This window comes from Panthera uncia, chromosome B1 (genome assembly GCF_023721935.1).
Source record: "Panthera uncia isolate 11264 chromosome B1, Puncia_PCG_1.0, whole genome shotgun sequence".
In the NCBI taxonomy this organism is placed as follows: Eukaryota; Metazoa; Chordata; class Mammalia; order Carnivora; family Felidae; genus Panthera; species Panthera uncia.
Window position 1 is genome coordinate 81,277,854 of NC_064811.1, and position 72,089 is coordinate 81,349,942.

Below are 72,089 nucleotides of genomic sequence, written 5' to 3' on the forward strand. Positions count from 1 at the left end.
GAACCACAAATGATCCTGAATAGCCAAAGCAATCTTGAAAAAGAGAACAAAGGCAGAAGTATCACACTACCTGATACTACAGTACAAAGCTACAATATTCAAAACAGTATGGTATTGACATGGAAACAGATGTATAGATCAATGGAATTTAATATACAGCCTAGAGATAAACCCACACATACATGGTCAATTAATTTATAACAAAGGGGGCAAAAATATTCACTGGGGAAGAGATAGTCTCTTCCATCAATGGTGTTGGGAAAACTGGACCACTATCTTACACTGTATACAAGATAAATTAATAATAGATTAAAAGCTTGAATATAAGCCCTGAAACCATAGAACTCCTAAAAGAAAACATAGGCAAGAAGCTTGTAAACATAAATCTTACCAATACTTTTTTGGGACCATCTCCTGGTCCAAGGACAACAAAAGCTTTAAAAAAAAAAGGGGGGATTACATTGAACTAAAAACTTTGTAACAGTGAAGGAAACCATCAACACAATGAAATGGCAACCTACTGAGTGGGAGAAGATATTTGCAAGTCAAACATCCAATAAGAGGTTAATACCCAAAATATATAAAGAACACACACAAATTAATATAAAAAAAAAAAACAGCCTGTTTAAAAATGAGCAGAAGACTTGAGTAGACATTTTTTTTTCCATGAAAACATACAGATGGCCAACAGACACATGAGAAGACCTTTTTCATCACTAATCATCAGGGAAAGGTAAATCCAAACTGGAATGAGATATTGCCTTACAGCTCATGCACAACAAATGCTGTTTGATAGCATTTTACCCACAATAGCACTTCTTTCAAAATTGGAGTCAATCCTCTCAAACCCTGCTGCTTTGTTAACTAAGTTTATGTAATATTCTAAATTTTTTATTGTCATTTCAACAATCTTTACCAGGAGTAGATTCCATTTCAGGAAACCACTTTCTTTGCTCACCCATAAAATGCAACTTTTCACCTGTTATGGTTTTATCATGACATTGCAACAATCCAGTCACAAATCCAGTTACATCTTCAGGCTCCACTTCTAGTTCTCTTGCTGTTTCTACCATATCTGTATTTACTTCCTTCACTGAAGTCTTAAACACTTCAAAGTACTCCCTGAGGATTGGAGTCAACTTCTTCCAAACTCCTTTTGATGTTGATATTTTGACCTCTTCCCATGAATCACAGATGTTCTTAATGCCATCTAGATTGGTGAATACTTTCCAAAAGGTTTTTAATTGGCTTTGTTCAGATCCATCAGAGCTATGGCAGCTATAGCCTTATGAAATGTATTTCTTTTTTTTTTTAATGTTTATTTTTGAGAGAGAGAGAGTGGGGGAGGGGGAGAAAGAGAGGGAGACATAGAACTTGAAGCAGGCTCCAGGCTCTGAGCTGTCAACACAGAGCCTGACGTGGGGTTTGAACCCATGAATCATGAGCTGAGCCAAAGCTGGACGCTCAACTGACTGAGCCACCCAAGTGTCCCTTATGAAATGCATTTCTTAAATAATAAGACTTGAAAGTTGAAATTACTCCTTGATCCATAGGCTGTGGAATAGATATTGTGTTAGTGGTCATTAAAACAACATGAATCTCATTGTACAGCTCCATCAGAGCTCTTGGGTGACCAGGTGCATTGTCAGTGAGCCATAATATTTTGAAAGGAAGTCTTCTGAGCAGTAAGTCACAATAGTGGGCTTAAATTATTTAGTATACCATGTTTTAAACAGATGTGCTATTATCCAGACTTTGTTGTTTCATTGATAGAGCACAGGCAGAGGAGATTTAGCATGATTCTTTATTTTTTATTTTTATTTTATTTTTTTAGCATGATTCTTAAGGGCCCCAGGATCTTTTGAATGGTAAATGAGCACTGGCTTCAACCTAAAGTCACAAGCTGCATTAGCCCTTAAGAAGACAGTCAGCCTGTCCTTTGAACATTTGAGATGATGATTAATATGGCATATTCTGTTTTTTCTACATTGAGAATCTATTATTTAGTGTAGCCACCTTCATGAATTATCTTAGCTACATCTTCTGGAGAACTTTCTGTAGCTCTACATGAGCACTTGCTGCTTCACCTTGCACTAATGTTATGGAGGTGACTCCTTTCTTTAAACCTCATGAACCAACCTCTGCTAGCTTCAAACTTTTCTTCATATTTTTCTGTTTTAGCTTCAAATTCTGCAGCTTCCTCACCTTTCTCACCCTTCAGAGAATTAAAAAGAGGGCCTTGCCCTGGATTAAGCTTTAGCATGAGGGAATGTTGTGGCTGATTTGATCTTCTATCTAGAACACTCAACCTTTCTTCATATCTGCAAGAAGGCTGTTTCACTTTCTTACCATTCGTGTGTTCAGTGAAATAATTTTAATATTAATTTCCTTCAAGAACTTTGCCTTTGCATTCACAAGTTGGCTAATTGTTTGGCACCAGAGTCCTCGCTTTTGGCCTATCTTGACTTTCAACATGCGTTTCTCACTACGCTTAATCATTTTCAGCTTTTTATTTAACATGAGAGACTTGTGATCCTTCCTTTCACTTGAACATTTAGAGGCTATTGTAGGGCTATCGTCTGACCTAATTTCAATATTGTGACTCAAGGAATAAGGAGGCCAAAGGAGATGGAAAAGATGGAGGAATGGCCAGTGGAGCATTCAGAACACACACACATATTTATTAAATTCTCCATCTTATATGGATGTGGTTTGTGGTGCCCTAAAACAATTACAAGAGTAACATCAAAGATCACTGGCCACAGATCTCCATAACAAATATAATAATGAAAAAGTTTGAAATATTGCAAGAATTACCAAAATGTGACACAAAGTCACAGAGTGAGCAAATGCTATTGGAAAAATGGCACCAGTTTGATCTTCAAAGCACAGTAAGGTGAAGTGCAATAGAACGAGGTATGCCTGTATGTATCTTAATAATAATGTATCAATATTGTTTTTTTAATTAACAAATCTACCACAATAACGTAAGATAATAATAGGGTTGCCTTGGTACAGGCTATATGGGAAATCTCTGGACTGTCTTGGTAATTAAAATCAGTCATCATGATCCAAATTTAAATTTTGTTGTCTTTTGGGGTGCCTGGCTGGCTCAGTCGGTTAAGCGTCCGACTTTGGCTCAGGTCATGATCTCACAGTTTGTAAGTTTGAGCCCCATGTCGGGTTTTGGGCTGACAGCTCAGAGCCTGGAGCCTGCTTCGGGTTCTGTGTCTCCTTCTCTCTCTTCCTTCCTCACTTGTGCTCTGTCTCTCTCTGTCTTTCAAAAATAAATAAAAACGTTAAAAATAATAATAAATTTTGTTGTCTTTATAGTAGTCTACTGAAAGAGAGTCATCAATTCTCTCCTTTAAATGCTAGAAATTCAGGGGTTTTGTGGCTAAAGATAATGTAAAGTTAGATTCCCCTCAGGGTGACTGTTATTGACACTTAAAGATTTTGTTTTTGTTGTCAAATATGTGTGTGTCTGGAGGTGGGAGTGAAGGTAAAGTTTGTTTAATAACTTCATTTTGGAAAAATTGCTATCCTTTTTGGAGATTTCAAATGTTTCAAACCTAAGTCTCAAGTTTATTCTTGTTAAAGAAAGGCATTTAGTATTAGGCACTTAGGTTTTTATTTTTTCAAAGAATTCTTAATGTATACCTTTTAAAATAGTTTATATACTCTCCTATAATTTCGCATTGGTATAAAAGAGATCATCACATCAAAAGAGTATTCTCAATCTAACAAAATCATTTTATGCAGGATCTTGAAAATTCTAACTCCCTCACTGAATTGAAAATGCTGTTAGACTTTATTGTGACCACTTTGGGGTATTTGAAGTGTCCTTTTACGTTTTTTTCCCATTAATGCCATGGTTTTTTCCTAAGAACAGAGTAAAGTGTTATAATGTTATAAAGACTTTCCCCCCCTCTAACAGCTTTCATATAGCCTGCCTTACTGTATCTATATCTGGTAGGGTAATACATTTCCTTCCAACCTCTAGCGTGTGAAGTTCATTTATCTTCCAATCTATGAAAATGAGTTAACTCCTAACAACCTCTGATACTCAACAGAAACACAACTGCACTTTGGAATTAGTAATTCATCTTTATGCCATAGTTTCTTATTTATCACTGCAAAATAGGTATATAGCAGATATTCCAGTGTCAAGCACTACCAATAGAATTTCATTGCAAGAGAATTGTTTTAAAATCTATTGTTTGATTTTTGACCTTGTTAGCACAGATCAGTTTTTTCCCCTGTATGTTCAGCCTGGAACATTTAAACACAACAATCAAGTGCCCTGTTAGCCTCTGTACAAAATTGTGGTGGATTTACCAAAGTTAGTGACAGTCCCAATTAATAATTCTCTGTCATTCTTAAGAAATCAAGTTTTCTACATCCTATCTTTAATATTTTTAAAGTAAAGGAGAATAATGATTAGGTTTTAGGGTTTGTTTTTCCATATTTCTTAAGTCATTTTTACCAAATTAATCCAAGCCTCATTTTTCTAATATGTAAATTGATAGTTAGGATGTACAATAAAAAATCTAAAGTGCTCAGCAGAGTTTATTATACATAGTAATTGTTTCATAGATGATAGCTCTTGTTATTTTTATACTGTGCTATGCTCTGGTCCTGCTTCACATGCATGTAAAATAAGAGATGAGTTTGGGGAGATATCTTCCACATATATTATACTATGTTTGCTTTACTTGATCAACCGAGCCATAGAGGAGTGTGCCTCTTCTTCGGTATACAGAATTCACCAAATATGGAAAGAGTTTGGCATTCTTACTTTATTTTTGGTGAAACAACCTTAAGTCTTTCAAATGTCTTTGTACAAAGTAAAAGTTCTAAGCAAAATATAGAACGATGATATTATTTATTACCGACAGAAACAGGCTTCTTTGAACATTCTATGCTGAAATGACTATTTAATAGTGTGATTCATAGAAGCGTTCTAGTCCAAAGCAAAGGCTTGAATGAAACAGCATTTATTTTATTAGGCAATAGTGATGTGTCTTTTATTGGTTGGACTCTGGTAAACATTTGACAACAAATGGTACTTTACCCAAAGAGACACGTATCATGCATCACATAGTCTAACCACGAACATTAAAGGTCTATGTAACTGTGAGCCTCAAATGGAAATACAAAAGACAGTTATCATAGAATCACATATGATTTAAACCAGTCTTTTATTTAAATAAATAAGCATAGCAAGTTTAGGTGAGTCTAAAGGCTGCATATCACTATGTATGTAATGCAGAAATTGTGGAGCACATAGAAATCTATTTAAATGTAAAGCAACAAAGCATTTCCACATTACCTTGTGTTTAGAATTCCTGTCATTCATAAAAACTTTTATTTTTTCAACAAACATTTTTCTAAGAATGGCCTTTTCTGTTTACCCCAGGAAAACTTAATATTTATAATTTTAAGGTGATAGTCACAGCCAAATATTTTATTTTTGAAATGTTTATTTTAAACATTTAGCCATTATTTATATATGAAACTTATGGTAGCAAATAAAATTCTAATCACAATATATGATAAAGACAAACAATTTTCATCTTTCAGTTCTTTATACAAAAATAGATTTCAAGAGGTAATATGCTTAACTTCAGAGATGTTTAAAGTTTATATTTCATTTTGTGACTCTATTAAGTTGGCTGTCTCTTATCTGAGTTGTCTAAAAGATGTAAGCTTAAGGTTAGAATTCTAGAAAAGGGTTTTGAGAAAGAGGATAGAAACTTTAAGAACCTGTTTTATACTTAAACATGGCTGTATTTTCATATACTTAACAATATTTACTTATTTATAATATTTTCATTCAAATAGCCCTTCACAAGTATTTGATTCCCTGCCAAAACATCCCCACAATGCCTCCCCAAACCACCTCATTTTAGTAGATTTTATTCATAGCAGGTTTCTCACAGGAGTTTTCAAGGACAAGAGATAGTTCAGTTAGTATGGTCATAGCCATACTAGAATATTCACTTTAATTCTAGAGAACTTTCCTAATTAATTTTCTGTAGCAAAAGTGCTAAGGGCTGGAATTCCCCCTCTGAATTTCTTCCTAGAAATGAGATTCAGAAAGCATAGGGGACTCCAGCCAGCCAGTCTGAGGACTTAGACAAGTGTTTCTTGTCACAGAAATAGCTAGATGTCTACTGTAATATCCTCATTTGATAGGCTCGCATGTTAATGATAGACAATGCTGATTTGCTACAACCCCATTAGTTTCACATATAAAAAGAACCATCTAGTTTTCAAAACTGAAAGTTCTATGTACTGTAACATGATTTTTGAAGTGATTGGTGGTGGTACAACCTAAAAATGTTTAAATAAATTATAAAATTCAAAGTGATTTTTAAATAACAGCATACAAATAGTATAAAAAAATTCCAAGATGACCATGAAAGACATAATAAAATTCAATTAAGTTTAGCTTGGTTTGAGAATCCTTGTCCCCCTCCCACACAATGTGGCTAAATGTACAGATAAGCACTTAATATAGGCATGATGATTATTGTGTATTGAGCCAAAAAGCATCACTACCAGTTGTTCTCAAATGTCCTTAAGCACTTCTGAATTTATAGGAAGGCAGACTGGTTTAGCTCTCAAAAGTGAACATTTTCTTGATTTTCCTTCTTGAGTAAAAAAAAGTAAAAAGAGTGAGAGACTGAAAACTGCAGCCCACCTAAGTTTAATCATTAATAGTGAGTTCTTTGGTGAACTTAGGTCCTCATTTTGGAGTTTGGAATCTGACCTTTCCCCAAAGATAAACACGCTTGTTGCAGGTTCTGAGGAGGGTCACTCCCTCATCGCCACCAGAAGAGTCCACTTCTCAGTGACTCCTGGCTGGGAACTGGATGCATTAGAGGGTAGCTAGTCAATATGATTCTTCTTGCTGTGCTTTTTCTCTGCTTCATTTCCTCATATTCAGCCTCTGTTAAAGGTAAGTTTGTGTCACCTTTTGCTTAACTTTAATTTTAATCACTGAGAGGAAAAAGTGTGTGTGTGTGTGTGTGTGTGAACAGTGAAAGAGTTTCTAACTAAATCGTCTTCAAAACTACAAAACTTTGGAATACTTGTGAAGGCATGACTGGATTGGAATGAAAATCAAATTCAAATTCCTACATACATTAAGGAAACAGAGGTCCCTTTTAGTTTCAGTCCCTTAGACTAATGTGCTCCTTGCTTCAATGTCTCATTCATGGTCTATTTTTAAAAGGGAGAAAAGAAATGCCAGCTATTGTTACCTGCTGCTGTTGGTCACTCACTGAATGCAGCTCCTTCATTTGAATTGTAAAAGAGGATTTTAAAAAATAAGTTTTTAAATTTTCTTCTAGTTGCTTAGCAATGTGACATCAAGAAGCATTAGGCTCAATGAAACAGGCACTTGATTTGCCAAAGAATTATGAATGAAATAGTAAAGTATGTATTTAATTGCATTGCCATTCAAAAGTGAGGATTATCATAAGTGGTGAATTAAAGAAAATAAAACTACATGGTATTGATGTAAGAAATAAGACTTATTGTCTTTGGATTAATAGTGTTGCTAGTTGTAGTTTCTACTTTAAGATAAAGTTGATTTTTAAAAATACATATGAATCGTATACCTTTCAGAACAAACATATTTTATAATGGTTTATCGGATGGTTTATGATGGTTTATGGGATGATTTCTAAAAACTGAATGAAATGTATTATTATGGAATCTTCTTTTAAATCAACCAGAATGTAAACAAACTCCTTGGATTTCTAAATGTTGCACCTGTAAAATAAACACTTTTAGAGTCTCTTACTAGGCTACACTGTCAAAACCAGTTGATCTAACACATCACTTAGCATGCATGCTAGGGTCCAGTTTTAATAACTATGTATCCTAAGTGATACAAAACAATTCACATTAAACTTCTAAAACCCTTTTGGGATAATTAGATTTTCATAAGTGAAATTTGTCTCAAGATTTCTCGTGTGGAAAATTTCCACATGAGGAGAGAAGACAATCTTTGTTATTGAAGCAGAAAAATGCAGGGCTAAATTTAAATTATTTTACCTAAGCAAATAACACTTTAGTTTCTTGAACTAAAGATTTCTTTAGTTTCTTAAAACACCACTTTCTAAAGTGTTTAGTATTTAAAAATACAGTCCTTACTTGCTATTATCTGCCAAATGAATTGTAGAGTGTTTGAAATATGAGGGATTTATACACCATAATATCAAGCCTAATACCCTTATTATTTTGAGAAAAATAATTGAACTATGGTAGTTATTATATACTTCTATTTTTTTCTACTCTATAAAGGAAGAAAATTGGATAACTTGGTGTTTTCAAATGCATGCAGTTATAATGACTGAAACACACACACACACACACACACACATACACAACAATGACATACAGGAAATATGGTTTAAAATATGACAGATAGCTACCATGTGTTGTGTACAAACTCAGTGGTGAATCCAGAGTTTTAGAACCTGAAGCTTGTGCAATTTAGGGGGCATCTTGAGAAAAAATTGCAAAAATACCTTACTTTTGCAAATGTTACTGAAAGAAAAGATATGGCATGTGTGCACATTGCTAGGGTCCCCTTCCAAGATCTTGGAAGGAGCTTGGGCAAGTAGGGCCCCAAAGCTTAAGCATCATTAGCTTCACGGTACAAGCTACCTATACCAAATATCATAAATAAAAAGTATAGAACTTGACAGCTCTCTCTCTACCTGAATGTGATAACTTTTTGTATTACAGTACCATGATTTTATTATAGATTCCTTGCCTTCTGTAATGATTGACATTTAAGAAACAAACTCCTTGTGAAAGTCTATTTTAAAATCAGGCCATGATAAATTTGGGGATCTCATGTATCACCTCAACACCCATGTTATATTTAATTATAAATGCAACTGTTTGGCAAATCCCCAGATCTGGGCAGATATTGAGCAGAGGTTGGACTGAGAGAAGGTGGGTGAGATTCGTACAGATGAGGGTCTATTTAGAAGAGATAGGCTGAGTATGAGTGTCCTAAAGACTCAAGTTTCCCCTACTTTTTCTCAATCATCTTTTGTAATGGTTTATCTATTTTCAGTGCATTCTTCGGGTGTGCTTTTACTTTTGCTAACCTAGGCATGAGCGTTCTGTTTATTAATCTTGTTATCTCCGAACACGACCGATTCCTTTACTTCCAGTCTTGCTCTCAAGTCCCTGGCCTGACCCACGCTTTTCAGTCCATTCATATCAATCACATCTTCCAATCTTTTTCCCTTGTCCTTCATCCTACTCTTTTACATTTTGTCTTAGAGTTTTCTGTTGGAATCCTCAATTCCATTGCCTACCCTTACCACTGTTGCATGCGCCTTTAAGTCTCACCTTGAATTTACCTGTTTCAAAATACATATTTTAAGATATTTCTTTACAGGTTCAAAACCAAGAGTTTTGGTGCTTTTAAGTCACTTAAAATTTTTAAATGCATTTGAAGGGACATGTTGAAGAGGTTTTGTCTAAATTCGGTTTCAAAAAATGCCATCCCGTTTTTCTATAGAGTAACATCCTAAGAAAGAAGTAAGTCAGCAGTATAAACAGAACATGCTCCCATCGCCAGTGTTGCCAGATCTCTGAATAACATGAACAGAGGAACACTAATCAAAGAGGAAAGGATAACAGGGACAATATTACAGCATGATCCACTTATTTGAATCATTTGAGGTTTTATCTCTTGTTTCAAGAGGTAGGAAAAAGATCTAGAACAAGGCCTATTCTTTCCTATGCTTTATCATTTCCACATCATAGTCAAGTTCTGATCTATTATATATTGTCTACTTTCACATTCTTTTGACTGGTAAAGTAAGAGCAAGGAAAAAATGATCAACATAATACTTTGGAAATCTTTAAAATTTAAGAGAGGCTACCTTCCTACAAACTTTTCATAGTTATTTTAACCAGAAGATATCTTTATGTAGCCCACAAAACTTGGATCTTAGTAAATTTAAACATCAAGTTCTGCATTCTATCTGCTATGTTGGGTTGAGAGCAGAGTCAGCTTTTCTCAGCTGTCTATAATGCTTACCTTTCAGAATTGCTGTGAGGATTAGATAAGACATGTTATTTCCTTTATGCCCTCTGTGGAATTCGATAGGCATGATAAAAAGAAGGCTCTCTGGCCAAAATGTCTTTCCTGATCAGAAAATCAATGTTTGAACCTGTAGCAGTGTCCCCAGTTAAAATGTGGAAGAGGTTGAGGTAGGGGAGGCAAGAGGTAGTCATAGACTTTATCTCCTCCAGGGTTTTTCCTGACATTTTTTTTTCTTATTATCATGAGAGAGAGACAGAGAGAGAGAGAGAGAGAGAGAGAGAGAGAGAGAGAGAGAGAATGTGTGAACAGGGGAGAGGGACAAAGGGAGAGAGAGGGAGAATTTCTCTCCACAACATGGGCCTTGATCCCACAACCCCAGGATCATGACCTGAGCTGAAATCAAGAGCCAGACACTCAGCCAACTGAGCCACCCAGGTGCTCCTTTCCTGACTTTTTTTTGTCTTCTGTATCTTATACCTGAGGTTCTGCCTGATTTGCTGCTTGGACACAGTGTATGTTTGTATGTATACTCTTGGATACTCCCCTCCCACACTTCCTTCTAGCTTTTCTAGATCCCTGTTCCTTGTCTCTGTATCCCCTTTCTTTGAAGGTTTGTCAAAATATATAACTTCACCACCCAAAACTTTCCTTTTTGACCTCATCTTCTGTAATGTCTTTCATTAGACATAGAGGTCATCTGGCCTCTTTGGCCTCCCTGCTGTTCCTCCATTACACCTGCACTGCGCTCTCCTTAGGGCCTTTAAACTTGCTATTCTGTCTATGTGTGTGGAGGACTGGGGCAGGTGTAAGCATGGAGATAGAAGGGATGCCCTTCCCACAGATATCCATGTGGCCTAAAGCCTTTGTCCAGACTATTACCTTCTCACAAAGCTCTTTTCCTCAGCATTCCCATTCCCTTTCCTGTTTCATTTTTCTTCATTAGCACTTCTAACATTTCTAATATGCTTATATACTTTTTTATTGCTCATCTCCTCATTTAAATGTAAGCTCCACAAAGGCAGACATTTTGTCTGCTTGTTAATTAGTACAGCCCCAGAGCCTAGAAAAGTGCCTACCACCCAGGTGCTCAGTTCATCCTTGTTGGATGTATGAGTGAATTCCTAGCTCCCTCCCTAGGAATGGAGAAGAGTTCAACCTAAAGGTTTAGTTGTGTGTAGCACAGGCAAGAGCATGGTCTCTAGAGCCAGACAGCCTGGGTTCAAATCCCGACTCTACCACTAACTGTCTGGGTCATCTTGGGGAAAATGTATAATCTCTATGCCCTTCAGTTTCCTTATCTATAAAAGGAGACTAATAATGGTACCTACCCCACTGGGTTTTGTGAGAATTAAAGAAGTTAATGTACATAAAGCACATTGAACAGTTTATTAGAGACAATGTGTTTTTTTAATTAAATTTTTTTGAAATGTTCATTTATCTGAAAGAGAGAGAGGGAGGGAGTGGGGGAGGGGCAGAGAGAGAGGGAGACACAGAATCCAAAGCAGGCTCCAGGCTCTGAGCTGTCAGCACAGAGCCTGACACGGGGCTTGAACTCACTGACTGAGAGATCATGACCTGAGCCCGAAGTCGGACGTTTATCTGACTGAGCCACCCAGATGCCCTGAGACGATGTGTTTTGACCATTTTTTTTCCTCTCAACAGGAGGCACTATAGTAGATGATGGAGACAGTAGACTTCAGAAGTTTTCTTAATTTTTGGCTTTGCAAAGTAACTTTGTTTTCTTTCTCAGCTGCCTCTCTTCTGGCCTACTCATTTGAACTTCCTTTCCTCGCCCTCCCTCCATACGCATATTTCCTGAGGGAAGAAAAACTTATGGTTGCTTATTATAGTTCACTAGGCAATGCAACCCCATTAGCGCTGAGGAAAAATGTATACTGAAATCTTTTTTGACTATGTCCTGTGAGCCATAGATAGAAAATACACAGAGGGTTTGCATGACCATAAACTTCAAATCATCTCTGGTAAAGATTTGATCCTCCTGTGTCACATTTCTTTGGGTTAAGGTAAGCTGATTATTGATAAAGGATACAAATTAATGTCTGTTCTGAAATGGAAGTTTATTTGTTTGTTAGTTGTTCTTTCTGTTGTTGTTCAAGTCAGTGATTTCAGCAAATGGAGAATAGAACCATCTTTCATTTAGCAAATATTACTAAGGTCCCACTAGGCAGCACTATGCTGGACAAGGAATGCATTGATGGCAAGATAGCACACTCCATGGCATGACAAGTACCTTACAACTGAGACTTGACTTGTGTCACAATCTTTATGCAGGTCACACAACCGGTCTCTCATTAAATAATGACCGTCTGTACAAACTCACATATTCCACTGAAGTTCTTCTTGATCGGGGCAAAGGAAAACTCCAAGACAGTGTAGGCTACCGAATTTCATCTAATGTGGACGTCGTCTTACTGTGGAGGAATCCTGATGGCGATGATGACCAACTGATCCAAATCACAGTAGGTATTTTCTACCAGGGATGCAAAGATTAGATGTCAGCAAAGTCTTTGAGAAATGTTATCATTTGAGAGCAATTGTTTTGTGCTCTTGGTTATATATCCCTTTACTTTGTTATCTATCACTAAAATAAATAGATCTACAGTTTTGGAGTTTTTGCCAATAAAAAGTAATCTGGTCTTTCTAAGTTGTTGAAGCAAGCAAAAGAAGGCATATGCTAGTGAGTAACTATGGTATGATGTCCAGGTCTATATTTCTCACTAATAGGCACATTAAACTATAACCCAGTTGAAAAGTTCTAGGAGTGAGGGGTCTAGAATCCATGTCATGTGAAAAACAATTAAGACTACTTTCACTGAAGGAGGAGATAATATTGGAACCTCTCAATTTTCCTGAGTGCCTCCATATAACAGAAGTACCAATGAGGAAGTGAACCCATTCTGTGTTCTTCCTGAGGAAAGAGCCAGGTGCTCTCCTGCATGGCCATATTTGGTCAATTATGACAGTTTAGATTTATGTGTTGAGAAAGGAGGTCAAATCATATGGTCTCTGGGACCTCTTTCAGTTTTAATATATGGTTATTCCATATTTGCTTTCAAAGGCCTAAAGGCAATAGATTTCTCTAGTAAAGTCTGTTATTCTTCTATGTGTTGGTGTGAAGCAGGTACACGGGACCAAGATTTGTTCCATTATAACTGATAAGTAGTTGTTGATAAACTTTATAATGAGGTGTCATTGCAATACATGTATCAAGTGATCTTTGCTTCTTTGGATGTCTCTAATAGCTGTTGTGACTTCCAGGTTGGCTCAAAACTTCATCATCCACCTCTCTAAACCATTTCTCAATAGAACAGTAAACTATTCTGCAGAAAACATTATGTACCTCCTTGTTCAGTAATCAGACTGTTCATCTTTAATTTTGTATATACAAGTGAAATACAATGGGATAGGATTCCTTTCCAAAAAATGGTAAAGAAAGTGAGGAGACCAGGCAGACAGCAATAGTCAAAATGAATAAGGAGAGTGACAGTGACAAAAAAGAGCTACCTTTCAGTCATGATTATTACAAACCTGAATTCACAGATTTATTAAAGTATCAGTATTTTTACCTAATTCAAAAACCTAATTTTCATGTGACTTCTCCATTATTTTAAAGTTAATGGCTAAGTCCTATGAATCATGAATTGAAAAGCAACAGAATAAGTTATGGCCAACCCTGTTTATTGCTTTAGCATTTTATTTTCTAAAAGATTATGATGGAAATAGAGATAGCAAGTTTTTCTAACATGTTTCTTTCCATGCTTCCAGATGAAAGACGTAAATGTTGAAAATGTGAATCAGCAGAGAGGAGAAAAGAGCATTTTCAAAGGAAAAAATCCACCCAAAATCATAAGAAAGGAAAACTTGGAAGCTTTACAAAGACCTGTGCTCCTTCATCTAATCCATGGAAAGGTAAAAATGATTTTGGGGGTCCCACATCTTTTTTCTCCTACTTCAAATTTGTCCTTCCTTCTGTAGTTATTACATTGAAATGATCATGATATCACTACTTTTATAGTAAATGGAATTTTTTCAAGAACTAATAAGTAGAGGTTGCAAACTAAATGCTTCAGAAGTCAATCAAGGCGTTGAATTCACTTATATTTTCTAGCCATTTGTTTCTTATTTTTATGAAAATCTTTACAATAGAATCAAGTATTTGTTTATTGAGAGGCACTATTAAAAGGTATATTCCTTATTAGGAAGGATTAGAAAGATATTGTAACACATTAGGTCATCACAGATGATTGTGTACATCATTCAGGAAAGCAGACAAATTGTGAGAATGGAATGATCTAGCTTCATTCGATAAATGATATTAACTCATGAGACTATCAGTATCTGGCTAATGCACAAAATTGAAGCTTTTGAAAGGGCATGTCATTCCTAAGGTAGATTTGGTGTTTTAAAAAAGTACTTAGAGGTTATTTAAAAACGATGACTTTGAAAAGTATTTTTTTATATATTAAAGAATGAATACTATAACATCCATTTGTAAATTTGCTCAGAAAATTCTGTAAGTGTGCATTACTTATGGTTTGATTGTGATTTATTACAATGGTCTTAATATGTTTGTAACTGAGAAGAAACTGTGATCAGTGAAATACTAGGCATGACATATGTGGGTTTATGAAAAGTAGAGATATTATATTGACGTACATAAAAATGTATCTGTAAAGATGTACACTCAGTTTTAGTTACCAAAGTAGAAAAACAGAGGGACCATTATAGTTAAAACTCTACACATCTGCAAAATATCTCTAGATTCAAAAATTTTAAAGGTGAAAACAAATACTTTAAAATAATATAAATTTCAGACATGTGATATATTGCTAATCATGATCTGCATTTTTATATAAAGCAGTTAAAGGAATTCTTATGTTGTCACCTCTCCTACAACCAAATGTGAATCCCCATCTCAAGGATGCTTCTCTTCTCCACTTGTCAAAATACTTGCCATGGCCCAGGCATTGCTCACAGCCCTTTCTTTTATAAAGTTCATATCTTTCCAGTCAACTGGAAGTAATCACCTCTCTTTAGAACCCTCTTAGCACTTTGTAACTCACTCATGGCCCTTATCACTGTCCTTTTGGTCATTTGTGTCCATTATTAGATTTTGGGTTTTGGTAGAGAAAATTCCCATTCCTCTTTGTATTCTAGCCCCTCATGCTCCCCTTCATGCCCTTCCACTCCCTTCCTCTGCAAAACACCCAGAACCATGCCTTGTACTGACTGACCTGGTATTCTAAGAGACTTTCCCAACATTCTCCCAAACCCCATACTCCTTTAGGCTTATTTCTATTCAAGTGTTTATCATAGATGTTTAAGTCCTCTCTTTGTCTGCAGTCAGCATTCAGAGTAAGCTCATAGGCAGCAATTGTGTCTTTCACTCTGCATTTTCAGTGTCCTGCTCATAGTGGGGTCTCAATGAATGTAAATTAAAGGAATGAACACATAAAATTATATGGGGCTAAAATGAGTTGAACTTTGAGAAAGTCTTGGGCTATTGTTTGCTGAATATTAGCTAAATCATATTGAGCACTTAATGTGCACCAGAGGCCGAAGGCATTACATTAGTGATCTCTTTTATCCTCTTGACAGCTCTGGGAAGCAGGTGCTGCTTTATCGTCCTCTTGTAATAGATGAGGAAACCAAAGTTAAGAGCAGTAAAGAAATTTGCCTAGGGTCACACAACTGGCAAGTGGTGGAGCTGGGATTCAAACAGGTCTAATCTCAGAGGCTAGGCTGGAAACCTCCACATTATACTGTTTTCTAATTGTAAAGTATTTGGGGAAGTACCACCTCTTTGGTTGACTTGCAATATTCCTACTTTATCCTTCAGTATATCTATTAACTCATTTGATTTTCATATGGCACAACAACATGAAATACTATTTTCTTCCTCTCTGACCTTCTAATGTGGAAAGACACTTGAGCCCATAAAATATAAGTTGCATTTATAATCTTAATGACAACCTGCCATTTTATAGCCCCTTGGGTAGCAGTTGAGTACAAAGTCTTTTGTTACACACACAAAAGAACTCAGTGCCCTCACTGTTCAAAGGCTGGGATGGAGCTGCCACATCATTATTTCAATGACTCCAACCTGCCAATTCTACAGGAGCTGTGATTGTGATGGTTTACGATAGCCTCAGGTTAAAGTGCACTGTGGTATCTATCAATGATATGATAAAGTACCTGTTGGGGGGAAAAAAATGACCCTGGAGACTAAGAAGCCATGTGGAGTTTTCAGCCACATCACTGTCAGAGAGATCATTATTTAAATGATCACCTCAGCCTACCATGAGAGGAATTAGGGAAGCAAGGGCTGAGCTCCTGATTGGCAGTTTTACTGAAAAATATTTTCCACTCCAGGCTCAAATTAAGTTTTACTCCCTGAAATTTCTGTGATTTCAAGGATGCTCAACAGCATGTATTTTTTGTCCTTCCAGAGCCCCCTGTTTTAAGCTCCCATATTTACATGGTAAAGGAGAGCCCATTAAAACACTCAGATGCATATTTATTGCACATCATCCTTTTTCCATGCCCACTCATCTTCCCTATATAAGTGTTTGGGCATGACTCTGGTTTTGTCTACAGATCATAAGTGAAGTTGGACATATGACAGTTTTCTGGTTACGTTGATTAACACTGACAAGCAAAAGATGCCTGAAGTTACAGCATGGATCCTTTTTTGGCCTGAAATGCTAATCCAATTAACTGGATAATTACCAGATTTCCATTTCTGGTTTTTTCTGTCAGTATTGATTAAATGAACCTCATGGCTGCCGAGTTGGCCCTTTATTTTGTGTTGTTTCTGGGCATTGATTTGTTCTCTGAATCTGGCAGTATGGCTCCTTCACACACACTGAACCTCCGAAAGAAATATGACACCTTGAAAACCTTCAATTCCTCAAGTATATCTTCACTTGTCTGTTTTCCATTGTGTCATTCCCTAGCTATACTCTCTGTTAGATATATATCAAAGATATATTTAAAGACATAAATCAGCTAAATAGACTAAACAAAATGATAGTCTGTTTGCTAGGATTCTTTTTGTTTATTTTTGCTGTTTGGCCAGTTAATGGAATTTTGCTTTCTCTTATTATTCAAGAATACATACATTAAGGGGATGGATGGAAGCTTTTTTTTTTCCCTAAGGAAAAAATACAGTGAATCTCGACAGATTCCACGGTGAAATTAGCCCTCAAAATTTAGCAGGAGACTTTCTATTCTATTCTAGAATAGAATCCTTTTCTCCTTTTCTGCAACTCACCTATCTTCTCCTATGTTTGGTTTCCTTGAGTTAAAGACTTAGTTTGTAACTAGGTGGTGTCACTGTTGCTCTCCGGAAGCTATGGGGACTGTGAGTTTAGATAAGAGTCCTGTGCTTGCAGATGTTCAGAGCTCATTTCAGAACTGGATGAAGTAAATCAGCTTTATGGCATGAATATAATAAAACTTACTTGGTTCCTGTTGTGAAATAATGAATTTAAGATTATTGCTGTGACAGCCACACGGATTGAACTGCAAAGTTCTGACTTACTGTTTTGTCAATTATTGAGAGCCTGCTCAATTCTAATAGTTGACATTTAGCTAATATGGATACCAGAGCTGTTTTCACTTTGGCTCACAATGGTCTGCACTTAACAGAATTTAGGCCTCAAAGATAGCTGTCATACAAGTGAGGAAAAACAGATGTGTCCACTTTTCTAATTTTAGGGAAATGATAGAAATTAATGGAAAACTGAAAAATAATCTCTTTTTGTTTTCTGGCTTATTTTGTTCAGCCTATTAGGGAAAAAAAGTTGTGAACACCATTTTCTTAGAGACCTGGTGGTCGAGATCAAAACTTGATCTGTACACATGGGCCATTGATAGATGAGTACTTAATCTTTTGTGTAGTTCAAAGATTAAATTGGAGAACTAGGTTTCCTGAAATTTTAGGTGAAACTTTATAAATAGTTCAGGTACATTTTATAGCATGGAAGGAAAGTGAGGATACTAATGATAATCATACAAGTATTTTTACCACTTAATGACTCCTTTTTGCTTTCTAAAGTACTAAAGCCTTGCCAAAAAGTCACAGACCATAGACATATGTGTATTGCCACTAAATGAGTCCTTCTGACTGTATCTGGGTTCAAGAGACCCACTTATGAACTTTTAAAAGTCATGATATCTAGAGATATACTCCCAAATATTTGAAAAGGAGGTTATGCTGTAATTCCTAAAAGGAAAGAAGACCCAGTTTACAAAATAGAACATCAGAAACTCAGCCTTGGATCTGAGAAATTGCCAGTGATTTGTTTGAGAATATGATACCATGGATTTTCAGACGCTGAGGTCACTATTCCAGTTCCTTTTTAACCTGGACAAATACAATTCCAACATTTATAGGTTCGTTTAGTGTAATGACTAAAATTGATTGCTGGATAAAATACCTAGTAAATTTGTCACTAGGCAGAGTATATGCAGAAAATAAAAATAGAGATTTGAGACACTTGTTTGGCTAATCCAGACAAAATAGTCCCTGCTGAGGTATAAGCGTTTCCATATAGATCGAACTGTGTTCAGATTGGCATTAATTGAATTCATTGCCAAATTACTGAGAATTCTGTTTTACTTGAGAAATCATGGTTGGTTTTAAAGAGAATAGTAAGACATTCAGGATATTTCCAGTAGGAATGCTCGGCTATAATTAGCATAGACCTTGGGAATTTTGACAGGGAAGCTATATCCATCCTCTAGTTCTATCTTTTTAAAAAATTTTTAAAATTTTTTTTTTTCAACGTTTTTTATTTTTATTTTTGGGACAGAGAGAGACAGAGCATGAACGGGGGAGGGGCAGAGAGAGAGGGAGACACAGAATCGGAAACAGGCTCCAGGTTCCGAGCCAGCAGCCCAGAGCCTGACGCGGGGCTCGAACTCACGGACCGCGAGATCGTGACCTGGCTGAAGTCGGACGCTTAACCGACTGCGCCACCCAGGCGCCCCTCTTTTTAAAAAATTTTTAGAGAGAGTATGCACACATGTGTGCATGCATGCAAGAGCGTCAGCAGGAGAAGGGCAGAGAGAGAGGGAGAGAGAGAATCTTAAGCAGCCTCCACAGTTAGCACAGAACCGGACGTGGGGCTCGAGCTCAACTGTGAGATCATGACCTGAGCTGAAATTAAGAGTTGGACGCTTAACCGACTGAGCCACCCAGGTGCCCCCAGCCTCTATTTCTCAATTGTGTGATGTGTTTGGAGTTAATACTTGGTGAAAAGTGACACAGGCCTTCCAGGAAATTCCCTTTGCATTTATATTCTTGTTTCTTAAACATGACCTAAATTATCAAAATGGTATGAGACATTGTTATCACCCTTGTGCCTATAAATATCAAGGATAAAACAAAGCTAAGATAAGATGTTTGCTATTTCAGCCAAATCACAGTCATCCCCTCATTTCAACCTCTCTTCCTGCCTTCTAAAGGGACTCAAAGCAGCGCCTGCATCAGGCCATGCCATGCTAGCAATCTCAACCTCAAATCCTCCAACCTTCTTTATCTCCTTATACCCAATGCCAACATGGATGCTCTGGAGAGCCAGAGAAAGTCACCCCTGTGGAATTTTGTCCATGGGCATTATGGTCATGTCTAGGCCCTTGTCCAGCCCTTAGAGGCTGTGCTAACTCATGACTGTCAAATGTAATTGCCATTCTCTTTTAAGCACCAGTCTCTTTGTCATTTTAAACATTGGTTAATTTTTGTTTCAGGCAGAGTTATAGGTAGAGAACATGTTGATGTGTTCAAAGAGAATATTCCTGATTTCTCTTCCTTGGGCAATCCTTCTTGTTTTCATAGAAATCCCAGTCTAAATCCATGCACTCTTTCCTTCCCTATACTATTCCCATCATGTTCAGAGCCTTAATTATCAGTCTCCCCAAATTTCATGTTCTCATGGTCTAGCTTCTTAGACATTTAAATAGCCTCTTTTCACACACAAAAAAGAAATCCCAGCTTTGGAGAAAACAGATCTCTATTTCCCAGATTGATAAGGGTGAAAATCTGAACTTTCATGCCACTTGTTTAACCAAATCTAATAAATGATGCATTTTTGCTTCATTTATGTTTGTCTTTCTTTCTCCCTAGGTCAAAGAGTTCTACTCATATGCAAATGAGCCGGTGGCCATAGAAAATCTCAAAAGAGGCCTGGCTAGCCTATTTCAGATGCAGTTAAGCTCTGGAACCACCAATGAGGTACTTACTAATGTTATTAAGGATCCAGAATATTATTTATCAATAGTTAACAAAATTGCTTATATGGATTTCTATTTGTAGAAATTCAGTAAAAAAGTTGCTACTATGGTAATGCTCAGAAAAGGTGAGTAGGGTGGTTAAGTCTCATTTACATGTGAAACAGATTGCTGTTTACCCCAATTTGTACCCAAATACAGGGTAAAGGAAATTAGAATCCATTATACTAAGGGGACATATAGAATGATTGAATGACAGAGATGCAGAAAACCTTGGGGAGCATGTCAGTGGCATCACTGTGCATCACTATCTCATGGGGAGCTTATTTAAGATACAGATTCCCTGGATTCACTGTGAAGATTCTGATTCAATAGATTAGAGAGGACCTGAGCATCTGTATTATAACAGTTTTCTCAGATAATTTGGATACATTATCCGTTTGGAGAACCAGTGGTCTATACCAACAACCCCCTTCATTTTACAAATGAAGAAACTGAGGTTAAAACTAGAGAAGTTAAGTGGTCCTCCCAGTATCATACTTTGAGTCAAAAGCAGAACTGAGTCTAAGTTTCCTGTTCTGAATTCAGCCAACCCACGAATGGGCAAGAAAATCTAATCACAGGGCGGGGCTGAGGGAATATCCGTCAGTTTGCTAGAATAAAAGCTGGGTGTGGTGCTGGCAGAGACTTGGAGGGAAGGCTCAGAGAAGCTAAACAGTCTATACTGGCATACATTTGCCCACACTCAAATTGTTAATGTGACTTATGAGCTGAATTAATCCCACAGGTTTTTAAGGATTTCTAGTTATATTCATCTAATCAAAGAACACATGTACACACACATTCACATCTAGATACGGCATTAAAAGTCAAATCCCCTTCCCACACAATTACCCCTTTTCCAGAGGTTTTGATTATGACCAGGTCATTTGTCCAATTCTCATTAAACTTTAGAGAAATATAGGAAATCCTTTATTATTCCTGGGGCAATAAGAAGGTGCTAGTAAGACTCAGCAAAAGAGGATGGAAAAGAATCCACATGTTATGGGAAGCATTGAGTTCTTCCTGTCTTACCATCTTGTCAGCTTGGACAAAAGGTAGTCCCCCATGGCATCTCAGGAACCCCAGTTTTCAGGCTACTTCCCACTGGAATTCAAATGGTTCGTGGGAAAATCCCAAACATTGTATTTTTACTTTTCTTTTTAGGTGGATATTTCTGGGGATTGTAAGGTGACATACCAGGCTCATCAAGACAAAGTGATCAAAATTAAGGCCTTGGATTCATGCAAAATAGAGAGGTCTGGATTTACAACCTCAAATCAGGTATGATTGATATCACTCTCTTTAAGGCATTCAAATAATTACATTTTTAGAGATTAATTTAAAATAGTAGAAGAATAAGGTAACAATATAATTTTGGAATATTTATGATTTTTAGTTTAGGGTATTGTTTCATACAATGTCAAATGAAAAGGTTTGTTTTCATATGTTGTAAGTTTGGGCAGTGAAGGGAAGATATTAAGGGGAAGCTCTTTTGAACATCAAAAGACAGTTTGCTACTTGACTTGATTCAAAGATAAAAAGCTTATTTTTACAACTACAAATATGTATGTATGTATGTATCTATCTATCATCTATCTATCTTATTTAGGTCTTGGGTGTCACTTCAAAAGCCACGTCTGTCACTACCTATAAGATAGAAGACAGCTTTGTTATAGCTGTGCTTGCAGAAGAGACACATGCTTTTCGGATGAATTCTCTACAAACCATTGCAGGCAAAATAATATCAAAGTAAGATAATGCTGGAATATAAATTTTCTTTCCTATTCTTTTATATATTATCATATTTGGTTTTTACATATATATGTTAGACATGTTAAATATATATATGTTTTATGTATATTTAGTGCTTCCTCATTTTGACTGTTAGCTTCTTGAAAACTGTGATTACATCTTGTTCATCTTTATTTTTTCACATCATCTATAATAATGGGATATATTAAATACTGTTTATTTAATAGAATTTCATTTAAAAATTGTATCAATTGTTTATTGAATAGAATTTACATTTAAAAAAGGCAAACTACTTGATAAGTTCTGGTTTATTTTCTAATTTCTCTGTCAGAAGTTTACAATGATAAGGTTAAAAAGTGGTGACGTTTGCATGTTCTCTCCTTGAGATTTTTTTTGTTACTGTTGTTAAAAAACACATAAAAAATTCCATAGTAAAGTGATATGACAGAATTTTTGTAGTCTTGATTTATAGTACTTACAAATTCAAGCCTGTTATTTCAATTTAAGAAGATTTCTCTGATCAGAAGTTCTCACAGGCTTAAGAACTAAAATTTTCAGATCTAAGAGTATGTGTTCCTTTAAGATTTTAATTTAGAAAAAGATTTTTCTAGCATTAAATGTATTATATCTTATACCATTGCTTGTCAAATGTTTTCTCTGAAATAGCTCCAATATCAGAGATCAGTGGATACAAAATCTTGGGAGAAGTGCCTCAAACCATAAACGCTTGAAGTATTTTTGAAGTCTCATCTGGATAGAATTTTGCATTTTACTTTGTACCATATTACTTTCATCTATTCTCGTACAAAATAAATATTTTAAATTACGTACCAGGTCTATCAGATTTCCATTGCTTTATAGCAAACCACTCCAAAGTCAGTGGTGTAAGAAGCAACAATCATTTTATCATTCTCTCATAATTCTGAGTCTTGCATTGGTTCAACTAAGCATGCCTTGTTTGGCATCTATTCTGCGGTTGCAGACAGGCACTGACCAGAGCTGGTTCAAAGGTTGCTCCCTTGCCTATTTGGTACCTGGGCTGGGAAGACAAACTACTGAGGCTCCCCAAGCATTTCTCTTTTATCAATATGTGGCCTCTCAAAATGGTAGCTTTGGGTAGCCAGACTTTGTACATGGCGGCTCAAGTCTCTGAAGGTACAGGCGCTGCTAGCATTCCAGATGAAGGCTGAATTTCCTTTTAAGATTTATCCTTAGAAGTCACACAGTGTCACTTCTACTGTCCCTCTCTTAGTTGGGGAAGTCACAGAGTCCTGCCCAGGCTCAAGGATAGGGATGCAGACTCTACCACTTGACGGGAGAGAGACACGGTTCTGAAAGAGCATGTATCAGGCAAAAATATCTGTGAAACCATTTTTAGTAAAAAAGATTTCTTAACTGTCTTAGTTAATAAGTGGTGTGTGGTTGTACTGATGGTATTATTTGCAGAAAGTAGGGCTAAATTCAAAAGAGGTGACATCACGTATCTTGTTCAGCATCCAGGCAAGTTTTTTTCCCTGTATTCTCTTAAATCCAGACTTAAATGTTCAAATCTTTGAATAAAATTTTTGCTCCAAAAAGACTTCATAATTAGCTTGAAGTCTGTTACTGAGATATTGCAGTTTGAAAGATATGGACTTCCATAGTGTGAATAAATTGTTTGCCAAGAGAATGGTAATTAGTAGCTTGTTCACTCAAAGGAAAACTGCTTATGTGGTATTTCTCTTCCTTGTTGTACAGGCAGAAATTGGAGCTGAAGACCACTGAAGCAGGCCCAAGACTGATGTCTGGAAAGCAGGTTGCAGCCATAATTAAAGCAGTTGATTCAGAGTACAAGGCCCTTCCCATTGTGGGACAGGACTTCCAGAGCAAGTGTAAAAGATGCCCTTCTGTAAGTGTGACAACTGCATTGAGTGGTCGGATAGGGGAATACTCAAGGCTTAAAATTCCGTTTTCTTTTTGTTTCCAATGGAAGCTTCAGTTAATTCTTTGAAGAAAGTTTATAAAGAGCTACCAGCCATCACTGAATTATAATGGCACTATCTTAACAATATGCACCTGAGATGATGTGTAATCCAATGATATTTAACAAATAATTATCATCCACTCATCTCAAGTTAAAAATGTTATGACTTAAGTAAGGGCAGCTTCTGAATAGTAGTACCTAGAATACCTGGGGGATAAAGGCCCGAATGAAGTTAGGGGAAAACATATAGTGTCAAGAGCATGGACAGGATCTGAATCCTGAAAGTTTTCGCCACTTAATAGCAATAAGTCCTTAGGTGAAATATTGTGCTGAGCTCAGTGTTCTGAGTATTGCTTTGAGAACTAAAAAAGGATGCCAAGCTCTCTTCTAAATTAGGAAACATTTTTCTACCATGCCCCAAACTCCTCTACAATTATAGGTAAAACGAGATCTCACATCTCCCAGGCAAAGGATAGGTCATCTTATAACATTTTAAAATCAGCAAAGAGAAATTTCATTTATTACACGAGTCAGTTGTGATGATGGCTACAGATGTGACCTTAGGATCTAGCATTTCCTAATACTTAACCTCTTGTCAGGAGAGCAAACCCTGAACATGAACAACAGAGCAACATGCTCCATTGGTAGCTACCAGAAGATTCTGTTCCCTTGGGTTTTATTGGTATTCAGAGAAGTAGAATTATCAAGAACGAATACCATAATTTGCTTAAAGTTCAAGACAATATCCCTTGCTAATTTCAAATTTATCAAAATTGAACTAAAGAAAAAACAGAAAAAATAATTCTCAAATTTTGTTTTTCCTTTTACTTGTTTTTCTTCCATATATCATTTAATATTCTACTGTGATTTTCTAATGTGTCATATGGAGGTGGAAATTATATAGGAAAGTGACTAATGAAACCAATCATCTTTTTTAATACTGTGAATTATTAATTTGTCTCCCCCATGGTTATTAAAAAGAATAAGCTGTTTTAGATTTTTGATAATTACTTCTTCATTATCGTAGGAAGCGTTGATGTCTTTGAGCAATTGCTTTTCCAATTTCCATATACTGTCACCATTGCAACCCTTCAAAGAAAAAAACTCTGAATTCACACTAGTGTTCTTTCTGCCCTCAGAAATGACCCAGTAAATACTTAGCTAAGAATAGCTAGAATTTTGCTTTGGAATATCCTCTTAAGATTAGATAACCAAGAGGAGTTTGAAAAAGAGAAAATATGTGTCTATTGCTTATTAGAAGGACTGAATAATTTAAAAAATCGGTAGCATGCTGATTACCTCAGAATTAGAGAGCTGGAGGTGACTAATGGGATTAAACACATTATACAAGTAGGGGAAAAGTGGCAAACTATGAAAAATCAGTTATTTAGCTTATTTCAAAGCCAGAATATGTCACTAGTTAGAATTATTTACTATTTTTAAAACCATAGTAGAATAACAATAGTAGGAGAATTACTTTTATCTAAATAATACTCTACTTAACATTTTAAGTAATGAGCAGTTCAGACCTCAGTGTAGTTAAACATTGCATTTCATAAAAACAATAAAAGAAAGAGTTAGAATGGGGAGCTCACGTTATTACAAATACTGATTTTCAGTGAGTTCCCTGTAAATAATAAACCTGACACAATTATTCAGCAGTTTTGATTTATTCCCCCTCCAACATATCCTGCTGTTAACGAAAATTCTGCATAGTTCTAGTATGGTAGTCAAAGCCCGGCCTCACACAGAATTTCCTTAGGGTAACCATGGAATGACCTTCTAGGCCCAGAAGCCTGATTTCTTTCGAGCTAAAGAGTAATAGACGAAAATGGTGCTCCTGAGAAAGAATCATACACAGGGTCGACAGGCCTCAATATTTGTCTCCGTGAATCCCAGGAATGTGATACTGGCAGGTAGCAATCTGGCATATTGAGGCGATACAAAAAGCTTCTTTTGCTTGTCAGATACAAGGAAAAATTTGTTTCTGGGGAGAACATCCCTTGTCAATGTGGATGTTCAGAATTATGAACGGGGTGCGAGCCTGCAGCCATGTTTTCTTGCAGCTCTCGGAGCACTGGCAGTCTACCAGAAAACACCTGCAGCCTGACAACCTCTCTAAAGCTGAGGCTGTCAGAAGCTTCCTGGCCTTCATTCAGCACCTCAGGACTGCGACTAGAGAAGAGATCCTCCAGATCTTAAAGGCTGAAAACAAGGAAGTATTGTAAGTTCCCGAATACTGTGTGGCATTGTCTGTAGAAAAGCATTTCTTGGTTATTAGCTTTAATTAAGCAAGAAAGATTCCTTTTATTTATTTATTTATTTTTATATTTATTTTAATGCTTTTATTTATTTTTGAGATTGAAAGCCTGAATAGGGGAGGGGCAGAGAGAGAGAGAGAGAGAGGGGGACAGAGGATCCAAAGCGGTGGCTCTACCTGACAGCACAGAGGGGCTTGAACTCACCAACTGCGAGATCATGACCTGAGCCAAAGTCGGCGCTCGACTGAGCTCCCCAGGCGCCACAAAGAAAGACTCCTTTTTAACTAACTGCCCAACCTGCAAATCAATTATTGTGTTGTCTTGCATTTTCATCAAACAGTTATGCTTCAATATGGTAATTTAACAGTTACTTGACCAGAAATGTAGTAACAAGGTTTTAACAGTGACTCAGAATGAACATATTTTGAGTGTTTATGAGTTTAAATCAGGTCTAAATTGGTACATACATAAGGGAGGGGAGGGCTTCATCTTGATATATGCTGCCTCCTGTTTTTGGACCTATTAATTTACATTTGAAGAGATTGCAGAGTTGATTATAAAAACAAAAAAAGAATATGACTTTTTCGATTGGAAAATGAAAAATTTTATTAGAGATCCAATGATCATCCCCATCAAAGCCATGTTTTATATAGAAAATTGAAAATGCAGGTAAATAGTCAAAAAATATAGAAAAAGACATCTGTATGCTACTTGAATGTTTGGTGAAAGTATGATTCATTGCACACACATAGTGAAGAGTTGACTTAATTCTCAAATTTATTTTGTAGATGTAAATGTTTTATTATTTTTTTAATTTTTTTAACGTTTTATTTATTTTTGAGACAGGGAGAGACAGAGCATGAACAGGGGAGGGTCAGAGAGAGGGAGACACAGAATCTGAAACAGGCTCCAGGCTCTGAGCTGTCAGCACAGAGCCCGACGCGGGGCTTGAACTCACGGACGGTGAGATCATGACCTGAGCCGAAGTCGGCCGCTTAACTGACTGAGCCACCCAGGCGCCCCGATGTAAATGTTTTTTGTCTGTAATATAGAATTTGTAAATACAAGTTCAACTATATGATACTAATTACCCTCATGATACAGAAAATAGCTTAATTAATTTGACTGTCAAAACTAGCCATTAACATAATCAAAAGTGGAAATTGGCCAACTTACACACACACACACACACACACACACACACAGCAACAGCAGCAGCAATAGCGGCAACAGTAGTCACTGAGTACAAAGGACTCAACTCAATTCTCTAAGAAGATAATTTAGCTTTTTTTTTTTTTTTTTTTTTTAAAGAATTCTGTTTATTCTTGAGGCACCTGGGTGGCTCAGTTGGTTAAGCGCCCGACTTTAGCTCAGGTCATGATCTTGCGGTTTGTGGGTTTGAGCCTGGCATCAGGCTCTGCACTGGCATTGTGGAGCCTGCTTTGGGATTCTTTCTCTCTCCTCTCTCTGCTCCTTCCTGACTTGTGTGCACCTATGCATGCATGCTCTCTCTCTCTCAAAAATAAATAAATAAATAACTTAAAAGTAACAGAGAAGTCTGTTTATTTTTGATTGTATTTGTTATTTACTTGCCTTGAGGACATTTAAAAAAATTGATAGGAACTCCATATGACTAAACAGAGTTGGTTGCTCTCTTCAAAAATAAATATTTAAACCAGAAATTGAAAAATACACGAAATAATAAATTCTCAGACTCATGTTTTAATCATAGAACTTTAAAATATATTTGTAGGGTGATTTTTCTTTATAGGAAAGGCAAAGATACTGACCATAAAAGTTTAAAAATTAGCTATTAATTTAGAATGGAGATTGTATGACACTTTAACCTTATGTGAGTCCTAGAAACCTTCAGGTGGCAACAATTTGGATGATTTCATGATGTATTTTCTAAATCAGATTACAGGTTTCTCCTGCTATCCAAAAGTGGAGACTTCTATGAAACCTTTTGTAACCCGCAATTGTGCAAAGCAACGAATTACCATTAATTTACGTGGCAAATCTTTTGACCATTTCGAGACCCCCAAAATAACTTTTGAGGTTTTTCTGATACCTTAGGCCATTATCTTGCTAATGGATGTACACAATACATTGAGAGAAAGCACAGATGCTCACAGATACAGTTCTAGGCTATCGTGACTTGATTGTAAGATGCTGAGTGTGCTTCCCAGGGAAGGGGCTTGGTGGGGCTACCCTCACTGCTCAGGGTCCACACTGCCTCTATAACAGGCTTGCTGCAAAACACGTTGAATGCTATTTTGCTTTTCACCTTTTTTTGGTAAAAGCAAAATTCCTCTTCAGGATTTCTTTTGGTTAGCAAAAACAAGTACTAATGTAGGTCTTTTGTAAAAGCAAAGTAGCCTAACACAAACTTTGGAAAAGCAGGAGATACTTGTATTTACATAATATTGTGCCATATCATATGTAGACCACATGTAGCATAGTGTAATGGAAAGGATACTAGGATGAACTAAAATCAGAAAACCTCGTTTCTAATTTTGACTTCCAACAGCGTATAACCTTTGAGCAAATTGTTTACATTTAGCTTCTCCAAGTTTCACTTTCAACATCTGTAAAATACAGAGAATAATTCTTTTTGTTTACGGTAGGATAGTGCAAGTCAGGGTGGTAGAATATAACATTTCCCAAAGAGTCCATTGTGTGTATCCTGTAATTTGCAGAATACTAGCAAGTATGGCAAGAGGAAAGGATTCTGTGAGCAACTGAGTTAGAAAAGCGTGGGGTGAAACCAAATCAAATAGTTTTCTTGGCTGTAGAAATTTTCAGCATATTTAATCATATAATATTAGGTGTAAGTTTCCTTAAACATTTTCTAAACTTAAACAGCCTTGAAGATCCCTTTGCTTACAGCATGTTGTAGGACTAGAACCACATGGACAACACTTTGGGAAACACCAATGTATTTAAAAGATAATGGGGGTACCTGGGTGGCTCAGTCAGTTGAGCATCCGAGTTTGGGTTAGGTCATGATCTCATGGTTTGTGAATTTGAGGCCTGCGTTGGGCTCATTCCTGTCAGTGCAGAGACTGCTTTGGATCCTCTGTCTCCTTTTCTTTCTGCCCCAACAGCCCCCCTCAAAAATAAATAAGCATTTAAAAAAAAATTACAAAATAGGGGCGCCTGGGTGGCTCAGTCGGTTGAGCGGCCGACTTCGGCTCAGGTCATGATCTCGCGGTCCGTGAGTTCGAGCCCCGCGTCGGGCTCTGTGCTGACAGCTCAGAGCCTGGAGCCTGTTTCAGATTCTGTGTCTCCCTCTCTCTGACCCTCCCCCGTTCATGCTCTGTCTCTCTCTGTCTCAAAAATAAATAAAAGTTAAAAAAAATTAAAAAAAATTACAAAATAAAAGATCATGGACACCTGAGACACCTCAGGTCAGAAAAACCTTGAGTTCCAACTCCAGCTATACGCTTAACACCTATAGGGCCTTGCAGTCTGTTTCTTCATATGTAAGGGGGATATTAGTATTAAACTGACAGAGATGTTTAGTCTATTAAATGAAGTAATTGTTAATAGCAGTGTATTTTTATTGAGTATTTACCACATGTCAAACACTATTCTAAGTGCTCTGCATAGATTATGCAGTCCAGTTCTCCCAAAAATTTGAAAGTAACCACTATTTTTAACCCCATCTTACAGACGAAGAAGTGAAAGCAAAAATTGCATATTTAAAATTTATAGTGCAATACTTACATACTAGGCACCTAATAAGTGTTATCTCTCAGTGTCTGCTTCATTCACTAGGTTTTTTGTTAGGAACAAAATGATACAGTGCAAGTATATCATTTTTTTTTATAGTATAAAGCACTAAACACATGTACGGTGTGTGTATACAATGTGGAATATACTTACATACATGATATATTCATTAGCATGACAACTAGTTTCAGAAATTTTACCATCCCAGACTCAACTAACCAAAGATTCTTGATGAACAAGAATGTACACAATACATTGGATGAACAAGAATGTACACAATACAAGTTCTCATTAGATATACCATGGTATATCTAATGAGAACTTGCCTATAGGAGTTCCATTCTGCCCACACATAATCATTATGGTTGAACATTGGAATATACCATGGTACTTTTTATTTTTAGAAACAATGGGCAAAATCTTCTCCCTTGGATATAAATTAAAGTTAAAAGAATTTCCTAATAGCACCTGAGTTAAATTAGGCATTTAAGAAATGTATATATTTGTCGAGATAATTAGAGAAAGAGAATCAATATTTGAGACTATAACTCTGATGTATTACTCGTAGAGAAAACAATTTGAACCTAGTGTATAATTTTTTGACATACAAATTTCCAAATTATGTTTGACTTAGGCTATTATGTGAAGTTAGTTTATATATTCTGAGTATACATTGAGCTAGAGAGCGAGGAATTAAATGGGAGGTTTAAAACAAAATTAGGGGGTCTTTTTGAGGGAATTATTCATTTTTTAGTTTATATAAAAATTTCACTTCTTTATGAAACTTAGATCAATGGAGAATCTGTGAATGGTAGAGATTTAAATAATTCCTTAAGCATGCTAAAAATTGATATCAATGACTTCCCCTTTTTTGTAGACCTCAACTTGTGGATGCTGTCACCTCCGCTCAGACTTCAGACTCATTAGACGCCATTTTGGACTTTTTGGATTTCAAAAGTGACAGTAGCATTATCCTCCAGGAGAGGTTTCTCTATGCCTGTGGATTTGCCTCCCATCCCAATGAAGAACTCCTGAGAGGCCTCATTGTAAGTCAAATGAACACTGTGAAAATAAAGTTTGTCAGCTGCTAAAAAGTTCATAAGACTCTAAACAGGAATTGGGCTATCTTCCATCCATTAATCATTAACTGTAGTACACTATTTCACATAATGTCTTCTTTGCAATTCCTCTAAATAACATAAACTATACCATATAGAAATATAAAGATTGTATTCACCCATCATATAATGTGACATGGGATAAAATTTCAGAGGAGATGAGTCTTGGTTATGCTTCAAAATTTTATTTTATTTTATTTGTTTTTTAAGTTTATTTATTTATTTTTGAGAGAAGAAAAAGAAAGCATGAATTGGAGAGGGGCAGAAAGAGAAGGAAAGAGAGAGAATCCCAAGCAGGCTCCACACTGTCGGGGCAGAGCCCGATGGGGGTTCAAATCGAAGAACTGTGAGATCATGACCTGAGCTGACGTTGAGTGCTAAACTGACTGAGCCACCCAGGCATCCCCCAAAATTGATTTTATTTTATTTTATTTTTTTAAAATTTTTTTTTCAACGTTTTTTATTTATTTTTGGGACAGAGAGAGACAGAGCATGAACAGGGGAGGGGCAGAGAGAGAGGGAGACACAGAATCGGAAACAGGCTCCAGGCTCCGAGCCATCAGCCCAGAGCCTGACGCGGGGCTCGAAGTCACGGACCGCGAGATCGTGACCTGGCTGAAGTCGGACGCTTAAACGACTGCGCCACCCAGGCGCCCCTCAAAATTGATTTTAAAAGATTTATTTTGAGTTCAAAAGTCTTCACAGCATTTAATATACAATACATTGAAGAGGTACAATTCTTCCAATATTAAAAAATTTATATTGGAAATAAAACTAGACTTCTCTTGGTCCAAGATTTAAAAACAAAATGTGCACTTATCTGCTTATGATCTAGTGGAATAACTCATAATCTTTTTGGAAAGTGAGATCGTTTAAGAACCTGATAAAAGCAATGAAACCCCGGGGCACCTGGGTGGCTCAGTTGGTTGAGCATCCAACTCCTGATCTCGGCTCAGGTCATGATCTCACGGTTTGTGGGTGCAAGCCCTGCATTGGGCTCTATGCTGGCAGCAAGGAGCCTGCTTGGGATTCTGTCTCTCCCTTTCTCTGCCCCTCCCCCTCTTGTGGTCTCTCCTTCTCTTTCTCTCTCAAAATAAATAAATAAACTTTAGAAGAAGAAGAAAAAAGCAATGAATCCCCTCTTCACCCATACACAAAATTTTACAGATCTCTTTTCCTTTTTTGTTCACTAACCCAGTGAGCCCAATCCATAAACCTCTCAGGAGTTCATAGACTTCCTGAGTTCATAGTTCATATGTTAATAAGACTTGCATAGGAGAGATTCCATAAACTCTTCGATTCAAAGTTAGGTAGTGAATTTGCAAGTATCCCCAAATCAAAATTTTGAATTTGCTATCTAGGAACATAAAACAGTTCTCTTAGACATTGGTTACTTTGTGTCTTCATTTCTAAAAATGTCCCTCAGAAATGTTTAAATATTTTGATAACCTATTTTATCTCTGTTTGGCTAATAGAGTAAGTTCAAAGGTTCCTTTGCAAGCAATGACATCAGAGAAACTGTTATGATCATCATTGGGGCCCTCGTCAAGAAGTTGTGTCAGAATGAAGGCTGCAAACTCAAAGTAAGTGTGAATCCAATCTTGTGTGTTATATAGTTCCAGACCATTCTATGTCTTACTGAGCTGCCCACCACTGGCCCTCCTATTTCCCCTTACCTTACACCACTTTCTTTATTTCATAGCAATTATTGTTATCTAACATACCTGATATAATTCCGTTATTCATTACATTTATTGCTTATTTTTATCTTCTACTGAAATCATAAGCTCCATGCATAAATGGATCTTTGTCTTGTTAATGCCAATTGCTTAAAATAATATGTGATGCATAATGTTCAACAAATGCTTGCTAAAGAGTAAATAGTCTATTAATCCCTCACCAATTGTATTTATTAAGTGCCCACTATGTATGCAGCCTTCAATGGCATGTATGGTATAGTTCTTATTCTTAGAAAAAATATTAGACTCTAGGGCTATCTCCTAGAGGAGAACTTTATAAGTGTGGTTTGCAGTTTTGAGTTTTGATGGTGTGAATTTAGTTATTTCTAATTACCGAAAACTTTACATTTTATTTTTAATTTCATTTGCTCAAAGTTTATCCATTTGCCAGAGTGGACTATCAACTTTGACACCTTTCTCATAAAAAACCAAAAACTCACTTTGTAAGCTTAACTAGATGTAGAAAATCCAAATAGATTAGTATCCAATATAGCCTATCTTTCTATAATGCAAATAGATTGAAAATGTTAAATATATAAAAAGTCTTTTTCTGTCCACATTTATTATATAGCCAGCTTATAGTCAGCATTTTTCTTCTATCTCAAAAAAGACGTCACTGTATTATTTTGCTTACGGAATGCTTGCTCTTAAAAATAATATAGAAAACATTCTTGAAACCAAATAGTTCCAAAAGAGGCAACCCATAACTAGAATGTAAGCTAAGTGTGAAAAAGATTACTAAAAAAGAAATGGCATTGAAAATGTTTGAGTATCAGCTTAGTAAGCTCAGGCAGAGATCAAATTTGTACTATTTCTATGACATCAAAGAACTATAACTTCTTATATTTTCCAATTTCCATGATTATTTGAGTAGCCAATTTACCTCAGTAATCCTGTATCAAATATCTTGGCTAAAGACAAAGCTCATACCTGAAAACATCCATTCACATAATTTAATGAACATCTACTCTGTGCTAGATGTGATGTTAATCCCTTAATATAAAAATGCATAAAATATTCTACCATCCTCAAAGATCTTACACTCCATTTCTCAAATACAAACAAAAGATAATATTGAAATATAAATGAAGTGCTCTGAGAATACGGAATATGTAGCAAACTATTCTGTTTGGGGGTGCTAGGGAAAGTTTCACCAAAATAGTGATATTTGAACTTCATATAGAAAAGCTCTTTAGGTGAAGAGATGGTAGTATGGAATGAAGGACATTCTAGGAGAAATACAACAATGCATGAAAAGGCCCAATGTCAAAATTGGTCTGGTATGCCTGAGAACATGAGAAATTCTGTGGGGCTGGAAAACAAAGTATTCATATTTATGGGGCAGATAGATGAGAGTGGAAATACAGAAAAGAGAAAAGAGGTTGGATGTTTATTAATGAGAAGCTAACAAGTCTGACCTTCATTCCATAGAGAGAAGGGAGAATAGTGCGTTTTTAGGCAGGTGAATGATATGCTCAGATAATTTTTTATTTAGAAAGAAGCAGAGTGTATGGACCAGCTGTGGACTGGATTAGAGTCAGCAAGATTTGATTGGAAATATTTTCAACAACTGGGCAAGAATAAGTAAAGGTCTGAATTAACATAGAGGCAGCAGGTAGAGAGAAGGAGACAGCTTCAAGAGCCATTTAAGAGGTAGAGTTAATAGTACCCAGTGACTGATGGGATGTGGGTGGGTAGTGTGAAAGAGGTAAGAAGATGGGTGACTATTAAGCTTCCAGGGTAGGGTACTAGGTGTGGTGATGTCAACCACTTAAGCACAATTTATAGAACCCAGTTTGGGGGTTGGGAGGAGGGTAGAGCTATGAATTTGTTTTGGTCATGTTAAATTTGAAGTCCTTTGGGCCACCAAGTTGAGTTGTCCAAAAGGCAGATGACCATATCCACCTGCAGCCCAGAAGAGGAGTTAGGGCCAGGAACAGAGAGTGGCTGCAACCTTGAGAGAGAATAGAATAGCACAAGAAGGAAACTGAACAAAGAATTAAATGTAAAGTTTTGCTGATAACAGGAGAGCCAAGTTCTACTCACATCTTTAGATTTACCTTGTAGGTAGCTCAAAACTATCCACTATCACTGTCATTCAATTCTGTTAATGTTTTTGAGCAACTTTTAAAACAATGCATCTTTGAAGAAAATTAGTCACCAGATAGATTGTTGTAAATGCTCACATTTTCTTTTCAACGTTCTGCTATGGAATATTCATCTATCTCCAGCCCAAATCACAGACATATGAATAGGAAGAAAATGATGTACTCTAAGCAAAAATTTAAGGTATCTCCTTACAAGGCATACAATACTTCTACTGCCCAAATGGTACCTGCCATCTGATAGACTACTAAAGATTTTCCAGCATTTGCTAGCATGAAAGCTCCCACCTGCCCTGTGACAGTCCGAGTGGCAGCTGGTCAAGTTTACTCATTGAGTACCAAGCCCCCTATTTCTTTTTTCTATTAGTTTTTGGCGTACATTTCAACCTCCTTGCCTCCTAATTTTGTTTTTCCTCAAATTTGCATTTGAAAAAATTCAAACCTATAGAAAAGTTGTAAGAATAGCACAATTCCACAAACATCTGTGTACCCTTCATCTAGATTTGCCAATTTTCAACATCTTGCATATTTCCACTACGTCATTCTGTTTTATTTCATTTTATTTGTACTTATATTGAACCATTTGAGATTGAGTTGCAGATATCTGGCATTTTACCCCTAAATGCTTTACTTCTAATTACTTGAGTGCTATTGCATCTTGGCCCTTAAGATGGACAAAATACGTATATTTGTATTTATATTTATCATATGGTGAGTGCATACTGCTGTCTTTAATTCCGGGCCAGTACAACAAGCTTCTTTCTCTCCTTCCATGCCATAAATTTATCTTCCTTCTCCTATAGTGAGAACCTTGGTGTTCTAGAACATCAACCTGTTGATTCATTTGCTCAGGCCTAAAATGCACACAAAATAGTTTGGGAATTGCTACACTGATATTGCTACAAAAATCAGACTAAATAAAGGTTACGACTTCATCACAGTTCTTTTGTTTTGGAATATACTAAAGATAGACAGCCAGATGGGGCACCTGGGTGGCTCAGTTGGTTACACGTCCGACTTTGGCTCAGGTCATGATCTCATGGTTTGTGGGTTCGAGCCCCTTGTCAGGCCCTGTGCTGATAGCTCGGAGCGTGGAGCCTGCTTTGGATTCTGTGTCTCCCTCTCTGTCTGCCCCGCCCCTGCTCCCCTGCTCATGCGCTCTCTCTCTCTCTCTCTCTCTCTTTCTCTCTGTGCCTCTCAAAAATAAATAAATGTAAAAAAAAAAAAAAGATAGACAGCCAGGGGTCCATATTCAGAAGTCTCTGTTATTCTCTTTTGTTTAGTTATGTTAGCAGTTTGATACACATATACATTCCCTTCTGTTTGAATTCACTTTTAGCAATCTTCCATCCTTGCTGATTGAGTTGTATTTCTTGAATATGTGAAATATTGACATGTTCAAAAGTCAAAACTGCATTTTAAAAGCATTCTCAAAGGGGTCCTGTTCCCTTTCTTACCCCTTCCACCCATTCTCACCAGCCTCCTCCATGTAACCAGTGTCAGTTTTTGGTTTCTCCTTCCTATGCTTCCTAAGCAAATGTACACACACATTTTTACTTATTTTTTCTTTCACAAAATATACACTCTTTTGTGTCTTATTTTGTCCTCCTAACAACATACCCGGGAAGCCATCCCATACTGTTCTCAGAGATCTTCCTTGTTCCTTTTAGCAGTGCTTAGAACTGCGTGTGTCGGCATACCAGTGTCCTCAGCATCTCCCGCCTGTGTTCAGTAGGTGGTTTCTACCATTTTGCTGTTACAAATAATGCTGAGATGAATAATCGTAGGCACATTTTTTTCTCGTTTTTGGAGGCATAGCCTCAGGGCTAGGGTTGCTGGAACAAAATGCAGATATGTTAGCTTTTGCCAGTTACCTTCCTTAGGAATTGTATCATTTTATGCGTCCCCCAGTAATGTACGAGAACGCCTATTTCCCCATAGCCTCAATAGGAAAGTGTCTTATCAAACTTTTGAATCTTTTAATCAATCTGATAGTTGAGAAATGGCATTTCTCTTATTACCTGTGAAATTTAGTGCCTTTCCTTCCATTTAGAGACCTTTTATATCTTCCCCCACTCCTATCCCTCTCTCTCTGTCTCTCCTCTGGTGCGTGTGTGTGTGTGTGTGTGTGTGTGTGCGTGCGCACGTCCCTGTAGCTTAATTTCATAATTTCCAAATCCTACAGAAGGATTAGATTTTAGGACTCTTTAAAGATGAAACTGAAGCCCCTAAAACATAGATAGTGACAAAAACCAGAATCTAGGTGTCCCTATTTTTACTTTGCTTTTCCATTGACTTACTAACTTATACTCAATAATTTTTTTTCCCTAGGCCAGGAAAAGGGGCCTTTTTGATTAAAGAACATATGTGAAAAGTACCTAGCAAAGTATCTGCCATATAGAAGACATTTTTTCTGAAATATTTTTTGAACTGTATGGCAGCATTAATCAAATTTTGATTCAAGTGGAAACAAGCCCTTTTTAAACATTGAGAACAAGACCTTATGGTCAAGTTCTAAGTATTTTCACCAAATTATTACTTAAGAAGAAGTATGTGGCATCATTTAGGTGCCATTTAATTGTTGCTTTAGAAATTCAATGAGTGGATAGTTTTACGAATAATCGATCACAAAGGAATTTTAAAAATGACTTTATACATTCAGAATGTGTTCAAAAGTAAATATACCTATTTTTTTAAGTGTTTACTTATTTACTTTGAGAGAGAGCAAGTGCACATGTGCACACAAGTAAGGGGCAAAGGGAGAAAGAGAGAATCCCAAGCAGGCTCTGTGCTGTCAGCATAGAGCCTGATGCCAGGCTCAATTCCACAAGCCATGAGATCATGACCTGAGCTGAAATCAAGAGTCGAATGCTTAACTGACTGAACCACCCAGGTGCCCTATATATCTATTATTAGTCGTATAAATTGCTTCTTACGAATATGTTAATTTTTGCATTTCTTAAAAAAAAGAACACCTTTATAAAGTATACTTATTCATTTTTATTGTGTGTCTCAGTCAGGCAACTAGTGCAAAACTTTCTAAAACTTTAGGCTGTTTTTGGAGCGCCTGGGTGGCTCATTCAGTTGGGCATCTGACTTCAGCTCAGGTCATGAGCTCGTAGTTTGTGGGTTCAAGCCCCATGTCAGGCTCTGTGCTGACAGCTCAGAGCTTGGCGCCTGGTTCAGATTCTGTGTCTCCCTTCCTCTCTCTGTGCCTCCCCTGCTCATGCTCTGTCTGTCTCTCTCTTTCTCTCTCTCTCTCAGATAAACATAAAAAATAAAATAAAAATTAAAAAAAATAAATAAAACTTTAGGTTGTTTTCTTAGGTCCAAGAGTGAAGCCAGTGTTGTCCAAGCCTTGTGTAATTTGTGGTCGTATGTATGTTTGAGGTAGTATGTGATTTTTTTTAGGCAGTGGTAGAAGCCAAGAAATTAATCCTAGGAGGACTTGAAAGAGCAGAGAAAAAAGAGGACACCATGATGTACCTATTGGCTCTGAAGAATGCTCTGCTGCCGGAAGGCATCCCACTCCTTCTGAAGTTTGCAGAAGCTGGAGAAGGGCCCGTCAGCCACCTCGCTACCACTGCTCTCCAGAGATACGATGTCTCTTTCATAACTGATGAGGTAAAAGAATATTTGTAACATAAACAAAAGAAAAGAAGCATGCCTAAACTTGAGTCAAATGCAAAGTTCTGTGAAGTCATCCTATTTTTTTTTTTCCAAACTGAGGATCTCTCTTTCCTGTTTAGAAATAACTCTTAAATTGAATTTAAGGCTATTTTGAAGCAGCCTCACATTTTGAATAGATAATGTCCCATATCCTGAAGCATAAATATTGAAGCACATTCTCTTATTTTAAGAAACAAACTCTTTCCAGAAATATCTTTACTTCCATAAGTTTTAAGATGCTGTTAAATTTTCAACACTGAAATATCCTGGCTTAAGGATTACTGCGGTGGTTCCTATAGCTACATTTTCAGGAAGCCATCTAAATTAAACTTTTCTAAGAGCGGAAAAGTCTATAAGCCTCAAGATAAGCTGTCTGCTGAGAATGATATTTCCGGTTTGCAGCTGAGAACCCTCCCACTGCTTTTGTGTCAAAGTTGGTAGGCTGCAGAGCATGATGGCTAGGGCCACAAGTGTTTGAGACAGACAGACCCACAAATAAATTGACTGTTCCTTCCCAGTTGTTTTGCTCAGGTGAGTCATTTAACTCCTATATACCTGAGAACAAGGCCAAGATTTAGGGGAAATAAAAAAAAGCAGAGGGAAGTGGGAATTGAAAGAACTGTTCAGAAATGCCTAGTACAGAGCACCCCACCTCACTCCATACCACATAATGCTAGTAACCAATGAAATTATTCGTTGCCACAGAATGCCATTATTTTGGCAAGTTTTCTTTGGTGTTAATATTTTGTTTTAAAAAAAAAGTCCCTAATGTAGCCTGTGGACTCCGGGTGACAACAATGTGGCAGTATGGGTTTTATCAAATGTAGGATGCAGGATGTTGATAGAGGTGAGGTTGTATGTGCTGGGCAGGGAGGAGCCTGGAAGCAAGGGGTATATAGGAACTCTCAGCTCAGTTTTGCTGTGAACCGAAAATTGCTCTAAAAAATGAAAGTTTTATTAATTTTAAAAAAGGATAAAGGGAAGATCCTGAGAGACTCCATTGTAAGGAAATATCAGCTAATATAGCCATTGCTCCCCAGAGATCTATTGCTATGTGACAGTAGTCTTTAAAAGTCAATATTAGTTGGGTAACACCATGATAAGCTGCAATAACAAATGAGCTACAAAATCTCAGCTTATCAAAAGTTTATTTCTCATTCATGCTATGCCTAGTGTAGGTAAGGAAAATGTGGCTCTAAGCCTACTAAAGTAGTAATAAAAACAGAGGGAGAAGGCACAGCAGCTCTTAACTGTCTCAGTCTAGAAGTTTCCCATGGCCGTTCTCTTCATAGTCCATTAGCTACAATTACGGCCCCAACCTAACTGCAAAGAACCTTGGGAAATGTAAGAACACACGTATGTTTTAAGAGCACAACTGTTCCTGCTACAATATCAATTTAAAAAATCTAGATGTGCACTAAGTTTGAACATCTTTGAACAGGTCAAGAAGACTTTGAACAGGATATACCACCAGAATCATAAAGTTCATGAAAAGACTGTGCGCACTACTGCAGCTGCTATCATTTTAAATAACAATCCATCCTACATAGAAGTAAAAAACATTCTTCTCTCTATTGGGGAGCTTCCCAAAGAAATGAATAAATACATGCTCACTCTTGTTCAAGACATCCTACGTTTTGAAATGCCTGCAAGGTATGATAGAGTGCACCTGTCTCTCCGTTTATTTAAGCAAGCTTATTTTATTTGTTCAAGCTTATTTGTATATTGGTGTGGTACACATGTGGCTGGTAATAATGGTGTGGTCATTTGCTAGTTTATGTTGCATAAAACCAAAGTTTGCCAAATTTCCCATGAGAACTATTTAGCGGGCCAGATAAAACAACTTCACTCTGGCACTATGATTTGAAACCCGGTGTATGATTGTTACTCTGGGTCTCCTGTTCAGTCTGTAAATATATATTGCCAAATGTTTATAATGTTTTACAACCCAACTACATTTTTAATAGGATTATTTTTATAAACAGCATAACAAAGCGATGTAAATTCTCACCTAATGGTCTTCCATGTTAACTTTCCAAACGTTAGTGACCTAACATTGAAACCTCATCTATCACAGATCAAATGAATTTGCCATTTAAGTTAAATACCTTAAGCATGGCTCATGTTTGGGGACTCTTCAAGGTATGAAGAGTGGGATCAGCAGACTTCATCAGGCTCAGTAACTCTTACTGGATTCATCTTCCTTCCAGTTCCTGGGTCTCTTCCTCTTCATTCACTGATGTCTCCCTTCAAAGTGGGAGTTCCCCAGGGCTCTCTGCACTTCCTTACTGAAATGAGAGGGCTGAAAAAGAAATTTCCATTTCCCCTGAGTTATTTCCACGGCAGTATCCCCAGGAAAGATCAAATTTGAGTATTTTAAGTTGAAAAGGAAAACAGATATGGGGGGGAGTGGGTGTTGGAAAATGGATAAAGAGAAAGGAAAAAAAATAAGGCAGTAAAAGAAAAAAGGTGTGAGAGGAGTGAGTAGACAGGAGAAAAGAGCAGGGACAGATAAGGAAGAAGAAGGAGCAGATGAGTGAGGGAGGAAGAAGCAAAGTCTATCTACAACCATGTGTTCCTAGTAGAATGGATTTGACTTCTATTTCTTTGTTTATTTTTATGAGACTCTGACAAGGAGATCCTGAGTGGGTTTTCTGTCCTTGTCTTGTGAACCTAGTGATGCAGGGGATGGTAAAAGAGGAGGCTGTGGGGTAGAGAGCAGCAGGGAAAGGCGAGGAGACCATTGGAAACACTGAGGTTCAGATTCTCACGATCGGAATGGTTCGAGTTGGAAAGGACATCACAGGCCACTTTGCTTGGCATCTCTCCAGTGTGCGGGTCTAGTCTCCTAGCAGGGGCATCCAGTCTTTGCTTGCACCTGGCCAGTGGCAGGGGGCTCACCTCCCCTGAGGGAACTTGTGTCATTATTCACAGTGTCACTAGGACTTCTTTGTGTAACTGAAAGCTTCCCATTGGCCCTATTTGCCCCAATCCTTGGAGCAAAGCAGAGCAGGTCTAATCATTTCATCCACCCGCAGGCCCTTTGAATATTACAAAACAGATATCATGGTGTCCTCAGCCCTTCTCCAGGCTAAATCTTATCATCCAGTGATATTGGGTGGTGGGGGGCACCTATAGGGTCACCATTCCCACCTCTCAATAAGTTTCTACCTCAGGTCCAGATCCTAATTTCTTGAGTGGATTATTTTGATATTTTTTGTGGTGGTGTCATAAATTTATTATTCCTGATATGATTAGTGTTAAGTAGTCAAGATTGGAAAGATCTCAACAGTCCTTAGATAGTAGACAAGATAGAGGCATAGGGCAAGGTTTAAGACTTACTTTAGAGGAGATGATCATTTATATATGGGTTTTACTGAGATGTCTCTTTAATTGAAAACTACAGAAATAGAAAAAATTCCTGGAAATTAACTGTGATATGTCATCAGCCACTGGTATCATTAGAGAATGTAGGAAAATATTTAAAGAAATATTGGGCAACTGCTCCACCATCCCCTGTCTGGTACAGCTTTCCTTGAAAGTATATACTATTTAATAATACAACCATAATGATTCATGGAATATGTGTTTTCCACTCCTGAGGTGTGTCCATCAGTTAGTTTAAGCCATTCATAGCTGGGCATCCTCGTCTTGCTGTCATTTTGATACCAAACCAAATTTCAAATATCTGAGGAATGAAGGGGAAAGCCCTAACCCTGATGCTGGCCCTCCAGCTGGCACCTCCCCAGTCTTGGAGCAGCATGGAGAAAATTTGGCCCCTCTTTTTTCCACTGAGGATTTGTTTTTTTTTTCCAAATCTGACTTGGGAAGCAGCCATTACAATGAATGTGCTTTTTCCTTTTACATGTTGCAGCAAAATGGTCCGTAGAGTTCTGAAGGAAATGGTTGCTCATAATTATGACCGCTTCTCCAAGAGTGGATCCTCTTCTGCCTATACTGGCTACATAGAACGTACGTAACCCAGAAAGGGGTTCTTCCTCTCTGCCCTTCTGCAAGTTGGTATCGTGGGAACTGTTACTAAACTACAAGAGTTGTTTTGTTTTGTTTTGTCATTAGGTACTCCCCATTCAGCATCTACTTACAGCCTTGACATTCTTTACTCTGGTTCTGGCATTCTAAGGAGAAGTAACCTGAACATCTTTCAGTACATTGGGAAGGCTCATCTTCACAGTAGCCAGGTAACTCATTTTCCATTAATTTTGCTTCATAAATATATAAGAAATTAGTCTGAAGTAAAAGAAAAAAAACATACTGATGGTAACACCACAAAATGCATAAGTTAATGGTGGCTTCTGTTTTAAGTTGCTCACAATTCCATCATTTGCAGGAAGCTATATGGTTTATGATGCCAGAGAAAGTTTCAAGCATGAACTTGAAACCTAAGTAATTTGATTTACTAGACTCGTTAAACATCCATTCGTCATTTCAAAGGCAAACATATTCACAAAGTTGAAACTGTGCTAATATTTTTCAGAAATGTTTAAAAAATATTTTATTTTTATTCATAGATATATCCGTTAAAGCTCCACTTATCTAACTCTGGAATATATTTTCCTTCTCCGGTTGTTTCTTAATTTTTTTTAATGTTTATTTATTTTTGGGAGAGAGAGAGAGAGAGAGAGAGAGAGAGAGACATAGAGCACAAGTGGGGGAGGGGAAGAGAGAGAGAGAGAGAAGGAGACAGAGTCTGAAGCAGGCCGCAGGCTCTGAGCTGTCAGCGCAAAGCCCGGCGCGGGGCTTGGACTCACTAGCTGTGAGATCTTGACCTGAGCCACCCAGGCGCCTCCCTTCTCTTCCCTTCTCTGGTTGTGTCTAAGAACAGATTGATTCCCCATAAGAACTTTGACTCTCTAAAGAGCCCATCTATATTTTTCAGTACCATTAGGAGAGAAAAGAATAAATTGTAGGCATGTGATGACTGACTGAATTCCATCTCTTTAGTCTTATACAAAATTTGGTTATAATCTATAAAGTCTTCCTAATTATGAAATATACTTCTTTTTATGCATATCAAATTATAGCCTTCTAAATAAGCTCATTTAAGTTTTAAAAATGGTCCAGTCCTACACAAACTTGAGTTCTTATCAATATTATATTATACACCCTTTGGTAGGACGCTAGTCAGAATACCTCTATCCTGAGGAATGTCCTTGTATCCTGAGGAATTGCCATCTGTTTTCTGATATGCGTTCTGAAATGCCAAGCACCCACTGGATATGGGGCTGGTACAGAGGACGGAGAATATGTAAGATTCCTATGCATGGTGGAGATCTTGATGTGAGCCTCCATCATCTTTTCTTTCAGCTAGAGAGAAAAGTTTGGTAGGAAGGGTGTGAGTCATGCCTTGGAGTGTTCCATATCCTCTTGTAGCAATAGCCTCAAGGCAATTGTCCCAGCATTTCTCCATCTCCTTCTTGGGGCTCTGCCAAACAGCTGATCCATTATGTATGACAGTCCTGGAGGGATTAAGAGTCTCAAGGATGACACCACAAAAAGGAAAGTTCATGGCATTGGCAGTCACACAGAAGGGGTTTGAGTTCTGCCTCTGCCACTTGAATTTTTTGTTTTTAGTTTTTGCCTCTACAAAATGGATCAATGGGTGTGGGAACTAAAGGAAGAAAATGAATTCACCTTATGTTCAGGCACAGAGGTGTGGTTTGTTTTGTTTGTTTTGTTTTGTTTTGTTTTTGTTTGCCTAGCTGCTGCAGATACCTCAGGTTTTGGAAAGTTCTAGCAATAGCCCAGGAGCCTCACCGTCACTTACGGAATAGGCAAGGAGCTTACGTCATGAATGTGATCTGCATTTCCCCTAGGTAGTCATCGAAGCCCAAGGCCTGGAGGCCTTGATTGCGGCCACTCCCGACGAGGGGGAGGAGAACCTCGACTCCTACGCAGGCATGTCAGCCATCCTCTTTGATGTTCAGCTCAGACCTGTCACTTTTTTCAACGGATACAGTGATTTGATGTCCAAAATGTTGTCGGCATCTGGTGACCCTATCAGTGTGGTGAAGGGACTTATTCTGTTGATAGATCATTCCCAGGTAATCCATTCATTCTGCAAATATTTATTGAATCCCTAGCGTGTTCTAGGCACATTTTAAATGTGCTCAATGCTTGGAGAACACAAGACAAAGTTGCACCCATCTAGGAATTCACATTCTAAGCACCCACCCTAGTGGTATTGCCGCCCGCCCTTCATCCTTTTCCCCTTTGTTACAGGTAAGCAGGGTTTTCTCTCAACTTCATTAGCCCATGAAGACATCTCACTGTTGAGGCAAAAGAGGATATAGTCAATATAATATGAGTATAATAATGCCACATATATCTCAATAAAACTGAAAGAAAAAAAAGACAATACTGATGCTGACAGAAACAAAGAAATTAATGGAGAAAATAACCAAGGCTCTTTTTGTTGTTAATCAAAACTGTGTCATATGGCTATCTCTAGCTTCAAGGAAAACTGGTAAATGTAGTTTTTCAATGCGTGCATTGTCACTCGGAACAAATGAAGAGAAGGACAGTGAACAGGATCTGTCATATCCCTTAATCCTCAAGGTCACATATGAAAAAACAAGTCTCAAATTATATCACAATTTTACATTGCGCATACCCATTGTAGTATTGATTCTGGCGAGATGAATTCTTAATGAATCTATGAAGAAGGCGTAAGAGTGCTGAGTAAGTGGTCCACATTTTAAGACACAGGAATAATTACGGTTCAACACCATCTGTGTGTATTCAACTACCTTTCAACAGTCTGATGGTCAGAATTGGGGTGTGAAACCTGATAAAAACAGTAATCTAGATCAGGCTCAGCAGACAGTTTATGTAAGAGGCAGAAAGCAAATATTTTAGGCTTTGTGGGACATATGGTCTCTGTTGCAACTACTCAACTCTGCCACTAGAGTGGAAACAGCCATCAGCAATATATTAACAAGTGAATGTGCTCCAACAAAATTTTATTTACAAAAACAGCAAGTGGGCCAGATTTGCCTGCAGGCCATAGTTTGCCAACTCCTGGTCTAGATTATCTTTTAAAGTTCTTCTGTTCATTAAGAGAGGGCACCTAAGGCGTATTCTAAGGCAAGATCATCCTGTAGCTATTAAACGTAACCCAATGTCTGAATTTCAGATTGGAGTATTTGGCAGATCAAGGGTAACCATACAAATAGGCTCTTTGAGGCTCCCTGGCTCTGCAGAGCACTCCAGTAATGCCATCCCAGCTTCAGAGGCACATACCACTCTAGGTCAAGTGCTGACATTGAAGGAAATTTTGGCAGTGGATAGCCTGTCACAGCCACCAGGGCAGATGGAATTACTCTGTGCTTACTCTTGCTCTCTCTTTTCGTCTAATTGGATTACTCTTCAGAGAAGGCTGTCTGATAAAGTCAGCTTAATAGAGAGATCCTCTTTAGCCAGCAAAGACCATATTTTCCTGAATGGATGCAATGGTACATGTTGTCAAAATATTAGTGTTTGAACCGTAAGAAACACCTTTGGGGCCAAAGGTGCAAGATCAAAGGAGTCACACTAGCTACAAATGCAAAGCTTTAGTATCTTGTTCCTATAGTTCATAGACAATAATTTAAATAAATATGCATCCTGGGTCAAATAAGGACATAAACCTATGATCTTTTTTCACAATATTTCTCAGAAGATGCTTTCTTGCACACCAGGAGACAAAAGAGAGATGATTTTGTGATAACCATGTGTGGTAATAGAAAAGTATCCTCCCTAGAGACAGTCTGGGTTTTATTCTGTCTCCACATGTGCCACCAAGCCTGAATCTCCTTTTTAATCTTCAAGATATAATGCCTACCATGGAAGATCAGTATGGGAATTAAGTGAGATACCAAATGTAGACCCTTGGGGACACGGTAGGTGCTCAAAACTGTTAGTTTCTCTTATTTTATACCCTCAAAAATTAGAACCACTGCACTATGTGGTTCAGTCCCTTTCCCAAAGAGAGAGTGGTTTGCTCTTCTATAGGGGTTAGTGCTCTGTCCTTCCACGGGGGCTCAGGAAAATTCCTCTGTGACTACAAATAAGAGTTCTTCCATGATCCCTTTGCATGAGAGAAATTGAATCTTCCAAGAAAGCCAAGGTACTCCCTAAAACCCAGACCACAATGGAAATGCTCTCTCCGCATAAAAGGCACATTGTCTAAAAGCTGTGAAATGTTCTTTTCCATGGCACTTGGTGTGCTTTGATATCTACTTAATGTATGGCCAGTGGGAAAGCTAAAGCCCACATCAAAGACCTTTTTTTGATTGAGTGGACTAACAAGATTATAGCTTTCAAATTGGGAAGAGATCAAAAGATCCAAAGAAATACTTTTAAGACAGGGCACACAGTAGGATTCATTTGGGAATAATCACAACCACTGTGCAACTGCAGAACTCTGATATCTGATATTCTGTAGTTCATAGGCATAGGTTAAAATTTGGGCATAATTTTCTGGCTTTCCTAGGATAATTTGTGTTCCTTCATATTAGTTATGATATACGAGACAACCTCGTATCATACTACAACCACATTTTATTCTAGACTAAATGTAGCTGTTAAGTATTCTTAGGGCTCTCCTAATGTGTCCTGAGCTCTGTGTCAAGAATCTCATGCTTTCATCCAAGTGTGTTTTAGATTGAAAGTAGCTTCATGCCACAGTGAGACTTTTTTGATATACCTGGTTGTAAATGAAGGCCTTTGACTGAGATTTCTTGCCATGTTTTTTGGAAAGGGGGAAGAATTCAAGGAGATCAATATGATCCTTTCTAGAAAGCGAAATCACGGCATTTATAGTTGGTGAAAGCATGGCTTCTTTGGTCTGAGTAGGGCAGTTACATAAGGAAGTTAGTCATGCTGGCAGTTACCGTGAATCTAAGATCTTTGGAGGGATATCAAAATTAAGGATATGGAGCCTTTTTTTCCAGAGCCATTATCATTTCCAACACTGTCTCCAGTCAATCTGATTGCAATCCAGCTGAAGAACTTTTAAGCCAACATCACTTCATTAATGTACTCAGAAAATGCAAGACTTAAATGTTGACAAACAACACAAAACAGTGGGCTTCAGACAACTGCAAAATTACTTAGGATGGACTACGTTTGTAAATGAGAAGTGTCCCTCTGGAATATGCTCTTAAGTTCATGTTGGACTTGTTTGTTAATTTGATGTCATTTCAAATGTCAAACAACAAGGTGTTAAGGCTTAGTTAGATTGCCTTGCCTTCCTTTCCCAGCTTTATCTAGGCAATTCCTGGAACTTGTATATTGCACCAGCAGTTTTTATTCTGCATTTACTTTGCCAGCATGACGCTGCAGCTGCCTATATTTGACACAGCACATAGCTAGAGAGGTGCTGAAGGACCACAAGAGATCATCCAGCCCAACTTCTTACCCCCACCCCAAAGCCACAGCTGGATTTCGGGTGACGATGCTTTCATTTTCCCCATTCTGGTAGTTCTCAAATTTATGTGCATCAGAATCACGAGAGCTTATTAAAACCCACATTGCTTGGCCCCATCCTCAGAGTTTCTAATTCAGTAGGTATGGCACTTGCATTTCTAACAAGTTCCCAGATGTTGTTCCTAAGGGGAGCACACTTAGAGAACCTTTGCCTCTCCCAAAGTGAGGCAACGATTGAAAAACATCACCCATCTCAATTGGCACTGCACTTCTCTAGTATTTTAATAGACTAAATACTTGAGCAAATCAACAGTCTACTTCTAGTGATCAAGATTAGAATAATGTGTTTCCAAGCCTAGAGAAAGACTCCAACATTAGCATAGCCCAAATAGTATTATGTATAGCAGGAGGTTGAACATGCCTTTGGAAAGGGGTAGGCTCAATTTGCTTATGATGATGATGACGATGATGATGATGATGATGATGATATATTTTTGCTTCTAGGAGCTTCAGTTGCAATCTGGACTAAAGGCCAATATGGATGTCCAGGGTGGCCTAGCTATTGACATTTCAGGTGCAATGGAGTTTAGCCTGTGGTATCGTGAGTCTAAAACCCGAGTGAAAACTCGGTAAGCATATGTATAATATTCTATGTAATGAACTGCAGAGATATGCTTTTGGAATTGTTTAGCTCTCTGATTTTTCAAAAATCTGTATTTTCTATTTGTAATGACTAAACCATAGAGCAGGAAGAAACCATGGGAACTCATTCTTTCTATAGCTTCTTATGAGCCAGTTAGTTATCTAATCAACTCAGCCAACAATTGTCACACTTTTAAAGACGTCCACATACAGCATGCCCCATGGATGGGAAGTTCATTTTCTCTTAGTATTCCACGTTAGTAGTTGACAATGCACTCAGGAAATACTGTCTTGAAGCAAACATTTTAGTTTATCCCTCTTGTTAAGATTTTAAATGTTCCCTCCTTTGCTGTCTTCAGTGGAGAAAAATTAAAAAGATGATCACTTGTGTGCAGAATCTATGTCTTAAATGGTAGGAGTCCTTAAGTTTTTCATTAGCGTTCATTTTTCTAAACAAAATGTCCTCAGCTCCTTTTGTTTTTCTAATATAGGTGTCTAATCAAATGAAAGTATTGTATTTTGAGTAAAAGATGATAAATCTGAACCAGTGTGATAATCAAAAGAATGATTCTGTTTGTTGTAAAATCAAAGTAAAGAATATGGAAGTGCAATTGATTTTTACCTTTTTTGATATTTATTTATATTTTTAAGTTTATTTATTTTGAGAGAGACAGAGACAGAACAAGTGGGGAGAGAGGCAGAGAGAGAGGGAGACAGAGAATCCCAAGCAGGCTCCACGCTGCCAACACAGAGCCCAGTGCAGGGCTTGAACTCATGAAACTGCAAGATCGTGGCATAAGCTGAAACCTAGAGTCGAACACTTAACCTACTGAGCCACCCCGGCGCCCCCCTTTTTGATATTTATGAATATGGTGGTGCAGAAGTGAGATAGGAGTGATAAAATTAAATTTTTGATTTATGTTAAACTATGGCTAAAGGAATTGAGAAAAATCAAAAGGCAGCACATTTAATGTGAAAGGTGACCCACAGTGTTACTAAAAGGAACAGAAGAATGAGAAATAGAACGGGCCATCAGAGGGATCAGCAGTATAATTTAGGGCTTCCCAGTGAATTGGTCTTCTTTCTCCTTTTTCTGAAGTATTTTCTAGATAGAAGTTTCCCCAAATTTGACTGAATTGAATTCTTTGCAGAAACAAATCAACAACAGCAACACCAAAAATTATCTGGATTTTTAAAAAGAACACAGTATCCCTAAGAATTTACCAGTATCCACATTGTAGCCAATCTATTTTCAATTTTTCATTTGTTCATTTAAAAAATATCTCTTAAGCCTCTGTTGAGTGTAAGATATTAGAAGGTATGATAAGGGATTCAGGGATTTAAATGATACCACCTCTGACCTACTTTTACACTGACAACAACAGCAGCAGGGACTTTAATTTGCACAGCAAACCTTGATAGTATCCTTCTATCAAAATAGCAGGAGCATAAACTCAGATTTAATTGTGGAGTAATTTCCACAATTTCATTTAAAGTCTACAATTAAATTAGAGTGATCCTAGAGGTAAGCCTTCTGCTTCTTCATCATCATCCAAGCCATGTTCCCCAGGCAACCCAATCTGCCTACTCAGTTCTTAAAGCGATTACTGGAGCACCCACCATATTTGTCCTTCCTAGGGCACACCTGTACGTGCCCCACTCTAGGAATCGTTTTTTGTGACACAATATTTTTTTCAAATATCTTGGCAACCATAGATATAGAGACCCTTTGGAGACAGTAAACAAATGGAATTGAAATAGCTACACAGAAGCCCACAGAGAGATAGTTACCAAGAGCATTGTTACGAATGTCAACTGTCTTTGTGAGTTTAGACTGCTTTAAGCTAGCTCAGGTGTTTCTGACTTCCTGAGAGAATCACATTCCAAGCATGTTTTCACTCTGGCTCTTGGTATGCCCATAGCAAACAGTAGTACCTGATAGACACTTCATCCCCAGATCTAGAACTGAAGTCTGTGGGAGGGCTCAGGGGAAGGGCAGAACTTCACTGCCTAATCCCTGAAACTAGCCAGGCCCTGATTACCAGCAGAACTCTGACCACATTTAGGTCACACGTTAGTGAGTTCAGACCCTATGAAATTATAGCTGTTGGTCCAAATCAGTTAAATGTGATATTAATGGTGTTTGTTTGTTTGTTTGTTTGTTTTACCTAAATCTTTAGGGTGGCTCTGGCAATAACTGGCAGCATCACTGTAGACTCCTCTTTTGTGAAAACTGGCCTGGAGATCAGCACAGAAACAGAAACAGGCCTGGAATTTATCTCCACGGTGCAGTTTTCTCAGTACCCGTTCTTAGTTTGCATGCAGATGGACAAGGATGGAGCTCCACTTAGGTAAGAGGCAGCGCTCGTGGAATGTTCTCGGGCAGTCCCCATTTGGCCAGGAACTTAACAGCCAGTTTTGAGCATTTAGTTTCAGAAATTACAAGTAAATGATAAAAATACAGTGAAACATAAATTTCCTTTACATACGTAAGAGAATAATTGATAAAGCTTTAAAAAAAAAAAAAAAGTCCGTTTCTAGGATACCAAGAAACTATAAGGACCAGTTCATTTGATTCTGGAGATAATATCGTATTCTAGTCCAGAAATAATTTATCAAGGTAACAAAAGGATTTGATTCACCATAAGAGTTGCCACGTAGTTTCAGCAAAAATAGTGGATGTGTATTTACTGTCAGTTAACTTCACAACTGTTTCCTGGACAGAAAGTGCAAAACACAACAGCTGGCAATCATTTACCATGGGTTAAGAGCCCAAATTAATTCATAATTTTTAGGGAATTGTACAATAGCAACTTGACCTTGTTTAAGTTTTGGCTCAAGCTTGAGAGTTTGGGATTTTGAATTAAAAAAAAAAAATGCTTTCAGTAGAATTCTTAGTGTCTCAAATACTAAATATATGATTGTTCATGTAAGTTTCCTAGCACCTCTTCTACCCTATAGCATCTCATTTATACTGTGCCCTTTGACTCTTCTAATGGTCATTTGTAACAGTACTGCCACATGGAAGTAGAATGCTTTGGGTCTAGTTAGCGCTGACTCCTCTGTTAGTTGTAGAGGTCACCCTGACACATGTTATTAACCATGAAGGCACTTTGTATATTTAAAACAGCAAGCCACATCTTCTATCATCTCCTTCAGTAAGCAGGCCAGAGTTGAGCACCTTCTTTATTTTACTGAAATTTCATGACCCATATAAGGAATACATAAATGATGTCAGTACAAAGATGAGTGGGTTGTATTTTTACAGATAAAAGATAGTAGATTATAATCAGAATATTAAGCTATTGTTAACCCACACTAACTTATTTTTAGAATAAATCTCCACCAATGAATTAAAAAAAAAAAAAACAAACCTTCCTGTGGTTGAAATGCAGTGACCACCAACCCAGGCTCATGGCTAACTGGTTTGGTTCCACATTCCACTTGGCCCAGAGCTCAAGGAATGTTATGCCTGTCAGCATTCTCAGCCTAAATCCAGTTGGACTAGCTCCCAAGGTGGGGCTCCTGGAATGATGGGTGGGAGACATAGCAAGGTCTGCAGAGCTTAACGGCATCTCCAGAAAGCTGAGAAGAATTTGGACCTTCATTCTAGAAAAATGTGTGGCAGGGCTCCTATATTCCAGGAATCTACAGTTTGTCTATTGGTATAGAAAGACATGGGAAGAAAAAATCACCCCATTCATGGGAACGGAAACTGGTAGTCTTTGGCACTCCCATCCTTTCTCAAATTGCCTTGAAACAGAAGCTTCAAGTCTACACTCAATAATTTGCCTCTGAGGAGTGTGGGGTAACTTGAATATGTGTATAATTTTGTTATTATTGCTGTTGTCATGCAGGCAATTTGAGACCAAGTATGAAAGACTGTCCACAGGCAGAGGTTACGTCTCTCGGAGAAGAAAAGAAAGCCTCATAGCAGGATCTGAATTCCCTCTCCACCAAGAGAACTCGGAGATGTGCAAGGTGGTGTTTGCTCCTGAGCCAGCAAGTACTTCTAGCGGTTGGTTCTGAAACCGATTGGTGATGTTTCACTTGAATCTGTCTTCCCAGAAGGGATACCATGTGACATGCCTGTGTACTTGCTCTCTGAGAGCACAGTGTTTACATGTTTACCTGTATTTAACATTTTTGTAAAAAGCTATGAAAAGCCTCCAATGATTAAATGTGGGCCTATTCGGTATGCTCCCTATAGTGTCATTCTGAGCCAACATTCGTGACACTTCCGGCAACATTCCCAGTTTTCTTGTCCCTCCATCAAATCCCGTTTGGTGCGGTGGGAAGAGGCTGTCCTGAGAAGAAACGATTGTTTATAAAACACATGACAAAGCACGCATATGCTCAGGAGAACCCAATTTTGTTTTAACAATTTTTAATCAGTGTGTATAAAAACCTTGACAGGACCTTAAGCATGGCTCGTTTCTACCAAATGTGTTGCCCAATCAGAAAACTAAAACAAAAACAAACAAAACACCAGACCTTTTTCTTTTTTTCTTTTTTGAGGGAAAGTGTGGGGGGGGGAGGGGATATGACTTTCTAAAGACCTTTGTCACAGCTTCAAGAGTGAATATTTATCTCTTTTGTTGTTAGTTTTACTAAGTATTGAGGTAGAAGGCACACAGATTTAAAACATACATTATCTTTCTGCTGACCATAAAGTCAGACTGCTAGAAGAAAGCCATTTAGTTCTCTGACTTCTGCCCTGTAAAAATACTGGACTTAGCACATAAGAGTTGGAAATACTAATTTCAGAAACTCCATTTGATTTTACTTGTGCTGTCTCTTTGAGACTGTCATGTGGTACAGTGTCCTTTATAAGGGACATCTTAATCTAGTCATTATTTTATCTTTCATTCAACTGTTTTGTGGTGAAAGTTCTAGTCTGTTTGAATACAATCTGTACAAAAACCAGAATGGCCAAAAGACTTTAACACTGCTTTTAGAAACTGATGGATTTGGACTTCTAAAATATGAAATCAAGAAAATATTGTCTTTATCTGTACAAGTTGAAAGAGCCATGTTAAACATCTTTAAATATCTGTTAATAAAAACAGATATATGTGTTGATAGTGATAAACTCAAAACAGATAATAGTGCTCGTTTGCCCATTAAGCACACACACACACACACACACACACACAATGGACGTTTAGCTAGCCCATCACTGGTTGTAAATTTTAAATGACGTGTGATGAAATAAACATATGGAAATCCTATTGAACTGCTTTTGTCTTCCATTACTTTGGACACCATATTTCTCTGTTTCTGCCACTTTCTGAGCGCAGACACATATGCAACTAAGCCTCTGCCACTCTATAGAGCAGGCCAGATTCTCCAATAGGAGGTCAGAGCCCTTTGGAAAATGAGCCACTGAGAATAGCCACAGTCAGAACCTGTTGAAAACAAGCTCTAATTGCAGTTTTCATAAGGCTCAGGGTCAGCACTTTCATTGTTATGTTACTGAGAAGAGAAACAGGAATCAAAACCTGGAGGGGGGGGCAGTGTATCACTGGTGGTGGCATTGGTCTTGGAAGGAGTACTCTGTAAAGATACTCATGCTACAGCAAAAGCAAATTGATCTAGAGCACTAAGTTAGAGAAAGATGTCACAGACATCTCAGGAAGGAACCTCAGCCATGTGATGCTTAATGAACTACAATTGCTTCTGTAAAATGTAAAATAATTTACTCAAGAGTGATGACTGTGGTGTTCTGGACATTAGAGTTATAGGACTTCCCAACTGCTTGTTTGCCGGGCCAAGTCAAACGCTGCAGCCCATTTGGAGAATGGATAGTACTTAGCAACTCTAACTTGCTCCAAAGAAACAAGAAACCTGAAGCATAGAACAAACACTACCTCCTATCTGGATGAAAAGGTAGAAATTTAAGAGGGATGGAGTGATAGTCCACATTTTGGAATGATGTATTGGAGCCAGAAATGTAACCATAAGCCTCACTTGTAGTCTCTGACTTCACTGCTTCAAATACCAGTGTCCGTAGCTCTGTCCCCTGCAAAGATGTCTTCCTGGGAAGGTGCCATAGCTTCTTCCTGTATACCTTAGAGATTTAAGCTGACGGCTTTGCTTCCGTGAAGTGCTGCCATTCCCGTATCTCATTAGAGTATTGCCCTCGACAGTTTGCTCCCTGCCTCTCTGAACCTGACCATCGTGAAAAATAATTTTAAAGCTAACACTTCTTCAGTGCTTAGCAGGTTATGTAGCAGGTATTGTAAGCATTGTATATATGTTAAATTAATTGTCACAATAGCTATATTTAATAGGGAACATTATTATTTCCGTATTACAGATCAGCACTGTCCAATAGAAACAGAATGTGGGAGCGCCTGGGTGGCTCAGTTGGTTGAGCATCCTACTCTTGCTTTTGGCTCAGGTCATGATCCCGGGATGGTGGGATCCAGTCCCGTGTCGAGCTCCACACTGAGTGTGGAACCTGCTTAAGATTCTCCCCCTCTTTATCTCTCTCCCCCTCTATCCCTCTCCTCCCACCTAAAATAAAATTTTAAAAAAGAAACATAATGTAAACCACATAAACAATTTTAAATTTCTAGTAGTGACTTAAAAAAAAATAAACAGAAACGAGTGAAATGAATTTTAATAATATATTTTAACCCAATATATGCAAAGTATTATATCAACATGTAAGAAATATAAAAAATATTAATGGGATGTTTTGGGGGAGGAGGATTAGATCTTTGAAACGTGATATATAATTAGCATACACTGCACAGCACATCTCAGTTTGGATTAGCCACATTTCAAATGCTTAATAGCCGCATGTGGCTAGTTGTCACTGAATTGGAGAGTACAATTATAGATGGAGAAACTGGGACACAGAAGACATTTAACTTCTGCCACAGAAGACATTTTCTTGGCCAGAAGATGGTAAAACCAGGATTCAAATACAAGTGGTCTTTCCCAGAATCCGCTCTCTGAATTCACTATATTTTCCAGATCATTTTGGTTTTTAAAATTTGCTGCTTAAAGAAGACAGACAGCAGTTACGAAAATGACAAACATGGAACAGCAGCTACAAGGCTTTAAGCTGTATTACAAAGTTTTGAGTCTCAGTGCCCTTCTCTATGATTCTTGCGTCTTTTTCTCTGATATTACCAGAAGTTCTTGTCCACTCGTAGACCTCTATTTGTTTCTTTGCAAGTATGCCTTTCTCCATGAAGAGTATTACAGTTTTAGCTCTAAATTTAGGTATTTGATCCATTTTGAGTTTATTTGTGTATATTGTGGGCAGTAGGGGGTCCAAATTTATTCCTTTATATATGGATATCCAATTATCCCAGCAGCATTCGTTGGAAGATGATTCTTTCCCATTGAGTTGTTTTAGCACTCTTGCTTAAATTTGATTGACTATATATAATGGGTCATTTCTGGATTGTCAGTTTTATTCCATTAATCTACATACCTACCTTTCTGCCAGTACCACACTTGATTACTGTTGCTTTGTAGTATGCTATGAAATTGGGAAATGTGAGTTCATCTGCTTTGTTCTTTTTCAACACTGTTTTGGCTATAGTGAGTTCCTTGCGTTTCCATATGGATTTTAGGATCAATTTGTCAATTTCTACAGAGCTAGCTAGGAATCTGATAGGGATTGTGTTGAACCTATGTATCAGTTTTAGGAATATTGTCATTTTAATGTTAAATCTCCTGATGCATAAACATGGGGCATCTTTCTACTTCAATCTTTAATTTCTTTCAACAATGTTTCATAATTTTCAGGGTATAAGTTTTGCACTTTTGTTAAATTTATTCCACATGTTTTATTATTTTTATGCTATTGTAAATGAAATTGTTTTCTTTCATTTTTGGATTGTTCATTGCAGGTGTACATAAATACAGTTGATTTTTGTACACTGATCATGAATCCTGCAACCTTGCTGAACTTACTAGTTCTTTTTTTAAAATTTTTTAATGTTTATTTAATTTTGAGAGAGAGAGAGAGAGAGTGAGAGAGAGAGAGCCCACGCAAGCAGGAGACGGGCAGAGAGAGAGGGAGACACAGAATCCGAAGCAGGCTCCAGGCTCTGAGCTGTCAGCACAGAGCCCACACGGGGCTTGAACTCAGGAACCACAAGATCATGCATGACCTGAGCTGAAGTTGGACACTTAACTGACTGGGCCACCCAGGCACCGCTGAACTAACCCGTTCTAATATTTTTTGGTAGTTACTTAGGATTTTCTATGTAAAACATCATGCCATCTGTAAATAGAGACTGATTTACTTCTTCCTTTCCAATCTGAATTTCTTTAATTTCATTTTCTTGCCAGATCGTCCTGGCTAGAACCTCCAGGACAGTGCTGAATAGGAGTGGTGAGAGTGGTCATAGCCAAGATGACAGTGCTGGTGAAGATGATGTTGGGGAGTAATAGCAGTAACTCCCCTTCATGACCACAGAACATAAAAAGAAGGCTCAAATTAATTGGGAATGGCTCTAGTTCTAAGTAGTTATAGTTGAGAATTCATAAAGTCTTATTTGAAAGCTTAAACACTTAAATAATCCAAATGCCCTCCCTAATGAAATACAGGGATGGGGAAAGCAGAACGTGAAGTGTCTCTCCTGGCGTTAAGAATCTTAGAGATTTGGAAGCTTCACTTCTCTTTAATTGAAGCTTCACTGCTCTTCATCATTTTGGTGGTTAACTGAAAGGCAGTGGGGGTGGCAGAGAGGGAGACAGGGAGGCCTGGTTTGGAATTCTAATTCCACTGCCTACTGCTTGAATGACATTGGGTATGTGACTCAATTGTCATCTCTAATATGGGTATGATAATCTACGTTTTACTGGGTTATTTTAAGTTGAGACAGGACATGTTAAAGTACAGTGCCAAGTATACAGAGCCTTTGATAAATGTTTTTTTTACTATCATTAATGTTGTTTTTAATATTAGAGCTGTAGTGAACAAGTTCTTATTTATCAACAATCAGCTTTGATCTTATTTAATAGCAAAGAAGTTGGTTTGTTCTACCTTGCAACTAGTTGGAGAGCACAGTGGTTCTCTGTCAGGGCTTAGTGCAATGTGGTTTGGGTAGCTAAACCTCTTGTATGCAGCATCTGGGAAGTGGGAAGCAGGGCAGTATAGCAGTGAAGGCGATTTGGAGTAAGATACTCCAGCACATCTGAAATCTCACCTTGTCAACACACTTCTGCTTTATAAACCTCCAAGCTTCTCAGTTTCCTCATCTGTAAAATGAGCAGCCCCTCATAGGTCATTGTGAGGTTGAAATAAGGTAATGGGCCAGTGCCTGGCACATAGCATGCACTAAGTATTTGCTAATATTAACTTTTAATATGTGGTCCTATAGAACTCCTGAATTAAGCAACATTTTATATTCTGACTCGTGGAGTGAATCTGTTTTCTGCATTTTCACTCGTGGGCATCATGGATTTTAGGAAGATCACCAGGTTTGCTTATTTGCTTATCGTGAAAACACTAGTTTCACATTATAAAAATCATTTGCATATTTTGTAACAACATGACTTTCACCCATTTCTCCACATTCCAGATTTCATTGATCCTTTCTTTACCAAATTGGTTTGCTTTTGGTCTCTGGGACTGTGATAATTACCAAGAGGAAAGAGTATTTTCATGAGGAAGCAAGGAATGAACCTAAAATCTAGACATAAAATAAGCGAGTTCCAGTAGAGTTTTGGGGTACAATAGTAAGGGGACTCCACATCATAAGTGAAATGGATAGCATTTTGAGAGGGAAGAAAACACCAGAAGAAGACTGCATCCCACCTCAGTTCTCATCCTTCTTCAGGACTGGAACAGAATGTCCTGCGTCTAATCTTCAACCAATTCTTACTCACCATCCCCCTCATTGTCAGATTCTCTTTCTTTGTCAGGGACCCTGTAGAAAGAGGGTCACTGTGTGAAACAGATGGCACATCCAAACTGGGTAAGTTCAGAAGAGCTCAGTAAATGTCATAAAGATATGAGCAGGTTAGAGGGAAGCCAACAAGAGATGGTGCATCCCGAGGCTCACAACCACAGGAAGCCTGAAAGGTCAAGGGAGAGAGTACTCATTGGAATCTAGAGAACATAAACTATGTGGAGCTATGATGTTGAATTAAAGAGCACAAGCAGCCCTCTCCACATCTTCTGGAGGGAGCCAGGGAAACAAACACCATACCTTGTTTTCTTTTCTCCCTCCAATCTCCTGTCTGTGGTACCCACTGGCTGATACCAGCCAGAATCCAGAGGCAAGAATGCCTATTGATCCAGACTATCTATAAAGGTGGGAAGGGTAGATAGAGGTTTGGAAGGGAAAATGGAAAGCCCAAGCTTATATGAGTCTTTCCAATTTATCAACTGATTTAATCAGTCATCTTATACAACATGGTGTGTCTATTAGGAATAAGAAATGTACTAGGTTAAAAAAAATTAAAATAAAATAGATTCCTTCACCTCAAGAAAAATCAGTGAAATGAGGTAAATCATACAGCTAAAAATAATTTTAGCACAATGGTATAAATGTTGTAAAAAAAATGGGCTCAAAATCCTAAGAGAGCGTAAAAGAAAGAAAGATAAAGAAAACATCAAGGAGGTAAAATTCGAGCTAGTTCACCTGACTTCTTTACCTCTATCCCAGCTGCTGTCAACCAAAATTGGCCTCTTCCTTTGGCCTTGTATCAGATTCCTTTACAATCCATGATAACTACAATTCCAAAGTGAAGTATGTTCTGTGTACCTTCAGCTTGAGTGCACAGATAAACAATTCTCACTTTCAGAGAACTTACTATACAATTGCATTTTCTACTTTATGAGAGTATAAAAGAATATAAAAATTTAGATCAATAAAAAGCCCATCATTGGTGGTACATTAGTTCACCATTTACCTACCATCATGGGATTACAGTTAATCTAGAATGAATTTGTAATCATTTGCTACCCTCCTATTAATAAAAGTTTAATTTATTCACAGTTGACTTGGAACATCACATAAACCTGTAAGCTATTTTTATCCTTCTATTTTTACTAGAAAGATTCCTGCCATAATCTTCTAGGATTACATGTAAAAGTTTGTTCTCTGTTGACCATGTGTTTGTCTTCTTTGGAAAAATGTCTACTCAGGTCCTCTGTCCATTTTTAAATTGGATAATTTGGGGTTCTTTTAGTGTTGAGTTGTGTAAGCTCTTTATATATTTTGGATATTAACTCCTTAGTGGATATGTCATTTCCAAATATCTTCTCCCATTCAGTAGGTTACCTTGTCATTTTGTTGACGGTTTCCTTCACTGCTCAAATGAAAAGATGCTTAACAACCCTAATCATCAGGGAAATACAAGTCAAATCCACAATGAGATATCACTTCACACCTGTCAGAATGGCTTGAATAAAAAAGACAAGACATAACAAGTGTTGGTGAGGATGTGGAGAAAAAAGAACCCTGTGCACTGTTGGTGAGAATGCAAATTGGCACAGCCACTGGGGAAAACAGTATGGAAGTTCCTCAAAAAATTAAAAATAGAATTACCATATGATCCAGTAATTCCACTACTGAGAATCTCCCCAAAGAAAATGAAAACACTAATGTGAAAAGATACACGCACCTCTATGTTTATTGTGGCATTAGTTACAATAGCCAAGCTATGGAAGTAACCCAAGTATCCATGGATAGATGAATGGATAAAGGAGATGTGGTATATACATACAATGGACTATTACTGAGGCATAAAAAAGAATGAGATCTTGCCATTTGCAACCACATGGATGGACCTAGAGAGTATAATGCTAAACAAAATAAGTCAGAGAAAGACAAATACCATGTGATTTCACTCATATGTGGAATTTAAGAAACCAAATAAATGAACAAATAAAGAAAAAAAGAGACAAACGAAAAAAAAGACTTTAAATACAGAGAACAAACTGGTGGTTACCAGAGGGGTGGTGAGTGTGGAGGATGGATGAAATTGGCAAAGGGGATTAGGAGTTCACTTATCATAATGAGCATTGAGTAATGTGTAGAATTGTTAAATCAATATATTGTACACCTGAAGCTAATATGACACTGTATGTTATCTATACTGCAATAAAAAATCTTGGACATATTCTCTCCAGAATAGGTTTTAGGTTTAAATACCTGATTCCTGGCAGTAACTCTTTGGCATTGGCCATAGCAACTTCTTTCTAGATATGTCTCCTGAGGCAAGGGAAACAAAAACAAAAATAAATATTGAGACTACTCAAAAGATAAAGCTTCTGCACAGCGAAGGAAACAATCAACAAAACTAAAAGGCAACCTATGGAATGGGAGAAGATATTTTCAAATGACACATCTGATAAAGGGTTAGTATCCAAAATATATTTAAAAAAACTAATAAAACTCAATACCCAAAAAATGAATAATCCAATGAAAAATAGGCAAAAGACATGAATGGACATTTTTCCAAAGAAGACACACAGATGGACAACAGACACATCAAAAGATGCTCAACATCACTTATTATCATGGATATGCAAATCAAAACTACAATGATATATATATATCTCCATATATATATATCCCTATATATATATCCCTATGTATATATATATCCCTATATATATGTATATATATGTATATGTATATGTATATATATGTATATATATATATAGGGATATATATATATATATATATATATATATATATATATCACCTCACACCTGTCAGAATGGCTAAAATCAACAACACAAGAAATAACAGGTGTTGGTGAGGAGGTGTAGTAGGGGAAACCCTCTTGCACTGTTAGTGGGAATGCAAACTGGTGCAGCCACTCTGCAAAAGAGTGTGGAGTTTTCTCATAAAGTTAGAAATAGAACTACCCTATGATCCAGCAATCACACTACTACTTATTTACCCAAAGAACACAAAAATATTAATTCAAAGGGATAGATGCACCCTGATGCTTATAGCAGTATTATCTACAATAACCAAATTATGGAAACAGCCCAAGTGTCTATCGATTGATGAATGGATAAAGAAGTGGTATGTATTTATATAATGGAATATTACTCAGCCATAAAAAAGAATAAAATCTTGCCATTTGCAATGACATGTATGGAGCTAGAGAGTATTATGCTAAGCAAAATAAGTCAGAAAGGAAAATATCATATGATTTCAGTCATATGGAATTTAAGAAAGAAAACAAATGAAAGGGGGGAAAGAGAAAGAGAACCAAACCAAGAAACAGATTCTTAACTATAAAGAACAAAATGATGATTACCAGAAAGGAATGGAGGTGGGGGGAAGGAGTTAAATAAGTGATGAGGATTAAGGAGTGCACTTGTACTACACTCGCACTTGTGATGAGCACCAGGTGTTGTATAAAAGTGTTGTATTACTGTATTGTACACCTGAAATTAACAGTACACTGTATGTTAACCACCGGGAATTTAAATAAAAACTTTAAAAAAATTACCTGATTCCTTTTGTTACTGAAAGTGAGTCACTTCCATTCTGTTTTAGGTTTCCTATCCTCACTTTTTAAAAATGTTTTTATTTAATTTTCACAGAGAGAGAGAGAGAGAGAGAGAGAGAGCAGGGGAAGGGCAGAGAGAGAGAGGGAGACACAGAATGTGAAGCAGGCTCCAGGCTCTGAGCTGTCAGCACAGAGCCTGATGTGGGGCTCCAACTCATGAACCATGAGATCATGACCTGAGCCAAAGTTGGACACTCAACTGACTGAGCCACCCAGGCGCCCCTCCCCACTGTTTTTTGTTTTTAAATATGTCTTCCACTCAGTTTTCCTGAAGATAAACCATGTAACCACAGTCATGGAGTAAGATGTGCGAGATGAATCTTTCAAATTATTGAGCTATAAAGAGATGCTTAGCAGTGATGTTCTAAAGTATTTCTCAGGAAAGAAGACATTAGCTCTTTAATGAAATCCCAGAGGGCCATGCTGAATACAAAGCATTTATTGGGAGTAGACAATTTCTAAAAATTAACCAATTTACGCCTAACCAAAGTCTCCCTTTCTCCCTTTATTACTTATCAAACATTTTAGGTTAGGTGCACTTGTTAGGTGTTATACACGGTTCTAGGCACTTCACAGGTATCCAATTATTTCATTCTTATACCAACCCTATAAGGTAGGAACTATTATTATATACCCTTGGTATATGGAGCACGGAGAGATACAGCGACTTGTCCAAGATCTTCACAGATGGTGAAGAGCGGAGCCAGGATTTAGCCTAGGGAAGCCTCCTTCTAGAGTTCAAGCATGTACCTACTGTACTCTGCTACCTAACCAGGGTCCAGTCTGAGTCCCTAAGCCTGGAAATCCATTCACTCTCCACACTTAGGTTCAACATTTCATTGGGGCCTCATAGGCACTGCTCTTCTTGAACAACACACTTCCTTTTCCTGCAGCATGCACGCCCTGAGCACCTCAACATTCAACTGTTTCAGTTCCTCTGCTCTCATCTGTCCCCCTGCTTTCTGTCCAAAGGGATCTTAGCAAGCCCAGCTCCCATCACATTTCCTGGGCATGGCAGCTTCCAGCTGCCAAGACACCTGCTTCCCAGGTATGCTTATTACACTTCGCACCTACTTGGGAATTAATCGTACCAACTTGGGGACTGCCTTTCTGCATTGTGTCGTGTTATTAACAAATTACTTTCGTTATGTAAATATCTTATTTTCCCAAATAGGGTAAGAACTTCTCAAGCTCAGGACTACGTACACCGTCCTTAGAATCCTCCATGCAGTGCATGATGTTCAGTAACTACTGAGCTGTTCCCTATGGATGCCACTGCACTTGTACCTTTCAGGATGGCCAAAGAGCCATTTGAAGCAGACAGATTTCAGTCAGATCCTCTGAAACAAATCATTTTACTCCCCTTTAATGACCCAGTATTCTTACACTCCCCTCAAAATAAAATAAAATAAAAATGCAAAAAAAAGACTAAATTAATTTTGCCAAAAAGTAAAGAAAGCAATATTTCTTAAGCACTATCTTTTTTAAATGCTCACAAAGACCCTGATGCAGACATCTGTTATCTTTGTTAGAAAAAAAAATCATTGAGAAAAATGAGGATCCGAAAAGCAGTATTTACTGGGGGCTAGTATGCTAATATGATGGTTCAAGAGCAGGGTTCTCTACTCAGGGACAGCAACCTTCTTGCTTCCTTCCAAGGGGTCAGCCTGTGGTCATCAGTGGTTCATCAGTGGTTCATCAAGTGGTCATCAGCCTGTGGTTCAGAGCAGTGGTTCCCAAAACTGTGTGTATGAGAGTCATCTGGAGGGCTTCTTAAAACACAGATGCTGTCTGCCACCAACCCTCCCCCCCCCCCACTCCCATTGCAGATTCAACTATTGGCCTGAGGTAGGCCGAGGATTTGCATTGAAAACAGATAATGTTTCCTAGGTGGCATTTCCTAGTTGAAGCCCCTGCTGTTGGTATGGGGACTGCACTTTTAGATTCTTGCTCCTAGAGAAGGAGGAAGACACTTCATATCATAGTAAGACCATTGATCTCTCCTAACATTTGTAAATTGGGGTGGAGGGGGTGGGAGCTGGGAGGGAGGGTGAGAAAGTAAGTCTGTGGTTTCAGCAAATCATTAGGAGCCTCTCACCCTTCCGTCTTTAGGATAATTAAAAAAAAATTTTTTTAACGTTTATTTATTATTGAGAGACAGAGAGAGACAGAGCATTAGCATGGGAGGGGCAGAGAGAGAGGGAAACAGAATCTGAAGCAGGCTCCAGGCTCTGAGCTGTCAGCACAGAGACCTACGCAGGGCTGAAACTCACAAACTGTGAGATCATGACCTGAGCCGAAGTCGGACACTTAACTGACTGAGCCACCAAGGCGCCCCTAGGATAATTTTATTTATTTATTTACTTACTTATTTATTTATTATTTATTAATTTAACGTTTATTTATTTATGAGAGAGAGAGAGAGAGAGAAAGAGAGAGAGATTGCGAGCAGAGAAGGGGCAGAGAGGGAGACACAGAATCCGAAGCAGGCTCCAGGCTCTGAGCTGTCAGCACAGGGCCTGACTCAGGACTCCAACTCACAAACCTGTGAGATCATGACCTGAGCTGAAGTCAGACACTTAACCGACTGAGCCACCCAGGCGCCCCTAGAATAATTTTAAACAAGTACTCAAATATGAAGTTTGTAGATGGTGAGTTTGCATGTTAGGGGGTGGGTGTGCAGAACTGGGATAAAGGAGGTAGGGAGACATCTCAAAATCCCATGTGTCTCAAGTTTTAAGAATGTTCATGTCCTTTTCATTCAGTAATTCCACTTAGAGGCCTTTTCTCAAGGAAATAATCAGAGATGCTTGAAAAGATTTGTGTTCAAAGATGTTCACTGAAGTATCATTTTCACAGCCCAAAGCTATAAAAACCAAGTACTTAAAATATGAGATTGATTAAACAAATTATAATGCCATCTGAGGAAATAAGATACAGCTGTTAAAAATTATTCCTCTAAGGATATGGGAAGATAAGGAGGTTGGTTTCGAGGTGCCTGGGTGGCTCAGTCAGTCAAGCAACTGTTGATTTCGGCTCAGGTCATGATCTCATGGTTCATGAATTTGAGCCCTGCATTGGAGTCTGCACTGATGGTGTGGAGCCTCCTTGGGATTCTCTGTCTCCCTCTCTCTCCCTTTCTCCCACTCATGCTCTCTCTCTCTCACTCTCTCTCTCTCAAAAATAAACATTTTTTTAAAAAGGAGATAGGTTTATAATTTTATGAAGCAAAAAAATAGACTATAAAAAAGCATATAAAGTATCAAATATACTTACAAGTATTTATTCCTAGAAAGCAGTTTATGTAGTGGGTACCTCTGGGTGATGACAAATTTTCTCAACTCTTCAGTTTCTAGAATATCCTAACATTCTCTCAATTTCCTTCAAAGAACATGCATTATTATGCTAAGTAGAACATGTCCAAATAAACAGCTTGAGTATTTTTAAGCAACCTCTACAGCAGTGAATTTGAATTTTTCAGAAGCAGAAGTGCTGTAATGGAGAGGCGTAGCATAGTAGTTAATATTTCTTGAATGCTAACTTCAGGCTAGAGGTAATATAGAGTATCTCTGTATAATTCTCACTTTATAATAATAGGTACAACATAATGTTATTTCACAATATTGTATTTCTAGTGTGTGTCCATACACATATGTATATAATAAAACCTGTTCTTATTCTGTATCCAGTGTACTGAAGTACATTAGCATTCAGAGAAGATTACAGTTGATGACAATCTGTTGATGAAGGTTGTAACTTCAAGGGGCAAAAGAAATCGTAGTTTTGGCTCTGTCTTTGACTGTCTTTTCACACCACTTCTGTGGGATAAACTTCCTGTCAAAGGGCTCTGGGTGTGTTGCTTCTCCTCGTATATACCCTTTTTAGTACCGGTCTACAATTGCCCTTCAGTAGCTCCCTGCTCCCTGCACAACTACATAGCTCTTCATTTTTGTTCTCTTGCTGCTGCTCTGGTTTTCCTGGTTCTCTTCTCACTTCCCCCTCTGTTCCCCGCCTGCCCCATGCTGGGTCGTTGGCTTGGATATCTTCTTTGTGGCTCTTAGCCAGGTTCCTCTTTCATTCTCCATGCCTTTGACAAGGCTTAGACCAGATAGCTTCACCAGCATATCAGGCATTCTCACCATATTTAAGGGCTTCCTGAAATCTGAACCTCTTCATGAATTAGAGCACCTGGCATATAGTAGGCATTCATTCATTCCCAAAGGATATTGAGTCCCTCCACACTGGAAACTCAACAGAGATTTCTACTCTATGAGACTCCAACATATACCCAACACACACACACAAAGCGTGCCCACTAAACCTTGTACAGGCTGCTGTCATTCTAAATATTTTCTAGAATAATTCTAGAATCTAGAATTTTCTAGAATCTGAGCCTACACTAACCTGAAAACTGACTTTAGAATTCCTTTTTTTTTTTTTTTTTAAATACCTGTTTAAAAACACACCTTAATCAGCATACTGGCTTTAAAACATGTCCCCAAATTATTTGATACTCTTCCTATTGAGAGATGGCATCTGTGTTCTAGCCTATTGAATCAGGATTCTGTGTTTGCTTGTCAAATAGAGTGTGATGAAAGTGGATGCTATGTTACTGCATGAATTGAGGCCTTGGGAACTGGTAGTATCTGCTACTGTCTGTTGGGATACTCATTGTTGGAAGTCAGCCACCATGTTTTGAGGAAGCCCAAGCAGCCCATGGAGAAGCCCAGGTGAAGAGAAACTGAGGCCCTGCTGAATGCCTGGCCAATAACATCAGCTTTCCAGTCATATCAGTAAACCATTATGGAAGTAGATTCTCTGGTCCCTAGTTGAGCGGCTGTGTAAAACACAGCCAAGCCTCCCATGCTGAACCCTGCCCAAATTACAGATTCACGAGCTAAGCAAATGGTTTTTGTGGTTTTTAAGCCCCTGTTTGATGGTGGATTGTCACTTAGCAATACAAAGCTAGAGCAATGCATGTACTTGGTTATGAAGATGGGTCTTCTGCAGATATTGTAGTGGGTCTGCATTAGTGGGGCTTCATTAGGTGGCCGAATTGCTCTGTGTAAGAAATAATAGGATGTTAAAGGATTCTAAGCCAGAAAATAAGGAGCAGAGGAAGCAGAGGATGAAGGAGGGAGAGGGATGTCATAATAGGGAGAGTGGCTGAAGTACAAGTGAACTCAACAACCAGTGAAATCATCTAACACCAGAGACACCAGAGAATGGTGATATCATTCTCCATGGGAATGGGGATATCATTGGTTCGGATTTAAGGTGTTTGCTGATGCAGCTGGCTGCCATGCAATGGGAGCACCTGCTAATCTCCAACCCATGCTCCCTAAACCTTCCTCCAAATCCTGCCTTACATATAGTTTTGAGTCTGGAATGCCCAGGATTTGATGGGTGTACTGCCTTAAACTCCATGGGGGCAATGCAGTGTTGAGTAACACCGTGAACACTTGACGCAAAATGGAGAATGGAATTTGAGAATTCACTGGAAACAAGAGCTGGAATCTACAGGTGCCTCAGGAAAACATAAGGCTTGTAACTGTCCTCAACTCTTTCTTGCCCCATTACCCCCAACCCCTGGACATATGTGAGGGATCCTGGACATCTCTCTTTGTGGAATGTGGGCTCAAATATTTTGGGGGCTTTGATCAACTCCAGTTGACTAGTGGTTGCCTTAAAGAACTTGTTACAGCATTGATCCTCACTGTGAGCTGAGTCTCAAAATGTGTGCCTCTAATATTTATGCTTTGAAGGGGACAAGCACAATTTCCTGGGCCTCCATGTGTGCCCTCAGGGACACTTGTCTAGGTTGCTCTTGGGCGTCACCAGAGCATCACATACCTTGGCAGGTGCTCCTCACAATGCTACTTAATGACACAGTTAGATATCTTCAGTTGGTCAGGTGAAATACTCTGGTACAGGAAAAGACCCATACCAGAATTCCGATCTTCAGAAGCGTAAGAGGATAAATTTGTGTTGTCTTAAGCCACTAAATTTGTGGTTACCGCAGCAATCAAAAACTAACACAACCTGGACGTAAAACATTACGATAGAGGATTTTAGTTAAGTGAAGGTAGGATACAGAAGAAAATCAAAATGCCCAAAGCTTGATTTTTGAGTTCAAATAGAGACAAACGATGCAAGTTTTCTTTGCGGTTACTTTTACTGAAAAACAACAACAACAAAACATTTCTTTTTCAAACGAGTCCAAATAAAAGACCATTACACAAGATTGCACAATCACTTACAAATGCTGCAGTTAAAGGTAAGTAGGCCAGTCTCACGAGTCCTTGTCTAGTAGTTTTCTCCATATGCAACACACCGAGAGCGTAATTCTCCGAGCTGTTGGGCTGATTTCACAGTCCCATTGGCCAAGCTAACTGTGTTTTATAATTGAATCAGACCTCAGGTAGGAACTTTTCCACCATGATTTCTGCCTTGAGAGCAGTTTTAATTTTCACATTCTTTCCATTTACCTCTGGTTTTTTCATCGTCAGGGGCACAATCCGGCATTACCCAATGTCTTTCTCTATTTACCACACAATTTCCTCTTCTCTGTTTGGGACATAACTTCCACAGTCTTCACATTCTTTTCAACAACCACTGTCTTTAGTATACAATAATATGATTTCAATGTAAATACAGACACCTACATCCTCAAAGAGGGAGAAAAAGAAAGGACTGCCTGCTAGAAAACAGATCCAGGTAGGAAGGGTAAATTCAGGGAACCCTGGTAAGGACTCTGCCATTAACACTAGCTTGTGAAAAAGCAATTATGAAACTTAAAAAAAGGAAATCAAATTTGATGTGTTGTGTGTGTGTGTGTGTGTGTGTGTGTTTTATTCTGCACCATTTTGAATTAAATAGGAATAAATCTAATAATATGCTCTAGTTGCAACATGAAACAAGAATGTTAACAGCTTACAAATACTGCTGTGCTGTGAACATTCAGTTCTCTTCTGAGACACGGGGCATACAAATGAGTCCAATTTTCAGAATCTTCCTCTGGGCCTTGTAGTCGCACGTGTCACAGATGGATGTGCTTTTTTTTTTTTTTTTTTTTTCCCCAGAGAACCAGAGTCTGCAATTCTAATTAGATTCAGGCTCAAGGTACAATTTAGCAAATGCTACATGCTTTCTTAATGATTTTACGCACCTGTGAGGTCTACTTAGGACCCAGAAATTAGTTAAGAATATAGAAACAGTCTCTTGAAAATATATATCATATCTATATGTATATCTTCTTAGAAATTATGAAAAAGCATAACATATTTTATGAATTTGACTTTTTATAAGTAGTTTTCTAAAACAAGCCTACACATAATTTTTCTCCTCAACAGTACTGGTAAAACACAGGGCACCTTTTTCTTTCAAGTATTGGGTAAAATACTATACCCTGAGAATTTGGGGTGCAAACCTACACCTTGTAAACTGTAGAATGAAAACTCCTCAAGCACCACATAGGAAAATGTATACCATGATAGTTTTTAAACACAGAGACTATTATTGAATGTGTTTTCTCATGCACATATATATACTTATCATGAGATTATAGGGAATCTACTTAAGAATCAATACTGTCCTGCAGTCCAAAGTATTATTTCAGGTAGCGTGAGCATTCAATTTGTAGCAAACACAGACTTTCATTTCTATGAAGTATGAAAAGAATTAAAATGCATTATCTCTTTAAGAGGCAACAATGATAAAGTCAAATCTGAAATTAAGAAAAAGAAATTTATATCACTAGGTATTTCCTATTGTTATAAGGATGAATTTGAACTGTGTGTTAACATTTGAGATTTGTCATAAAGATGTCAAAGCATAATCTGTTTTAGCTTATTTACTCAGTGGTACATAGAGAGCCATATACATACAAACGTATAAAGACATATACAGACAGACAGAGAGCTTATATATTAAGTCACTAACTGCATATTTGGGCTTCATTTAATCCTGAGGGCAATTTCAGTGAGTGCTTCTAAGAAAATATATTCTTGTGGATGAAAATTTTCATACTGGTTAAAAATGTGTTCAGTTTTCCAGAAACAACTCAAATGGAGTAAATTTCCACTTGACTATTTAACCAACAGGGGGAAAGAGGAAACGGGTCAAGTTTTCTATGGACAATGCCCTGTGGTTCCTCTAGAAAACTGAGTCACACATGTAACCCTGAGTGGAAATGGCATAAACCGGACTCTCGTTAGATTCAAGCTCAAGTCACTATCTGGGAAATGCTACATGCTTCATTAATGGTTTTGTGTACATAAGACATAAAAGGGTAGTAGTTCAGTAGCTAAAGGGACATCGTTAGGGTAATAGTTTTATGGATCAAAAGGCTTCATAGACTCTTGCTTTATTCCACGTAACTTTGGTTGAAATAGGAAGGGCACAACCACCTCATTCCAACAGCAATGCAACCTCAAGAAATAATGAAACACTGAAAATGAGGATTTAGAATTACCACGTCTTTAAAAACGTTCGTCCCTATCACTTGAGGTAGTAAATGGCCAGCAGCATTGGTTTGGTTTTTTTTGTTTTTTGTTTTTGTTTTTTTTTGTTTGATGAAATAGAGGACCATAAAATTATCAATAAACAATGTGGTAGTCATAGAATACTATTTTTAAAGTTCCATTTTAACCACTTGGACATTTACTACGTCCTTGGCAGCTTCTTAGAAGATGTGGCCTCTCTGATAGAACCAATGAGTGAAAAGTTCTCTTTTCTTTCCTGGTTTCTGTACTAGTTTACCTCAGTGTGAGAATTTAAGGCTCAGATCTGCTGGTGATAAATAATGATAAATAGCTTATGGGGTCCCCAGGCCTCCAGGTAAGAATTCGACTACATTTTCCAGGGAAGGAAATGTCTCTCTTTTTGAAGACCTGGCAAGCAGTTGACTACTCAGTATGATCACTGGGTTTGCCTAAAAGTCACATGTGTTTTTAAAACAGTCTTGTCAATTCTGGTACTATCCACCCAAATCCTATGTCGGTTTTGCCAGATGTGTTCAAATATTTGAGAATTCATGGTGCTTCTTTGGGCACTGCAGGTTTGAGCTCTTTGAAATCGATTCTACCTTCTTGTTTTAATACTAAATGACCTCATACCTAGCCAATCTCTCCTGAAAATGGCTGAATGTGGTAAGAGTGGTGAAAAATTAAGGCAATTCTGGGGTGACACTGCTGCTGTACCTGGGTGAGAAGACCTCCGTGACAAAGAAATAAGGCTTGCCCCAGTATGGTACAAGGTCATCTTTTCTATACACAGAGGCTGTTTTATATTTCATGCTTCTTGTCTCATAGAGACATTCATTTCATTGCTCATCAGCCCATTGATGGAATCGTGACCAGAGCTGACTATTCCTGCCTCAAACCTTTTCTTCTACCCAACAGAATTTCGTTTTAAAGGAAGATCCCTTTCGGGAAGGCCCTAAAAGAGAAATTGAGTCATTTTTCCTACAAGAGTCTGAGACGGGAAGCCTAACTACAAATGAGATTACGTCAATCACACAAAAATCAGTCTTAGGTTTACTCACATCTTCAGTCATGAATAGCATAAAATTCTGTGGCTTCAAGAAAAAAATTTAAGCAGAAACCAAATACCGATGATCATTAAAATCAAAATAAGGATCTTAAATAATGTTTTACCAGGATGATTTGCCTTTGAACAAATAAACAGATAAGAGGAAACTCCTTAAAGAAAGCCTGGGAGAACCTTCAAGTTATTCTTTTTAAAAGTAAGAAATATTCCAATGTATCATTTGTTGAGTATATGTTGGCAT

General features: G+C 37.8%; 2 protein-coding genes across 2 annotated transcripts in view; one reads left to right on the top strand and one right to left on the bottom strand.

Moving 5' to 3' along the window:
• Window positions 1-6,816: 6,816 nt before the first annotated feature.
• Window positions 6,817-53,147, top strand: MTTP (microsomal triglyceride transfer protein). The gene is made up of 18 exons (XM_049630912.1): window positions 6,817-6,964; window positions 12,377-12,564; window positions 13,871-14,014; window positions 20,235-20,342; window positions 21,545-21,661; window positions 21,990-22,129; window positions 23,870-24,020; window positions 26,162-26,319; window positions 30,969-31,137; window positions 32,685-32,792; window positions 38,465-38,677; window positions 40,164-40,375; window positions 42,597-42,694; window positions 42,800-42,921; window positions 44,557-44,784; window positions 48,653-48,777; window positions 50,971-51,141; window positions 52,648-53,147. Exons 1-18 carry the CDS (start codon window positions 6,904-6,906, stop codon window positions 52,817-52,819), a joined length of 2,685 nt encoding a protein of 894 aa, XP_049486869.1. The 5' UTR covers window positions 6,817-6,903; the 3' UTR covers window positions 52,820-53,147.
• Window positions 53,148-68,387: 15,240 nt separating this feature from the next.
• CB1H4orf54 (chromosome B1 C4orf54 homolog) overlaps window positions 68,388-72,089 on the bottom strand; it is a 19,140-nt gene continuing 15,438 nt past the window's right edge. The window contains 1 exon segment of the mRNA XM_049630925.1: window positions 68,388-72,089. This exon segment is cut by the window's right edge and continues 1,112 nt beyond it. The gene's annotated coding sequence lies outside the window, so the exon portion shown is untranslated.

Bases quoted from the DNA above. Each gene is read 5' to 3' on its own strand.
- MTTP (XM_049630912.1), top strand. From the start codon at position 6,904: ATGATTCTTCTTGCTGTGCTTTTTCTCTGCTTCATTTCCTCATATTCA. The intron at 40,376-42,596 runs GTATGATAGAGT...TACATGTTGCAG, and splicing joins CGTTTTGAAATGCCTGCAAG to CAAAATGGTCCGTAGAGTTC. The intron at 42,922-44,556 runs GTAACTCATTTT...CATTTCCCCTAG, and splicing joins CTCATCTTCACAGTAGCCAG to GTAGTCATCGAAGCCCAAGG.